At 34.5% G+C, this 72,089-nt stretch overlaps 2 protein-coding genes across 3 annotated transcripts in view; both read left to right on the forward strand.

The window, feature by feature from the left end:
- The first annotated feature begins 17,562 nt into the window (after positions 1 to 17,562).
- On the forward strand, positions 17,563 to 47,759 carry LOC141556734 (thyroxine-binding globulin-like). 2 transcript variants are annotated; one of them, XM_074291391.1, is made up of 5 exons: positions 17,563 to 17,588; positions 39,533 to 40,183; positions 42,917 to 43,190; positions 45,308 to 45,455; positions 47,434 to 47,759. In XM_074291391.1, the coding sequence occupies exons 2-5, from the start codon at positions 39,550 to 39,552 to the stop codon at positions 47,635 to 47,637; spliced, it is 1,260 nt and encodes a 419-aa protein (XP_074147492.1). In that variant the 5' UTR covers positions 17,563 to 17,588; positions 39,533 to 39,549; the 3' UTR covers positions 47,638 to 47,759. The 2 variants fall into 2 exon arrangements, with proteins under 2 accessions (XP_074147492.1, XP_074147493.1); XM_074291392.1 differs by lacking the exon at positions 17,563 to 17,588 and adding an exon at positions 36,830 to 36,990.
- A 15,221-nt stretch (positions 47,760 to 62,980) lies between these two features.
- LOC141556735 (alpha-1-antiproteinase 2-like) overlaps positions 62,981 to 72,089 on the forward strand; it is a 15,750-nt gene continuing 6,641 nt past the window's right edge. The window contains exon 1 of the mRNA XM_074291394.1: positions 62,981 to 63,075. The gene's annotated coding sequence lies outside the window, so the exon portion shown is untranslated. The remainder of the gene's footprint in view (positions 63,076 to 72,089) is intronic.

The following is a 72,089-nucleotide window of genomic DNA, read 5'->3' on the forward strand; positions in this document are numbered from 1 at the left end:
GTCAACCTGCCATCTGGGTGGGGGGAAGGAAGGGAAAAATTAGAACAAAAGGTTTGGCAATTGTTAATGTTGTACCCATGCATATATCTGGTAAATAAAAACTATTAAAATATTTTTTAAAAAAAGTAGATTTGACATCAACATAAAGAAGATCCAACTCACTTCCAGTTGATCAATGATGGACAGAGGTAGCTGCACCCAGAGAAGAAACACTGGGAGGGGAATGAAAATTGTTAGCACTAATATCTGTCTGCCCAGGTTGCATGTACCTTCGGATTCTAATGTTTATTGTGCAACAAGAAAGTGATATTCGCACACATGTATTGTACCTAGACTATATTGTAACACATGTAAAATATATGGTATTGCCTGTCGTCGGGGGGAGGGAATAGAGGGAGGGGGGGTAAATTGGAAAAATGAATACAAGGGATAATATTATAAAATATATATATATATATAATAAAAAAAAAAAAAAAAAAAAAAAAAAGTAGATTTGAGCAAATGGAAGCTAATGACTTTATGAGAAATCAAGAAAAAATAAAGCAAGATCAAAAGAATGGGGGAAAAATTAGAAAACAATATGAAATATCTTATTGGAAAAATAACTGACCTGGAAATAGATCCAGGAGAGACAATTTTAAAATTATTGTACTACCTGAAAGCCATGATCAAAAAAGAGCCTAGACATCATCTTTCAAGAAATTATCAAGGAAAACTGTCCTGATATTCTAGAACATGAAGGTAAAATAGAAATTGAAAGAATCCACTGATCACTTCCTGAAAGAGATACCAAGATAAAAACTTCCAGGAATATTATAGCCAAATTCCAGAACCTCAAGGTCAAGGAGAAAATATTGCAAGCATCCAGAAAGAAACAATTCAAGTATAGTGGAACCACTGTCAGGATTGTGCATGTTTTAGTGGCTTCTACATTAAATTATTTTAGGGCTTGGATTATGATATTACAGAAGGCAAAGGAGCTAGGTTTATAAACAAGAACTGAGTATAATTCTTTGGGGGAAAGGTGAATATTCAATGAGGTAGAGGACTTGCAAGCATTCATGATGAAAAAAAGAGCTGAAAAGAAAATTTGACTTTCAAATTCAGGTATATATTTAGACAAAGGGCATGTCTCTGACGGGATAATACCTAAAAAATAAAAAAATAAAGGGGTGAGAGAGGAATGTTCTGGGAAAAAAGGGAAGGGTGGAAATAGAATTGTATAAATTATTTGCCATAAAAGGGGCAAGAAAAATTTTTACAAGAAAGGGGAAGGGCAGCTAGGTGGCACAGTAGATAGAGCACTAACCCTAAAGTCAGGAGGACCTGAATTCAAATATAGTCTCAAAACTTAATACTTCCTTATTGTGTGACCCTAATTGCCTCAGAAAAAAAAAGGAAAGAAAGAAAGAAAGAAGAGGAAAGAAAAGAAAAGAAAAGAAAGGGGAATGGGGAGAGGGCAGAAGAGAAAGTAAACATTATTCTCATCATAATCAGCTCAAAGAGGAAATAACACTCAATATGGGTATATAAATCTATCTTATCCAGCAGTAAAGTAGATGCAGAAGATATATGAGAATGGCAGAGGTGTTAAAAGGAAGGGCACATTTAGGGAGGTATGGTTAGAAGTGAAATACTTTTTAGGACGAATATGGTGAAAGGAAAGAGAATAGAATGAATAGGGCCAGGGTAAATACAGATAGCAATAGTAATTTTATAAGAATTTTGAAACAAGTTTCTATGATGAAGGCCTCATCTCTCAAATTTCTAGGGAACTGAATCAAATTTGTAAATAATAATAAGAAGAAGATCTATTCCCCAAATGGATAAATGATCAAAAGATATGAACAGTTTTCAGATGAACAAATCAAGCTATTTATACCTATATGAAAAAAATTCTCTAATTTATTATTGATTAAAGAGATGCAAGTTAGGGGAGAAACAAAGATAGTAGAGAGTAGACACAACTTTCTCTTAGTTCTTTCTCACTTTCCTAAGATCAACACCAGATCAAGCCTCTCAACTTTTTTTTTTTTTGAGTAATAGAACTCACAAATATTTGGAGTATAACAAATTTCCAGCAGAAGATATTTTGGAAGAACTTCAGGAAAGGTCTGTTTCAATCAAGCACTGGTAGGGAGCCCAGCACAAACACAGTACAGGGACCTAGGGTAGAGTAGTCTCTGGTACCTGGTAATCTACCAAGAGGTTAATACAGTATCATTGCCATTCTGTCCTGGTTCAGAAGCCAGTGAATCAGCAGACTAGCAGTGAGACATCTAACAAAACTACAAAAGGCAAATAGTGAGCCCTTGAAAGAATAATGGGGACTTGACCACCCCCACCCAGCTTGGGAAGGAAGCCTCTGTGGCCTGTAGAGGAAAATTGGAACAATCTCCCCTTTGGCCTAAAAACAGACCTCAATCTTTTAAAATGAGCAAAATAAAAGCAAAAAGAACTCTGACAATAGATAGCTCTTATGGAGACAAGGAAGAACTGATCTCAAACCCTGAGGACACTAATAGAAAAATGACTCCAGAGGAAGACCCAACAGGTGATATGAGTTGGTCTCCATCTCACAAGGCTCTCTTGGAAGAATTGCAAAAGGATTTTAAAAGAGAATTAAAAGAAAATGGGGGGAAAGAAATGAGAACTGTGCAAAAGGAAACACAAAGTTTATCTGAAGAAAACTTAAAAAGTAAATTTAGCTAAATGGAAAAAGCACATAACTCTTTACAAAATAAATGTGACAAAATAGAAAAAGAAAACAACTCCTTGAAAAACAGAATTTGTGAAATGAGAAAAACAATCCAATGAACAAAATAACTCATTTAAAAGTTCAATTGTCCAAATGTGAAAGGAGATTTTTTTTAAAAAGCTAACAAAATAAAATAATTCATTAAAGATGAGACTGAACAAATGGAAATGAATGACTTAATTATACATGAAGAATAAGTCAAACAAAAAAAAAAGAAAAGAAAAGAAAAGAAAAAAATGGAAGAAAATGCAAAGTACCACATTGGAAAAAAATTGACCTGGAAAAAATAGATCCAGGAGAGACAATCTAAGAATTATTGGACTTCCTGAAACTATGATGAGAAAAATGAGCCTAGACAATATTTTTCAAGAAATCATTAAGAAAAACTTCCCTGACATACTAGAACCAGAAGGTAAAATAGTTATTGGAAAAAGTCACCAATCACCTCCTGAAAGAGACCCCAAAATGAAAACTCCAAGAAATAAGATAGCTAAATTTCAGAATTATCAGATCAAGGAGAAAATACTGCAGCAGCCAGAAATAATCAATTCAAATATCAAGGAGCCACAATCAGGATTATCCAAACCCTAGCAGCTTCCAATTTAAAGGATTGAAGGGCCTAGAATATGATATTCTGAAGAGGAAAGGAGCTTGGATTGCAGCCAAGAATCCATACCCAGCAAAATTAGGCATTATCTTTTAGGGAAAAGATGGACATTCAATCAAATAGGCAAATTTCATTTATTTTTGATGAAAAGACCAGAGATGAACAAAAGATTTGATCTTCAGTTACAGAACTCAAGAGAAGCACAAAAAGTTAAAAAGGAAAGAAAAAAAAAAACTATTCTTCTTTTAAAAGTTAAAAACTTTGTCTCTCTATATGGGAAGATGATATGTTTAACTCTTGATAACTATTGTTAGGAATATACTTAGAGGATATAGGTATAATTTGGCTTTATTGCTATGATACTAAAAAAATAAAAAACTGGAGTTGGAAAAGAGATTAACCTGGAAGAAGAGGTAAAGAGACAAAAAATAACCTATGACAATTGAGGTAAAGAAGGGAAGGTTATGATCATTGTGTGAAACTTCCTCTCATTGGATTTGGCTCAAAAAGAATACCAGACATATTTTGTTTCATAGAGAAACTTGTCTTACCCTATAGAGAAGGGAGAACAGAAGTAGAAGGGGGAAAGAATAAGAAAAGGGGAAGGATTGTAAAAGCAGAAGTGGTAGTCAGAAGCAAAAACACTGGGGAGGAGGAAAAATGGAAAGGAAAGAGAAAAGTATATAACTTGGGGAAAATAAGATGTTGGTAAATACAGAGTTAGTCATTTTAACTGTGAATGTGAATGGGATAAATTCTCTCATAAATAAGAAGTAGAAAGCATACTGGATTAAATGCCAGAATCCTTTGTTTAGAAGAAATCAAGGGTAATAATCCTGATCTCAGAATAAGCAAAAGCAAAAATAGATCTAATTAGAAGAGATAAGGAAGGAAACTACATTTTGCTAAAGGGTATGATAGGTAGTGAAGTATTATCAATACTAAACATATATGAGTTCTGAAGATGAAGCCACAATGGCGGAGTAAAACTAGGAAGCTGCTTGAGCTCTGTCACTTTCTCTTCAAAACCACATGAAACCAAGACTCTGAATAGTCTGGGACTAGCTCAAGATAGATAGGAAAAACTTCAAAAGAGATGAGTCTCAATGGGGTGAAAAATGATGTTCAACCCCATTCAGAAAGATTGGGAAAGCAAATAACAAGGTCTTAATCACAACAAATCAGCAATTAAAACACTCAGTCCTGACTCAGTAAAGGAGCAAATCAGTGAGGCAACTACCAGTCACAGTTCAGAAGGCAAACTCTGGAAAGCCAGGCTGTTTCCTGAAAGGAGCAAGCAAAGCTACCCCTAAAAAAAAAAAAAAAAAGGGGGACCCCAGTGCTCAAAGCCAAGTCTCAGAGATGCACAGGAAGCTTGGGACAGTGTCTTCTTTGCCCCAGGAGCAGAGAACAACCATAAAAATAAAAAACAAAAAGAAAAAATACAAAAAGAAAAGAAAATGATCAAGAAATATAAAAAACTTTGAAAACAAAAAGTTACTATGGTGACAGAGAAAACCAAAACACTAACTCAGATGTGGACAGAATGTCCACAGAGTAAATCTCAAAGAGTAATATGAATGTGTCTCAAGCCCAAAGAGGCTTCTTGGAATTGCTCATAAAAGATTTTAGACGGCAAATAAGAGCGTAGAAGAAAAAATTATAAAAGAAATGAGAGGTATGCAAGAAAGAGTCAACAGATTAGAAAAGGAAGGAAAAAAATTACTGGGAAAAAAAACAAAAACAAAAAAACAACTCCTGAAAAACTACAATTGGCCAAATGCAAAAAAAAAAAAAAAAAAATCCACTGAAGAAAACATTTTTAAAAGTAGAATTAACCAAATGGAAACAGATAATGGAAGAAAATCACATATGAAAAACTAAAACAGGACAAATGGAAGCTAATGACTCCATGAGGCAGCAAGAATCAGTCAACAAAATAAAAATAATTTTAAAATGGAAGAAAATGAGAAATACCTCATGAGAAAATGAGAAAAACAGCTGACCTGGAAAATCGATCTAGAAGAGATAATTTTAAAATTATTGGCCTATTTGAAGGCCAACCAAAAAAAGAGTCTGAATAGCATTCTTTTTCAAACACAAAGTTTTACAAAGATAAAGGTTGAAAACTATCTTTACATGTGTTTGAAAAAATAAAATACCATTAATTTTTTTAAAAGAAAAGAAAAAGTAGTGAGAAAATGCATCTCTTTCCTTTCTATGCAGAGGCAGGAAGCTGTAGGTTCAGGACAGTATCAAACTTAATGCATTTTGTTTATTTAAGAAATTTTTTTTGAACAGCACTTCTTTTCATTTCAGGGACCAACTTTTTTGGTAAGGAAGAAAGGGAAAAGCTATTTGGAAATGAACCTGTTAGGAAAACAAAAGTATCAATTAAATATGAAAGAAAATAATAACAGTCAAAACAAAAAAAATTCAGAACATAAACAATTTGTAATAGGACAATAAAATTTAAATCTGCAAGAGGCCTTATGATCTTGTCCTTCTAATCCCTGCTCTTACAAGTAAGGAAACTGAGATCTTGTAAAGATATAAGGGTTCTTCCTTTTTGGATATTTAATTCCTGGTATAAAGGAAGTTATTGAAGGGATTGTGAAAGTATACATACAATAATTGCTTGTTGATGGCTCAATAACTCTGGGGGGAAAAAGTTGGAACTATACCACTAAAATCACAAAAATAAACATTCCCTTTGATTCAATGATATTGTTATTGATAGGCTTATGTTCCACAGAGAATTTAAAAAAAAAAATGGAAAGGACCCACATATATAAAACATTTATAGCAGCTCATCATAACATAAAATAAGAAACTAAGATAGATAAAAAATAAGAAACATAAAATAGAAACTAAGAAACTAAGCTACAAGAAACCAGGGTCCTCTGAGACATTATAAGCACATATTGACAGATTAATTTTTAATGCTTCAAGGAATCATGGTTTTCTTAGTTTCATAGTAACAAACAGATTACAAAGCCACAATTAAGTAAGAATCAGCATAGCATAGTGTAGTGATCCTCAAAGAGTGACCCCATGGGAAAATTGAGAAATGAGTAAACAAATTATGATATATGAATGTAATGGTATATTATCATACAATAAAAAGTGATGAAAGGGATGAATTCATAAAAACCTGAGATTTGTGTGAATTAATGCAGAGTGCACAATGTTGTTTTAAAAGAACAGCAACTTTGAAAGACTTAAGAATTCTGATAAAACATCATGACCAATCATAGTTCCAAAAGACTGATGATGCATTGTGCTTTCCCCTCTTGGTACAGAAGTGGTGAACTAGAAGTAAAAATAAGAATGTACAGCTTCTGGCATAGCAAATGTGCATTTTTGGTGTAACTTTTTTTTTTTTTTTGATACAAAGTAAGACTTTTATTTATTTGGCGGGAGATGAGTTGGAGAGCTGATGGAGCAATGATAGTGATGCTACAAAAAAAAGGGAAAAAAGATGGTCACTGAAGTATTTAAAATAAACAAGAGTTCAAAAGAAAGAAGGGGACATAGACTAGCAAGACAATGCTAAAACTGCCATGTTAAATTTGAAATACACCCCAAAAGCATGTATATAATTAATGGTCATGGTTCGTGTGTAACACTGTTTCTTTATTGTATAGAAAAATGCTCATATTTTTACTGTTTATCAAGCTTACAATAATAAAAAGTGTTAAAGCAAGAGACGGACTCATACTGAGGATATGTTGTCACCACCACACAAGGCCCTCATAGAAGAACTTTAAAAGGCTCTTACAAGAGAGCTAGAAGAAAAATGGGGAAAGGAAAGGGAAGCTTGACAAAAGGGTCTGGATAAGTCATCCTACTCATTTAAAGATAGAGTGGATAAAGAAATCAACTCCCTGAAAAACAGAATTAGTGAATGGGAAAAAGAAAATAGCTCTCTAAAAAATAAAATTAGCAAAATGGAAAAAAAATTCCACAGAACAAAACAACTAATTTAAAAATTAAATTGAACAATTACAAAAAGAAATAAAAAACTAAATGAAGAAAATAATTCATTAAAAATCAGAATTGAACAAATGGAAATGAATGACTCCAGGAGACACCTAGAATCAGTCAAGCAAAACCAAAAAAAAAATGAAAAAATAGAAAAAAAAGTTTAATATTTACTTGGGAAAACAACAGACCTGGAAAATAGATCTAGGAGAGATAATCTGAGGATTATTGTACTTCCTGAAAATTATGATGAAAAAAAAGAGCCTAGACACTATTTTTCTGGAAATTATGAAAAAGAACTGCCCAGATGTTATAGAAACAGAGGGTAAAATAGACATTGAAAGAATTTATCAATCACCTATTGAAAGAGATCCCCAAATCAAAACTCAAGAAATATTGTGGATAAATTCCAGAACTATCAGACCAAGGAAAAAATACTACAAGCAGCTAGAAAAAAAAAAAATTCAAATCCAGAGGAGCCACAATAAGCATTTCTCAGGATCTAGCAGGGACCACATTAAAGGATCAAAAGACCTGGAATCTAATCTTCTGAAAGGCTAAGGAACTTGGTATAAAGCCAAGAATAACAAGCATTTTTTTTCCAGGGAAGAAGATGGATATTCAATGAAATAGGTGAATTCCATCTATTTCTAATGAAAAAATCAGAACTAAACAAAAAGTTTGATCTCCAAATATAGGACTCAAGAAAAACATAAGAAGGTAAAAAGAAATCTTGGGAGCTATATTTCTGTTATGAGTATACATAAAGAATACATGTATTATTTTGTTTTACTGTTATAATATAAAAAAGAAGCTAAAGGTGTAAAGGAAATTGTACCAGAAAAAAGGGAAAAGTAGAAATACTACATTTCATGAAGAGCCAAAGGAAACATTATATCTAAGGGAAAGAAAGGAGGCGGATGAACATAGTGTGTATCTTACTCTCATCAGAACTGGCTCAAAGAGAAAAATATTGGACATATTTGATTTACAGAGAAACTTCTCCCACCTCATTGAAAAGTAGGAGGTGAAAAGTGAAAAGGGAAGGAATAAGCTAAATAGAAGGAAATACAGAAATTGTAAGGAAAAGGTTTAAGAAAAAGGGAGGGATCCTAAGGTGGAGGGAAGGATTCTAAAGAGGAAGGGATCCATGAAGCAAATGGTGCTCACTAGTTTAATACTGGAGAGTGGGGTTTTTGTTTCAACAGGTAATGGAGAAGAAAAATGGATTCTACCCAGACACATCCACATCATTGGGAGAAAGCAAGCATCCTACAAAATTCAACAGCTGTTACAGCATCTCATCCTGCAAACTTTTGAGCTTCCTAACCAACAGTTGCCATCCAGAGAAGAAGAGGCTTAAGCTCTGCTGGGACGCTAACAATGCTGTTTACATTTTTTTAATATACAGACTACTCAGATAACAGCCACTACACAGTATTGGACTTACTTTCCTTTCCCACCATGGGTGCAAACTGTGATTTGAAGGATAAACTTACTGATTTAACTTCAAGTAATGTCATGCTATTAGGGGGAAAATAAATCTTATGGGAAATTTAGATCTAACAATTTTAACTTTATAGGCAAGACTAACCATTTTCCTATATGTTTTGCTAAAAATATAATTGACAGCTGGGGTTTTTAAGTTAGTATCACATGGAAAATAGGCAAAATAACATGTTATAGAATCAAGAAAATATTGGGGAAAATGGAAAATGTATACTGCTTCAATAGCCATTAATAAAAACCATGGTTTTCTTAGGCACTCAAAATACCACCATACATAGAAATTTCCACAACATAGGTTCATAGCACATTATGGGAGAAATGCTATAATTTATATCCCATTGTCACTGTGGACAGTTCTTTAGCAAATACACTATTTCATTGGGGAGGAGAATATACAAAGCCTGATTTATAACCCACAGGAAAACCAGAGTAAGATCTCATATAAACTAGATATGGAAAAGAGTTCCCCACCTTGTGGAGGGCTTTTTCTAGTCTTGATTGAGTGAATAATACAAGGCATGAAAATGACTTTTTTATAGGAGGAAAAAATCCTGCATAAGTTGCCCTCAAGCATTTATTGCTCCTAGAGATAAGCAAGGAGAATTGTCTATAAAACACTAAACAGGAATATTTAACATTATTTGCATAAACTGCTTTTTAACATCCTGTATAGATCATAGTATGTAACAAGTTATAATTATAGAACAGCCCTCTTTTGCTATTTTCCCTACTTCTTTGAATAATTGCTGAACCAGAGATTACTGATTACAAATGATATATGATGCCTTAGTGAAAAGGACAAAATTATGTTGGACTTCTACTTATAAGTATAAGCCTTCATGCTACGTTAATTACTTCTCCTACTGTTTCAGTTGTAGCTTTGCAAAGAGTGTACAATCTGTAAAAGATTTTGCAGAAGATTTAGCAAAAATGTTTCCATTGCATTTTATGAACAACAGAAAATAAATACAGACTTAGAAAACAAAATAGATTTATTAGAAAATTGGAATAATATCTGGGGTATGAAAGAGAAGTGATTAAACAATAGTTATCCCTTAGATGTGATTACAGATATACATATATTTGCGTCATACACAGTGGATATGACATTACTTCTAACATCACTTGGAATAAAATTAGAACATGCCTTGAAGGTGTCTGCCATTCTTCTAATATCACATTGGATATGAGAGATTTAAATGCAATTATTAATAACATTGATTATAGACAAAAATCAATCCTGGGAATTTTGCAAAAATTATATTATCTGTCATACAACAATTGAATCTTTTAGGAAGTATAGCTTCTGTTATATTACACTTGGACCAATCCCTATTGTGTTTGAGTTATTATAATTCTGCTTGTGTAGGATATTGTAAATGTTCCTTCAGCTTGTCAGACAAATTAGTACCCAACTTCATTTACTTTCTCTAAAACAAAAAAGGGGATTTGTTGAGGACCATGGTTAAGTGTGGAATCCTGAAAGCTTGTAAAAAAGTTAAAGGGGACTGCACCTTAAGGGCAAATCAGTTCTCTGAAGCCCCCATAGTAGTGAATCCCAGCCTCCACAGCTGTGAATCACAGTACACTAGAGAAATTAAAGGAATGTTTTCTTATTAATATTTATCTTATTTTTTGAGTAGAGCTGACACGCTCAGGGAAAGCTCAACATAACGTGGAGAAATTAGAAATATCTGTATGGAGGTTATACAACAAATTTACTGATGCAGACAGTTGCTTGTGAAAGAATGTGTGTGTGTGTGTGTGTGTGTGTGTGTGTGTGTGTGTGTGTGTGTGTGTATTTGGTAAGGCAATTGGCGTTAAGTGATTTGCCCAGGGTCACACAGCTAGGAAGTGTTAAGGGTCTGAAGCCATTTTGAACTCAGGTCCTCCTGACTTCAGGGCTGGTGCTCTATCCATTGTGCCACCTAGCTGCCCTATATTTTTCTTTAAACAATAATACCCTTGTTGTGCTTAGAAAATGTATATTCTATATAGGAAATGAAATAAATAAGAGGTGAGGCTAGAAGTCAGAAAATGCAACTACCTCTCTGTCTCTTTTATCATTATCATCTTCTCATATGACACAATTTATTCTGCTGGTCAGAATTAGATTCCCAGCAGTCTTAGCAGGTGGAGCCCATAACATCAAAATATTCTCCATGCAAAATCCCAAAGAAACCTGAGAAATAGTCTCAGTACCAAAAAGAACTAATAGAAGAGTTGAAAAAGGAGTTCAAAAATCAAATAAGAGAGGTAGTATAAAAATTAGGAAAAGAAAATAAAGTTATAGAAGAGAATTATATTTTTTATTTGAAATTCATTTTTAATAAAACTTTTTGTTTTCAAAACATATGCATGGATAATTTCTCAACATTATTCTTTGCAAAACCTTGTGTTCCCATTTTCCCTCCCCTCCCCATACCTCCTCCCCTAGATTACAAGTAATCCAATATATGTTAAACATGGTAAAATATATGTTAAATCCAATATAGGCATACATATTTACACAATTATCTTGCTACACAAGAAAAATCAAATCACAAAGGAAAAAATGAGAAAAAATAAAAGGCAAGCAAACAAAAATTTAAAAAGTGAAAATGCTACACAAAACCCTTGAAATTTGGATGACTGCACCCATCACCCTGGAAACAAAGACCTACTTTAACAAAGAATTAAAAACTGATAATATGCTGGGAAAATGAACAAAAAAAAAAAAAAAAAAAAAAAAAAAACAGAAAAAAGACTCTGACCACAAAAAGTTACTATGGTGACAAAGAACACATACTAAGAAGATAATAAAATTAAATGTCTTACATCCAAAGCTTCCAAGAAAAATAACAATTAGTCCCACCTAAACTAATTTTTATTCAGTTTCTTATGAATCAAACTACTAAAAAATGATAGAGCTAGAAAAAATAATAATGAAATTCATCTAGAAGAACAAAAGGTCAAGAATATCAAGGAAATTAATATATAAATAATATAGAGGAAGGTGGCCTATCAATGCCAGATCTCAAGTTATATTACAAAACAGTAATCATCAAAACTATCTGGTACTGGATAAGAAATAGAGTGGTGGATTGGTGAATAGATTAGACAAGACAGAGTAATAAATGACAATGGTAATCTAGTGTTTGATAAACTCAAAGATCCCAGCCTCTGGGATAAGAACTCACTCTTTAGCAAAAACTGCTGGGAATACAGCAAAACAATATGACACGAGCTAGGCATAGGCCAAAATCCTACAGCATATACCAAGATAAGGTCAAAATGAGTAAGTGAGTTAGACATAAAGGAGGTACCTTAAGAAAATTAAGAGCAAGGAATAATCTATAGAGAAGGGGAAAATTTATGATCAAACAAAAGATAAGAGAACATATGCAAAATGCAAAATGGATGATTTTAAATACATTAAATTCAAAACCTTTCACAGAAACAAAATTAATGCAACCAACATTAGAAAGAAAGCAGAAATCTGGTAAATAATCTTTATAATTAGTGTCTCTGCTAAAGGTCTCATTTCTCAAATACGTAGAGAACTGAGGCAAATATATAAGTTTACAAGACACTCCCCAAATGATAAGTTATCAAGGATATGAACAGTCAGTTTTCAGATGAAGAAATCAAAGTTATCTATAGGCATAGAAAGAATTACTTTAAATAACTTTTGATTAGAGAAATACAAACTAAAACAACACTGAGCTATCACCTCATACCTATCATATTGACTAATATGACAAAAAAGTAAAATGATAAATGTTTGAGAGGATATAGAAAAATGCATTGTTGGAGTTATGAACTGATGCAATCATTCTGGAGAACAATTTGGAATTATATCCAAAACGGTAATCAAACTGTGCATACTCTTTGATCTAATAAAATACCAGCACAAGATCTCAAAGAAATCACAATAAAGGAAAAATTATCTACATGTACAAAAATATTTATTACAAAGAATTGGAAACTGAGAGGTAAGGTTTTCACTTTTTATGTTTTATTCCTTTTGGTCTATTTCTTCTTTTATAACTATGACTAACATGAAAATATGGTTTACATGATTGCACAAAAATAATCTATATCAAACTGTTTACCCTTTTAAGAAGAGATGAGGGAGGGAGGGAGATGGAAAAATTTGAAACTCCCAAATCTTATAAAAATGAATGCTAAAAATTGTTTGTACATATACTTTGAAAAATCAAAATAAACCAATGAAAGTATTTTTAGAAATTTATATTAGTGGGATTCCTTGCAACCTGATTTTTTTTTCAGAATTACTAATCAAATTTTATGGTTTAGCATGGCCCTATCTTCATCATTAGCAAGAATCTCCACTTTCCTATGTTGAAAAGACTCCCACTTAGGAATAATCTATGTCAAAACCACTGCCAACTGTGTTTCTGACATGATTTCTGAGTCAATAGGTACAAGCTGACTAATTAGGTTTTCATATTGCTGAGTAAGACCTAGTGGGTATTCTTCATGACTTGCTCTAATATCCTACCTTACCTAAGTCATTGGCAGATAGGCATACTATTTTGGTGCTGAATCTCTCCAGATTTGGTAAGACTGGTCTTCACGTAAGAGGAATCTCATCAATTCTTTTATGAGTATTCAATATTTTCCAGCTTGATAGGCCCTGCCAGAAATTATGCTATGCTGCCATTGTTGTCATTATCTTTTAGAGTCAAGAGTTAACTCTGCATTATAATGAAACATCAGCAAAAATTTTAGGGGAGGAGTTAATAATTAACAGAGCTTAAACTTAATGATAGTGCCAAAATCCACTCCAAACCAAATATGTAATGAAATTCCTAATATTGAAAGATCACTGGATCTGAAGTCAAAAGAATTGAATTCTAGTCCTGAGGCTGCAATTTACTTAGAATGGCCTTGGACAAATCCATTTGCCTCACTGAAGTTCTATGTATTCAAGTGACAAAAAATGCTCAGGCAGGTAGAGCAAATGATCTTTAAAGTCATTCCCAACTCTAACATTCTATGAGACTGTGTAAGAATAAGTCATCACTGTTTACTAAGCATGTTTCATTTGCCTTGTTTTGTTGTCTGACACTATGAGAGTTTTTTTTTTATTTTTGTAACTGATGGTGTCTTTTGATTTGCCTTTTTCTTGATTCATTATCATCCATGTCCCCCATGATGCAAAGCTCTCTAAGACTCTGAGTTCATATAGACTATGTCTGAACCTGGGGTTTTGCTCCTAAATGTCAGTTTCCTTCTTTGGTTTTTGCCCATTTCAGACTTTTATCATTGGAAAAATGTTCTGATTAAAGTTAAATGTGCCTGATGCCTCAGTCTCCCTTAAAGTGGGTAAAGGATTCCAAAATTTTATTTATATGCTCAATGTAACATGTGCATTAGTAATAGAACAGCCCTAAATGTATCTGCCATTAAATACATAGAAGGCAAAGGACTCACAGGAAACCACAGACAAATGCAGAAAGATAGAGTTCTCAAGTAGGCCATTAAAACTCATACTCCTAGATTGTAAACACATTTTGTGAGACTGATGAATAAACATCAGCCAGGGAAAGTGTGCCTGTCTGAATAACTCAAAGTAATTGCAGAGTTGCCAAGGTCCAAATCTCTTGACCCCACACTCCCTTGGCATCATTTCAGTATCTCAACTCCAGGAAACTCTTCTTTCTTCAAATAACATAATGTTGAAAAAATATCTCTTTTGGTGTCAAAGGATCATACAATTGAATACAACAACTTTGGAACTATCAAGAAATTCAAACTTGTGAAGTAAATTCCAAAATTAAAAAAAAAAAAGTATACTCTGGACATCCCTGGTCTCTATATTATTTTCAAAAAGAGGAAACAAAAAGGCAGAAGAAAAATGCCAGATTCAGAAAATTCTTTCATTATCCTCTCAAGCTTAAAATATGCTTCTTCTGAAAATATCTATTACTATTCATTGTATAAAGTAGAGGAGAAAAAGAAGGAACAAGTACCCTAATGTCTCTTCCCACCCTTAGAATCACAGATCTTGAATGGTAAAAGACCTCAAGGACATCAAGACCAACTTTCTTTTTGCACAAATGAGGAAAGCAAAGCTCAGGGAAATTAAGTAACAAGTGAAGAGTTATAGAAATAATACACATGAGAGGGCATATTTGAACTTAGATGTTTTGAGTATAAAATCAGTGCTTTTTTTTTCCCTTGTAGCACATACTAATCTGAAATTCCAAGGAACTAAAAGTGTGGAGGAAGAAAAAAATCAACAATGATGACTCAGAAAGGTTCCCTTTTCCAACTTCACTCTATTATTTTTAGGACTTAACATTTTTGTAAGTAGCCCTGGTCAGTGAGATCAAATCAGTGAGTAACCTGTGTAATCTTGTCAAGGGAGCCCTTCTAATTAACTTTGGTCAGAAAACTTGACTTGATTTGATCAGCATCACCCCATCATCCTTATCTCCTGCTTGCTTTAGTTGTTAATAGATTTGATTTCTGAGAAAGGCTATTTTTCTGTATAAAGTATGTTTTGATTTTATGCTTAGTTTGCCTTAGTACTTAACTCAGTAAATTGTGCCTTGTGAGTACTTAATAAAAGTTTGTTGAATAACTTACAATTCCATTTTATTGGGGACAAATAGTCCCCATCCTCTTTCTCTGTACCCTTTCATTGAGGATTCGAAATAGCCATGTTGTCAATTTATCATTACAAGGAAAATATTCTTCTAGGTACAGATGTTGCATGTGGGAATATTGTCCTCATAAAGTAGGGGGATCGGAAACAGATGGGAGCAAGCCACAGCTGAATCTACAGAGTAACAGATGTGGAATACAATGCAAAGATTTAAAATCAAAAGATTTAAAATGTAATGCTTCTCTGTTACTACTTATTAACATAAGCAAGTCAAGAAGAAAGGAGAGAGGGAAGGAAGGAAGGAAAGTAAGAAGGAAGGAGCAGAGGAGGGAAGCAAGGAAGGAGGGAAGCAGAGAGAGAAGAAAGTAAGTAGTGAGGGAAGGAAGAAAAGAGGGAGGAGAGAAGAAAGGATGGAGGGAGGGAAAGAAGGATGGAAAGGAGGGAGGGAGGGAAGAAGGAAGGAAGGGAGAGAGGAAGGGAGAGAATGATGGGAAGGGAGAGAAGGAAGGAAGGAAGGGAGGGAGGGAGGGAAAGAAGGAAGGCAAAAAGGAAGGTAGGGAGGAGAAGGAAGGGAGGGAGAAGGAAGGGAGGGAAGGAGGGAGGAGGGTAGGGAGGGAGGGAGGGAGAAAAGGAAGGGAGGGAGAAAGGGAAAGAAGGAAGGGAGAAAGAAAGGGAGGGAGGGAGGGAGAAAGGCAAGGAAGGAAGGGAGAGAAGGAAGGGAGGGAGAAAGGGAGGGAGGGAGGGAGAAAGGGAAGGAAGGAAGGGAGAGAAGAAGGGAGAGAAGGAAGGAAAGGAAGGAGGGGAGAAGAGGGAGAAAGAAGAGAGGATTGGATTTTTTTCTAATGTGGTGATCATATATTCTTTATCTTTGTTATTCAAGGACATGAACACATCAATTTGCAAACAAATTCTTCCTGATTTAGACTGGAAAGAAGGCTCAAGAGGGATCAAATGGCTGACTTCAAGTCTGTGAATTTGGTGTACTCTGTTTGGATCCAGAGATCAGACCAAGGAACAAAGTGTGAAAGTTACAAAAAGACAAATTTAGGCTTGAGGTAAGGCTAAGATCAATGTGAGATATATAGTAATTGCTTATAGATTTTTCCAGTTCAATTATAATTTTTCAGATAAGAAAACTGAGACCCGGAGAAAGAAAAGTGATATCCCCAAGGACTAAGTTAGTGGCAGAACTAGAAATGGGTTATCTTCTATCACAGCTGAATTCTTTGAAGGTCTTCAAGAGAAGTCTGCATGATCATTTGATATTATTTTAGAAGGGATTAATTTGGGGGGGTGGAAGAAAAATAATGTGATTCTGTAATAAAAATAAGGAAAGGATCCTTTGGTGCTATCATAGGTTCAACCTAAATTGTTAGCTCTCTCTTTCATTTGGTACATGTTTCATTTTAAGTGGTGAAAATATAAATGCTGAGGAATGGAAATAGCACTGTGTTGGGAATTCAGAGAGTTCAGTATCAATAACTAACTACGTGAGCTTGGGTCTTAACTTCTTCATTAATCAAATAACAAAAAGTACATACTACCCCTAAATTGCATTTGATGTTTATCATTAAATGATTTTAAGGTTTCTTCTAGTTCCAAAATTCTATTTATAGTGGATATAGTGGTGGATTGGGGCTAGAAACACTAGAGTTCAAATCAATCACTGGATATGTATTTGATGTATAGCCATGAGCATGTCACTTAATCTCTTATTTTCAATTTTCTTATCTGTAATATAGGAATGATAATTCCTGTAGAGAGTACAGGTTTTTACAACTCAGGCTCAGGAGAGGACAGTTGGCTGCCTCCCAGGATTGTTGTGAGGGCCAAATGATAAAACAATTTAAAATGCCATAAAAAGACCAGGTATTATCATTATTGTTATTAATGATGAATAGAAACTGCAGCCAAGGAAACTATCCAAAGTTCCACTACTTATCACTTCAGTGCTCTTTACTTTGGCATTTTTAAAATATTTCTTAAAATAGGAGTCTATGTTGCTCATGTTAATATTTAACCAGAACTTTTGTTTCACAATATATCTCCTGGCATAAATGAGAAAAGAACATCATTCTCTTCAGGACTTGAGGAGGCTTCTTGGGGAGGGTGCTGTAAGTATTCATTTCTTTTAGAAATGTTGTAATAAGGGTTGTAGAAATGTGTAGTCAGGATTCTCTGGAATTTGGCTCCAGTCTTTTCTATTTGTTATTTAATAGCATTTCAGTCTTGCCCGCCCACCAAAGTCTTATCCCTGGTAGGGATCTGATTTTATTTGGTGACTAAATGGCCACTCTAAGTCTTGGAGATATGTCTTACTCTGGAATGGCACTTTCTGAACATTGCTCTTGAGGCACTGAGGAGTACCTTTGTAAAGGAAGAAATGCAAATTTCAGAAAGAAGGGAAAGAGGGAGAAGAATGCTACAAGAGGGACCTTTGCCTCCTGAGTCATATTGTCTTTCTTTTATATCATTGTTGGTGATGGATATTGCCAAAGAAAACAGTTACTTGGCTGATGGATGATTCTTCCATTTGTTGGATATAAATGTATCCTGTAATTGTACAAAGAAATCAACTCTGGGAAAAAAGTGCAAATATATTAGTGTTGTGAGTGCCTCTGTTTTCACTTCACATAGAACCAGAGAATCTAAGAAAGAATAGTAGAGCCATAGAGAATCTTAGAGGATAGGATGTAAGTACTGGAAGGTATCTCAAAACATAAAATGATAGAATACAGAGCATAAACTGATAAAACAAGAAAGGGATTTAGAATACACAATATTAGCTCTAGGAGACCCCAAAACATCAAATGTTAGAGCTGAAGGGCCTTAAAACAAACTTATTGGTTGAGTTATTGGTTGAGATAGGACTAGAGTCTGGACATAGAATTTTTTGTCAATGAAAAAGCTATTTACTCAGGATAAGGATATTCAAGTTAAGCATTGTTGTTGATGTTTTTGTTTAGTCATCTTTAAGTAATGTCTGATTCTTTATGACCCCATTTGGGTTGTTTTTGGTTTTTTTGGCAAAGATACTGCAGTAGTTTGCATTTTCCTTCTCCAGATCATTTTCATGAGGAAACTGAAGCAAACAGGGTTAAGTGACTTGCCCAGGATCACACAGCTCTTAAGTGTCTGAGGCCAGATTTGAGCTCAGGAAGATTCTTCTTCACTCCAGGACTGACATTCTATCAACTGTGCACCAAAAAAGGCATTTTGTTATGCAAGGGACAGTGAAATTTTGGAAAATATTCACAATACAGATTGTTTAATTTCTTTCCAAGAAATAAGAGTTGATAATGAATTTCTAATAATTCCTTCATTCAATATTGAATAAATAATTGGATGATTACTCAATCAGGGGCATAGTCTCTGGTTCTATGTGTGGAGGCAAAGTAGGAATTATGAGATAAAATTCTTCAAGTACTGTCTTTGGTTAGAGACCAGATACAAAAATTGTTAACTAGTTTAATACTATATATATACCTCTCTCTCTCTCTCTCTCTCTCTATATATATATATATATATATATATATATATAGAGAGAGAGAGAGAGAGAGAGAGAGTTATTGTAGTTATTTGTGCAATACACAAAGAGACTGAACTGTAATTCCCCAGTTGAGCCAACAGATAAAGAACATGCAAATCCACAACATATTAAGAGTAGGCAATTACAGTCAGATGATTTGTCAGGGTACTGAGGAAAGTCAAGGGAGTTATATTCCTTAACAAAAAAAAAAATCATAGGATAACAGAAATTATATTTGAAAGCATCTTTATCAATAATGCAAAGTTAATAATAATAATAATAATTCACACTTATGTCTTAAGGTTTCTACAGTTTTTTTTCACAAATCATGTAAAATAGATTGTATAAGTACTGTGTTACTATGCCTTACTACAGATGAGGAAATTGAACCTCAAATAAAATTATTTTCTTTTCTAATGATCACACAGCCTCTGTCAGAGCTGAGATTGAAACTCAGGTCTCTTGACCTGTATGTTCAAGGATATGTCAAGAACTAAAAAGGATTCAAGAGCTACCAGTAGTAGATGAGAAAGGACTTGGTGTGTTCTTGACAGCTCTCTCAATGAGATCAGTGAGATCCAATTTCATAGCCTGTAATTTAAAGAACATCAAGAACAAGATATAAGCTGTTGCCCTGAGACCAATGAGACATGTAGTAGAACTAGAAAGAAACTTAAAGATCTTATAGAGCAACTCTCTCATTTTCCAGATAAAAAAGTCTGAGACCCAAGGATACAATCTACGTAGTGGCAAAACTAGAAATGGAATTTTTCTTGTCATACTCATCATAGACATCATCATCATCATAGTATTACTATTATGTAATATAATATAGAGTCACTGTATATCAGAGCTGGAAGATAATTTTGAGATACTCTGATCTGGAGGTTTTAAAATCTTTTTTAGCCTTTAACAGATTGGGTAAGCTTCTTGACCCCTTCTCAGAATAATCTTTTTAAGTCCATAAAAACAGGATTATAGAAGAAACTAATATTGAAATATAGCTATAAAATCATTAACCCCCAGACACATAAAAGTTCAAGATGCCTAGATTAAGAACTTCTATTTTAGTCTATCTCATTTTGTATGTGGGGTAACTTGAGGAATGCAGAGAGTAATTTACAAATCACATAATAAGTCAGTGTAACATTGAGTTCTTAATGTAGCATGCTTTAAAAATAATACTTTATTGGTACATTTAGTTTTGACACAAGACATACAAATTAACAAAAACCATAACAAACATCCTTAACAAAATTTGACAACTTTTCACCTCTTCCTTTTTATTATATTCATATTATAGTAGTCACTGTGCCTTTTGTTCCTTTGACTCTTCTTTCTCCTCTCTGTATTAGTTTATTCAAGTTTATCCACATTTTTCTGAATTACTCATTTTTATCATTTCATATGTACCAAAGTATGCCACAATTTGTTGAGTCATCCCACATTGATGGACTCATATTTTTATTCCAAATCTTTGTTGTGAATAATTCATCTATGAATATTTTGTATTTCTGATTTCATTGTAATTAAACCTCTTTAGACTATAGTCCTAGAAGTGGAATTTTTGGCTCAACCAAGTTAGCAAATTTTTTTGCATAATTCCAAATGTTTTCAAACTGCTGAATCAATTCACAGTGCCACCAACAGTGAATTAGCATCTCTTTCTTCCCGTAATCATTCAATAGTTGGTTTTTTTGGCTTTTATATCTTTGCCAACATTATGGTTGTGAGGTGATAATTCTGAATTGTCATAATGTATTTCTCAGATTACAGATGATTTTGAACTATTTTCAAGTAGTTATGATAATTTATTTCTTCTTTTGAAAATTATTTGTTCATAGCCTTTGATCATTTGTTTACTATACATATAAATATTAGGTATTATTATTATCATTATTGGACAATGTTCTTAATCTTATGGGTGTGTCATTTCCCTACAAACTTAAGATGCCTGTCTTTATTAGAATTATTTCACAAAACTATTTTCCCCCTAGTTTTCATTTTTTCTTCTTTTTCTTCTTATGAGAAAACAAGGTGGCACAGCAGATAGGACAATGAGCCCCAAATCAAGAAGAACTGACTTCAAATATGGCCTTATATATTCAACAGCTGTATGACCCTAGCTAAATCTCTTAAACTCTATTTGCCTCAGTTTCCTTAATTGTAAAAGAAGAATAATAGCACCCACTTTACAGAGTTGTTGTGAGAATCAAATTAAATATTTTAAAGCATTTAGAACAGTAACTGGTATGCAGTAAAGGTGTAAATGCTTAGTCCCTTCCTTATTCTTCTGATTCTAGCTGCATTCATTTTATTTGTACAGAAGTTTTTTTTGAGTTTGATATAATGTGATGGAAATTGTCTTTGCTGTGTTTTTTGTTTTGAGTTTGTTTGTTTTTAGAAATGTTATCTACATCTTAATTTTACACTACTTATAATCTGAAAGAAATAGCATGTTATTCTCCTTTTCTACATTAAGATTTGTTATTTATTTGAAGCTTTTAAAGGTATAAGATATAAGATGCTAAAAATGAATCTGTTTTTTTTGTTAGAATATTTTTCAATTTTCTCAGTTCCTGTCAACAACCCATTTTCTAGTCATTTGAATTAATGGAATTACCAACTACTACACTGTTATTTGTGTTTTTTCTTATCTTATTCTTCTTTTGACCTTTTTTCATCCAATTCTAGATTTTTTAACAATTATTGCTTTGTAAAATAGTTTGAAATTTTGTGCCATCATACCCTACTCCATCCTATTTTTATTTCTTTGTAACCTTTGGCTTTTTATTTCTTCATATGAATTTTGTTATTTTGTTATTTTTTATCTACTTTCTTAATTTTTTAAGATATTTGATTGATATAGCATTAAATGTATAGAGAGATTAGGTTTATACAATCTTTTTTTAAACTCTTTTAGTACAGGCCATCCATGAACATAGAGCATCTCTCCAATTATTTATTTCTACAAAAATTATTATTAGTTGTAGTTAAATTAGTCCTTCAAATATCTTGGTGATTTAATTCCTAGATATGTGTGATGTATTTTGTTGTTACTTAATTGGGGTTTCTATTTCTATTTCTTCCTTCTGAGTTTTGTTAGAAACATATTGAAATTTATGCTTTCTATAATCAACTGAGCCTTCACTAATGCATGGAATACTTTATATTCTTCTCTGATTAAATTATTTGAAACTTTCCAAATCCCTTCTCCTTACTCCCTCAATTCTTACTTCACTGAGAAAAAAGAAGGCATTGGCTTTGTGCTCTCTCCCTTTTCTCCTTTACTCCCCAACTAAATTCCATCTTCTCACACACATCCCCTCCCAACTCTGTCCTCCAATCCAATCTGACTTCAATTTCTGAGGCAGTGATTTTATTTTGCTAAGACCAAATCTACTTTTTATATCATGCCTTTTGTTTTCTCTAGAATCCCCCCCTCAATTATTCTCCCTCTACCTCCATTTTTCTTATCCTCAACCTTTCGTTACCCACTGGTTCTTTGCTGTGACCTACAAATGTGACCACTTGTGCCTATCATTAACAAAACAAAAACAAAAATTTCATTTCACCGTATCATTCCCTCAAATTATCATCCTATAATTTTTCTGCTTATCATAGCCAAACTATCAGAAATGGTTATCTATATTTGTTGTCTCCATTTTCTCGGTCCTAAGGCTACCAGATCCTTGTTGTTGGTATTCAATAACGTCTTCCTCATCCCTCAAAATTTCATCTCTTCTTTCTCGATTAATTTCATACTTTATCTATAGTATCCCCTTCCACCTCAACTGCTATTATCAGATTAAGGTACTTCAAAAGATCTATGTTTCCTCAAATGCACTAACCTTCTAGTTCCTTAATATGCTTAGTTCCTATGACCTTATTTCTCCACTCCACCTCAGCCATACACAGAGATGGTCACACCCTTGATTATGAATGGTATCTCTCACAATTGCTCAAGTAATAAAGAACTCTGAAGTTTCTTCATCCAATACCACTTTCTTATTCTATTTCTTCCTATATGTCACTCTTCAAAAACTCATCCGTGGTTCTCACAATGACTTATAATCACTCCAATCTTCAATATTTGCTAGGCCATCTCCCTCTTTTGATTGCACTATCCTTTCTTCCCAGTCGCATAGAATGCATTCTCTTCTACTCTTAATTCCCTTTATTTTTTACCTTGTTTTACCACTGTACACACCTAGTCAAACTTCAGCCAATGCCAAATTACCTCCACCATCTGCCTTCTGCTTTCCTAGTCCCAAATGAAAAGAGTTGGAAGAAGTCTTTCAACCAAACTATATTCATTACGGGATACAATATAATGTAAAAAAATTAAAGAAATCGTTTTACTCTACTACTCTAAACCACTATCCAGAATGGCATTCAAATCTATTTCTCTATGCAGGCTCCTAATAGTAATCCTTATATTTCGCCAAAAACCTTAGCCTCATAAGTTTTAAAGGAACAGAATTAGTTCAATTCCTGCCAGGGCACGGGTATACAATCCAGACTTCATACCATAAAAACATGAGGTCAGCATAAAAGGTCTATGGACTTTCAATTTTGTGGGCAGCCTAATATCTCTTCTTATGCCTTTTCCTTTGGAGCTTCCCAAACCTTGAACAAGCATTGGTAATGCATATAGCAATTTCATCATCTATGTGTTTATCCCAGAACATATACTGCCAAAATAAGTGAACTTAGTTGCAGCATTCATAATTTCTCCATTGACCATAACTGAAGTATGGATAGTTCAATGCTAGCTCATAGAGAACCTCTGTTTTTTTGGTATTGTCAGGACAAAATTAGCATAAGCAGGAGAGAATTCATCCATGCTCTGTTGAATCTTAGCCTCAAAGGGTTGCACAATCATCTATGGAAAAAAAAATTGTGCATCAACTTTCTCTCCACTTTAGTCTTGGCTTGCAATCTTATCAAGTTAAATAATTTACCATCAGAGTAGCTGATGTCATTTTCATCGTTTTTGAAGGGCATCCAACAAGATCAAAGCATAGGAGTAAGCATTCAGCTCTACTTTACTTCATTGGTGACTGAGAAAGTGTAAGTCTATTTTGTCAGTTATCAAGAATCCAGAAAGCATGCTGTCATGGAATTGGTATATGGTACTGATGAAGTTCTCTGTGCAGTCTTTTTGCCATGCTCTCCCACAAATTATCATGACTGACAATATCAAAAACCTTGGTCCAATTAACAAATGTTATATATAGTCCTTTTTCTATTCCTTACACTTATCCTGGAGTTGTCAGGCAATAAACACCCATTTCAACCATTCCCCAGCCTTTTCTGAAGTTACACTGGCTCTCAAACTTGCCATCAATAACTAAAATCTTTCTCTGTGTGTTTCTGTTTCTGTCTGTGTCTCTGTCTCCATGTCTTTGTTTATCTCTGTCTCTATCTCTCTTTCTGTCTCTCTTTCTCTCTCTTTCACACACACACACATATACACACACACACACACGCACACACACACATACACACATGTACATACACACACACTCACAATGTGATTGTCACAGGACAACCAATTTCTCTTTCCTTTATAGAAATGGACAGTGGGGGGTTATCTTTGAACTCCTGGGGCATAAACTCCTTTTGCCAAATAACCTGAAATATTTGTCAATTTTTTTTTTCTTTTTTAAATGAGCAGTGGATCCCCTGCCTTGCAGATCTAAGCTGGAATAGAATCAGTACCAGCTGCTTTGTCATGTGAGAGGAATCTAATAGCTTTCAAATCTCTTCTTCGGTTTGAAATTCATCTAGAGAGGGATTGGCTTCAAACCTTAGATATTTGGTCAATGGATTAAATGTTGGTTGAAGACGGACTGTTGAGAACATTATGGAAGTGTTGAGTATAGGATCATGTTGTTATTATTAACTAATGTGGCTTCATCAATGCTGAGTAGTTGAGATATACCATAAATCTTTGAACCATAAATAGCCTTCAGGGTATCATAAAAGGTCCCAGCAATCCATAAAAGCTAATTGTTACTATCAGCCTAAAACTTAATTTCTTTTTCCTCCTTACTGAGCCAAGACTCCTTCATCTCTCTAAACTTCACTTACATTTTATTTTTACTGAAATTAAATGCTGCCTTCTCAGCAATAAACAATGTATTCTGTTGGTAAACCCTGTGGAGTTTTTGGTATTTGGTTTAATAACCTGTGATTTCCCTACCATTTCATCAAAACAACTTTGATGTCTGCAGCAATCTGGCACAGATGAGTAGATGTGGTGCTGCATACCAAATCTTTTAAAAATGCCCACTTCTCTGCTTCACTATCCCAAACCATGAGTTGGCTCAGTTTTCCCTACAAATTAGCAACAAAATGATTGTTCTAGGAGAAGTGCTCTAATTTGCTTAAGTTAAGCCTTATGGTAATTGTCTTCCCTTAGAGACACCCTCTTTTGTTGAATGAGAAGGTTTAGTTTGGAGAGGATAAATCTATGATTGGTCCATCAGTCTGTGCCACCCATCACCTTCTTCATTTGTTATGAGCCAAAACTTGAAACAAGGTGCTAATATACTTAGTTCACACCTTTTAAGGAGTTCACACCTTTAGAGAGCATATATAATGAGGAAATTCACAAGTCAGGCAGAAATATAAGCAAGAAGCTCTCAGGACCAAGACCACAGAAACCCACAAGCCCACTCTGGGAGGAGGAGTCAAGATTCATTCCAACTTCCACATTTGTGCTGGCTGGAGATATTCAGAGGGAGCTCTCGGAACCAAGGAGAGAGATAGGCTTCTAAGAAAGCTAACTGGGACCCAGAAAAAGATTCAAGACTTTGAAGGACAAAATAAAGGATCTGGACTTTAACTTCTGGCTGCATTTGGGATTATTGAACTGAATTGAAACTAAGGCTGCCTCCAAAAGCTCCCCAAGAAATATGCTCCCAGAGAACATTACATTTCAGAGAAGAGAATATTACATTTTGGCGCCCGAATGTCGTACAGATACAACCCTGATTCAGTGGAAAAGTCTCCTCGACCCAGAAATTAGGGTAAGCACAAAAATAAACAAGGGATCTTTGTTAAAGAGCTAAAGTAGAATTTCAGCTAAAATGGGACAAATGTTTAGAAAACAGGCTTCTGTTGTTCTTCAAGGAAAATGTGTAGAGAGTATTGTCAGGTTTATGAAAAGCCAAGGTTTGATTATAATTTGGGAGCAGATCACTGAACTTTTAGAAACTGTACATACATATCTCCTTGGTTCTCTATTGAAAAAGAATTGGATCTAGAGGAGTGGAAATTAGTAGGAGAGCAACTTTGTCAATACTACAATAAAAATGGACCTCACTCAATTTCCAAAGACATACTTAATACATATAATTTAACACAACTGGCTTTAGGAAATTATATAAGTTATAGAATAAGAAAAAAGAAGAAAGAGCAGGAGGGGGAGGTGCCAACTAAACTAGGTGAAAAGGATGAAGATAAGAATGGAGTTAAGTATAATTCTGAGTGTTGCACTTTACAACGGGAGCATTTCCAATCCTCTAACCTACTTCCCTCAATTAACCCTTCATGGGTGGAGGGAGGAGGAGGAGGGGGAGAGGCAGAAACACAATCAGCATCTCATATGAAGCAGCCTATGACAAAATTACAAAGGGCACTAGTTAAGGTAAAAATGAAGGACGGGATGTATCTGATTTAATGCATGCATACCCTGTGATTGAAAAGCTTGGCTCTTATGGTCAAAAAATAAGAAAACACACTCCTTTTGATCTGGAAAAAAATTAAGGATTTTAAAAAAGGTTGCACTCTTTATGGGGCTACATCATCTTATGTTAAGATCTTATTAGATAGTTTGGTTTAGCAAGGACATGTTTAGAACCTGGACAGAACTTGTTGTGGGTTTTGGAGTATCATGAATTATGTAGGATTCAAGCCAGACACAATAGGCAAACAGGACTTAATGTACAAATCACTTTTGATCAATAGCTGGTGAAGGTCAGTATTGAGAGAATTCAGAACAGATTAATTACCCCACAATAGCTTATGAACAGATCACCACTGCTGCAACAAAAGCTTGGGGTTCCCTCCCCGGACAAAAAGATTGGGGGAAAGCCTTCACAAAAAATAAAGTAAGGTAAATTTGAGAATTTTCTGAGATGTTTGCAGACAGCTTTCATAAGAACTATTGGAGAGGATGCAGCTACAGAAATAATGACCAGACATCTGGCTAAGGAAAATGCCAATGAAGTTTGCAAAAAAATTATATGGGGATTACACAAAGATGCTCCTTTAGAGGCGATCATAAGATGCTGTGCTACAGTGGGCACAAATGCTTATTACACCCAGACTATGATAAACATGGGAAGACAGGGTCCCTCTTGGCAAGGAACTTCTAGAGAGAGTCGAATCTTTCCAATGTGGAAAACTAGGACATCTTAGAGCTCAGTGTAGATATAGAGATAGACTGAGAGGGCAGGCTGAGAGAAGATCTAAAACTCTTATGTCCAAAATGCCACAAGGGCTTCCACTGGGCCTCAGAATGTAGATTGACCCAGGGAAATGAGAGGCGGATCCCAGCTCCAAGATATCAATCAAAAGATAAGTGGGGCATGATGGCAGCTGAGTTTACACCCAGAGTTTTTAAAAGGTCAGGACTCTGATGTGATCTATCAGGCAAAAAGCAATCAGATAGCAGAAAGGGATTACAGTTGGGGAGAATACAGGCTTTTTAAACCAACAGAGCAGTGTCCAGTGCAAACAGCTCCAATGTAATTGCCAGGTGATGAGAAGAGATTTAGAAAGTGGTAAATAGAAGGGACGAGAGAGGTTAACTGCTTGGGAGAGAGGGTTTTCTTGTATTTTTACAGACAGAGAAGGAAACAGATGGAGAAGGATGCACATGGGTGGCAATGAGCACCTGGAGAGAAACAGAAAGGGAGAAAAACCTCAAAACAAAGGAGAACTAAGAAACATCTGACACTGGAAGAGCATGGCTGATAATGAGATTGTTGCATGACTTGAAAATCATCAGGAATCATTGGATTCCCTAACACAAGATGAGACTATTGCAGGACTTCAAAAATTGCAGCAATTATTGGATTCCTGGCACATGAACTAATGGACAATAGATTCCTTTTGGACTATTTCTGGGATTTATGGACATGTATAATTCCTCATGTTGATTCATGTTATTTCAATACTAACCTGTGTTATGTTACTATGTGCTTATGTAATTTATGCAATTATGTGTAATAACTATCATATTGATGGATTTATGTATACCTGTTTTAAGAATGAGCCCCTTCAGAAACCTGCTAATCTGATTTGATTTCCCATTTCCTTTGGTGTTTTCATCTCCCTTCCTGAGAAGTCAGGGAAGGCATGATCACCTTCTTTTGGGGGGGTTCTCACCTCCTTGAGAAGTCACGGAGGTCATGACCACCTTATGTTCTAAATCAGAAGAAAGCAGGAGATGTTATGGACCAGAACTTGAAATAAGGTGCTAATGTATTTAATTCTCATACCTTTAAAAAGAGTTCATACCTTTAAAGGCATTCACACCTTTAGAGAGCATATATAATGAGGAAATTCACAAATCAGGCAGAAATATAAACAAGAAGCTCTCAGGGCCAAGCCCACAGAAATCCACAAGCCCACTCTCTGGGAGGAGGAGTCAAGATTCATTCCAACTTCCACCTTTGTGCTGGCTGGAGACATTCAGAGGGAGCTCTTGGAACCAAGGAGAGAGATAGGCCTCTAAGAAAGCTAACTGGGACACAGGAAAAGATTCAAGACTTTGAAGGACAAAATAAAGAATCTGGACTTTAACTCCTGCATTTAGGATTATTGAACTGAACTGAAATTAAGGCTGCCTCCAGAAGCTCCCCAAGAAATCTGCTCCCAGAAAACATTACATTTTAGAGAAGAGAACATTATATTAATTCTCACATCCTATCTATCTCATCTCCTTACAATAACAGCCTATTAAATAGGAAGGTTGTGTCTATGATGTTTTATTTCATTTATATAAACAAAAGGCACTGTTGGTGATGAGAAGGTCATGAGACACACAAGGCTTCTGGCATCAGTGGCTACTTCTGTTGCTGTTTCTACTTCATTCCTTCCAAGGACTTTCTGCTATGTCTGATAATCTATGCCTACTCTGAGAGTATTAAAGTCACCCAGAATTATAATGGTATCCTCTTAGCACACTGATGATGACAGTCTTTAGGTATTAACATAATTTTTCTTTGACATTATCAAGGTTCAACAAGATGTATATGAACTGATGATGGTAGTAGGGTACTTTCCTACAAGTGGCATTTTCATTTTATTCACTCCTTTTGAAAGGCATAGTTGTCTGGAATAGATTTGATTGTGAAACAACTCCAGAGAAATGTGTATTCAGGTCCAGTTTCAGTAAACTGGCCTTCACTTGCCAGTGTTGTTTCACTCAGGACTGCTATTTAGATAAGATACCTACTGAGTTCTGTGGCAAGAAAAATTGTTCATCTTTCATTCCTACTGGATTTCTTGCTGCCCATAAACAGGGGCACATTCCAGGTACCAATTGTGAGTGAAATTGCCTTTGCAAAAGTTTTTATACATTTTGTTGTGTTCCAGCTACATAGTAGTATTCCTGTCTGCCATGGTAAGCAGATAAGGGTTAGGTTAGGTGGAGCAGATGATTTCTAGCTTTTTCCTCACAACAGAAGGTAAACAATGTGGTTTAAAAAAAAAGACTACTCAGACATCCAGAAAGCTGCCAAATCCCACTGCTGCTTCATTCCAGGGAGAAAACTGTCCTATGACCTGTACTGTCTGTGTACAGGGTTGTAACTACAGCTACTTGTGCATCTGACCTGCTTCATCAGTTTCTTATCACCACAGGACTTTGAGATAGGTAAAAATGGCAATATAATATGAGTAATGTCTTTTGATTTGTGAATAAATTGGATTTAAGTGAGACAGAGTTGTGTTGGCTTTCTTCTTTCTTCCAGAGTCATCAGACTGCAATGGCAAGATAAAAGTCAAGATGACTTACAATAGCTTTGTTTGCAGTAGATGACCTTAATGTCTTCAACATCTAACCAAGCTCTAAAAACTCCTCAGTGCCTGCTTTAGCCACTTTCATAGCCTTTGGGACAACTTTTTCATATCTGCCTATTGCACAGGGGAAGTCTTCACATGCTTCAGATATTCAGAGATTCAGATTTTCCTAATTCACCAGTAATTTTGAGACCTATTGGTTGTAATCAACTTGGTTTAGATTGTCTGCTGATATAGTTTTACTGAGGTGTGGTGGCTGTACATGCTACAGCTTCTTGGAACCACAGGTGAGAGTTGGGTGGAAAATGAACACCAATAATAGATAAGCATCCCTGAAAAAGGCTTATTAAGTAGCTCTCACAACAAAGATACTAGCTTCTTCCCCCCCCCCAGTCCATTTTTACAAAACAAGCAAAATGATCTTCCTAAAACACAGGTTTTATAAATCATATCTTTATCATCACCACTATCATTCTTATTTCATAAACTCCAGTGGCTCCATAATGCATCTAGGTTTTAAAAAATGAATAAATAAACTAGACATTTAAATCTCTTCACAACCTGGTCTCTTTCTACCCTTCAAATCTTTGGGCATTTTACCCTCCTTCTATCTTTGAAATCTAGTGTACTTATTGCTCTACACACAAAATACTACATTTCTATCTTTTTTCCTTTATACTAGTTACACCTAAAATAAGCTACCACCTTAACTCTATTCCTTAGCAATTTTTTATTTCCTTCATATCTCATGAAACATTTCCTGATCTCTCCCACCCCATTATCATTAATCAAAACTCCTTCCCAAAACTCCCTTGCATTTATTTTGTATATACTTTTTTATGGGCATGTTCTCCCAGGCCTTGTCATTAGAATGGAAGCACTCTGAGGGCAGAAACTCTTTTAATTTTGGCTTTGTATCCTATGAACATAGCATATAGTCTGGCATATAATCCAATTCAATTCAATAAAGATTTACTAAGTACTTTAGTACCAGACACTATGCTAGTGCTGAGGATATGATTTAAAAAAAAATAGTTGCTGCCCTTAAGAAGCTTACAATCTAATTGAAGGAGACTATATACAAAAGGACACGAAAGGGACAGAAGAAACTAGGGGATGCCCAACTTGGGAACATATGGCTCCATCAAGTTGAAACTAGATAGAGCAGTAGATACAGACTATAGTGAGCCAAAAAGTTGGGTTTCTGTGCTCTATAAAAGAAGGTATTGGGAAAAGTTTAGTTCCACTCTCCAGTTTTCCAATCAGAGAGGAAAGATTGGAAAGCTCTAACTACAATCCATTGAAAAATATGTTTTATTTGAGAAGAAGAGTGATAAGAAGGAAATATACAGCTATTTTTTTAAAGTTTAAGTTATTCTTACAAGTATCCTTGTGACAATGAAGCCTCATAAATATAATCATTTTTCTACTCTTTTAGGACTTCTGAAAAATTGGCTCTGACAGACAGCAAAACAATTACTGCATATAATATTTAAAAACAAAATCATGTTTGAGTTAGCATGTGCCAGATTTTGACATGGGAATGATCAGCCACAATCAGTCCATATAGTCATAAGATAGATGTGTTCTGTTAATATAATCTATTAAGCATAAAGTATTCTTTACAATAGATATTTAAGTAACCAGTTTGAAGAGAAAAACCACTAGAACATTAAAAACTGATAAAAATAAAGATAACAGTTTAAATAAAAGATGTACATATACCCAAAGTTTTAAAAAATCCTAAATATATGATTCAATATGTCATTAAGATTCACATTACTGATGGGAAGAAAATACCACTTTTTTTTTTGCTTTGTATGAATGTTTAAGGAAGCTATGTTTCTTAGTAAAATCATGAATGGCAATGCCACATCAAGAGAAATTAACAATGTAATTCTTGTATTTTTTAAAAATAAAAATGACATTATGTGATAGAATTATATTGGATGGCCACTCATGCAATTTAGACATCTTGCATATTTCATAAATAACTATCTGTATACAAAAACATGCGTGAGGAGCTATATAGAATTTTTAAAGTTTTTATAAGAGTAAACAACTTTTTTTCAGTATTTTAAAGCTGTCCATTAAAGAGAACTTCTTTAGAAAATTGTATGATAATATAGGAGCAGAGAATAGAGCAAGTCTGTATTTTTACAAAATCTGGTGTCTTTCTCATTCCAAGGTACTTTAAAAATATTTGAGATAAAAGAAAAACTGATCATTTTTCTTAGTTATCATAATAAAAAAAATTTCCCTTGAAATTTTGATAGATTTTTTTTTGTGAAGAGTATAAATGGCATTTCAAGGAAATCAAAAGAATTTAAAATATGGCATAATTTTAAAATAGTTTATTTACCTGCAGAGTGAGACATCAGCCAAAGTTAACTCTAGTTAAGAATACAAATTTATTTTTAATATCTTTACTGCAAAGAATGATAGAATATGATGAGTACTATTGCCTCATAAAGCAAAAAGCAGTGCCAGTCTAAAGTTTAGCAAGAGAACCACTTAAGCAACATCATCTTGAGACTATTTCAGGATGAAAATGGATGGAAGAAAACAATTATTAAAAAATACAAAATATATGCAAAGATTTTTATAAAACTTTATGCCATAAAGACCAATAGAAACACCTCACTTAGACCTCTTAGAAGAGTCCTATATGTGCTAATAGATGATGCAGAAATTGCATGAAAGAGAACAAAAGTAGAAAAATACCTTAGATCAAGTATTTATAGAAAATATTTGTGATGAAGATTACAAAATTGTGAAGACAATAAGAGATTGATTTAGAAGATAGCTAATAAAGGGAAGAGTTTGGAAAATATCAATATTAATACTAAAACAGGCAACAGAGCTTAATAAGCATCTGTTATCTGGGTGATCCTGGACAAGTCACTTAACTCTGCTTCAGGTCCTCATCTGTAAGTTGAACTGGAGAAAAAAAAAGGAAATCAAAAAAAATGGGGTCACAGAGAGCTGGACTTGACACAAAGTGAATGAATAAAAACAATAGTGTCCATTTTCCCAGCTATATGCATTTTTTTTTGAAAAAGGAATTTTAAGGTTGACTTTATTTTTAATTGGGAGGAAATACAAAATATTAAACTATTAAAAAACTCCACGAAGTTACAAGCAATTGATGGGACTCAAATGCAGAAGTGAACAAGGCCCTTGATTTAGACTCAGGAATTGCTTGATTCAAATTTCACCTCAGAAATCAGCTGTGGGACCTTGAGCAAATCATTCAATCTCATAGATTACAAATAGATAGATAGATAGATAGATAGATAGATAGATAGATAGATAGATAGATAGATCTTGCTATCAATTCCTCAGGCCCTCTAAACATCCATATAATCTTTAAATTCAGGTTGGGAAGGCAAGAACCAGGGACTGAAGTAAGAATGGAGAGGAGAAAAAGAGTTAAAGGATGATTCCATCAATGAGGTGTCAATTTTAGCAGCTATATGCATTTTTTTAAAAAGTTATCTGAACTGAGAACTTTTTTTTTTCTTTGAGGCTGGGGTTAAGTGACTTGCCCAGGGTCACACAGCTAGGAAGTATTAAGTGTCTGAGACCAGATTTGAACTCGGGTCCTCCTGAATTCAAGGCTGGTGCTCTATCCACTGCACCACCTAGCTGCCCCCAAGAACAACTTTCATGAAGTAGTAGGGCTACACAGGCTTTCACAAGTGATATCCTATAGAAAACATATCTTCAACATTACACAACTGACTTAAACATGAAAAGAATACAAGATTCCACTGTGTTTATTATTTAGTGATTACTAAGAAGCTTTTGGTTTAGGAGAACAGCATGCATCTTCTAAATGTTTTCTTCCAACAAAGAAGCTCCCCTCTTTACAGACAAATCAACTTAGATTCCATGAAAGATACAGCAATAAAGATAAACTTATTCAACAATCCTTTAATCATAAGCACCTAATCATGGAGCTGTAAAACATGTATCTTCATAAAAAAGGGGTCTGCACCTCTAATGGAAACAGAGCAAACTCTAAATTGAAGAATTCCTTGTATATGGAGAGGTTGTCCAGTTATTCCTATTTGCATATGACATCATCAAATGCCAATACACTGAATAATCTCTTGAAAGGAAGCAGTTACCACTCAAAAGAGTTTACACACAGGAGAAACCAAATAGATACATCTCTTGCCCAAATTAAGTCATGCAATTGGATAGAAATAGTATAGAGCTTATTTATTAGTGAATCTATTTGTCATGGACAGAAAATACAAATGGTCAATTAAACAGAAAGAGGAGGGTTGACTTCAGGAAATTTCAAAGTTCCTTTTAAGCACTCCAAACTTCTTCCTGAAACAAAGGCCCAACTTTTTGATGCTAATATGCTGCCAGTTATAGGGCTGCAGGGCATGGTACCTTCTAGTCTTCAAAGAGGCTAAAATTGATGGTTTTCAAACAGAAGAAAATAGAGAGTCAAATGATGAGTATCAGCAGGTGGTAGCATATGTAAATAAAGAAAGAACTTTGAAGGATAGAGATAAAAAATTTCCTGGAAATTGTGTGATTAAAAAAAAAATTAGTTGGTCACATCCAGAAGGTGAGAAGTAACAGGTAGGAGGCCCCAGTGTCCCCTAGAATCCTTTTGGTGTAAAGAGAAAATGAGGAATGTTGGATATTTTCCCTATTAGAAATTTAGAGGAAGACTTGGACAAGTTGTATATTTGAACATTATTTTGACGTTTCTCATTTTTAAAAAATTCTTACTATTTCTAAATATAAATAGATAGAAAATTCATTTGCCACAGACAAATATAATGTATTTGGTCTTAGTCTATCTGAACAAAAATGGTTCATATATTGGTAATAGTATATTGAAAAAAAGTTTAAAACTCAGATTTCTACCTATCTTTCACAGCCTATCTTTCTCCTCTCTTTCTAGTGTTCTTATACTTTTCTCCCTGCCATATACTCTTTGATCCTCTTGGCTGTTCCACAAGCAAGAAGCTTCATCTCTTAGCTCCACACATTTTCTCTTGTTGAAATATTCCCTGCTGTCTACTTATCTCTCCTTCTGGCTTCTCTTCGTTAAGTTCCAACTAAAATTTCCTCCCTCTTAATTACAATGTTGTTGTCCAATCATTTTTAATTAGTCATGTCTAATTCTCTGTGACCCTATTTAGGGTTTTCTTGGCAAAGACACTGGAATGGTTTGCCATTTCCTTCTTCAGCTCATTTTACAGAGAAAAAAACTGAGGCAAAGAGGGATAAGTGACTAGGAAGTATCTGAGGCCAGATTTAACTCAGGAACATGAGTCTTCCAGATTCTAAACACTCTATCTACTCATCACCTAACTCCCCTTGTAATTCTAATGCCTTCTCTTTTTTTAATTATTTCCTATTTATCTTGTAATATAGCTTGTTTGTACATATTTGTTTACTTGTTTCTCCCTCCCTGCACTACATTGTGAACTCCTTAAGGACAAGTATTATCTTTTCCCTTTCTTTGTATCATCAGTGTTTAGCATAATACCTAGCACAGTGCCTGGCACATAATAGTTACTTAATGTTTTTTAATTACTATTGTAAAAAGAATTCTCTATTTATTATTAAACAAAGTAATTTGAGTGTTGCTAAAATTTGAAACATTTTATTTGTGTGAATCCAGGTTTTCTATTGGTAGAGTAGTTACAGAGGTAATATATCAATCTTAATGGTTAAAAAAAAATCAAGTAGAAATATTATCACTTAGACCATATTTTATCAAAATCTGTGCAAACAGAAGTCTACTCATCACATTGATAATATCATAATGGTTATTATAAGTTTTATAATTTATAAGTTACAATTGAAAAGATTGTTAAGTATTTTGTCAATACTTAAATATGCTTGTTTATTATATATTTGAATAATTTGTTAAAATTATAATAAATTTTATTTTAATAAAACACAAGCTAAGAAAACTATTCATGCAGATGATTTTAAGTTGTAAAAGAGCACAATAATTTTTGTGTGAAAAAAGTAGGGACAAAGTGTTACTATATCATGTTTGAGATCTTGAATGAAGTTGAAAGGCTAGTAGTTCTAAGGAGTCTGAGGTTTGAGGGGAGAGCTATTCTGTGATGGCTTCTTTTAGCTTAGGATATGACTAGGAAGGTAGGTCAAAGCAAGGTTTATTCAATCTGGCACTACATATAGTTTGTTGAATCCATGAGAATTTGAGCCCCTGGGTTTCCTTCTTTAATCTTCTGGTGAATGTGGCCTGCACTATAGGCTGCATTTCTCAGATACTATATGATATGACATCATATGGCTGTTGTTGGGCTTTCCACCCCCAGAACTAAGAACATCTTTCCTTGCATAGTCTCAGGAACATGCCAAACCTGCATAATCCTGGATAGTACTACATCAAGAGTCTGTTCTTTCTTATCTCCTAGACTGAAGTGAAGTCCTTTGAATTCAGGCAAATGTTTTAGTCATAGTATTCAGTCCAGGCAATTATCATTATACATTCCATAGATCCTTATTAAATGAAGAAAATATTGAATTGAAAATAAATCAAATCACCTATTACTTAGATCTGTGGATTTGGTCAAATCTCTACACCTTGGTTTTCTCATTTGTAAAAGGTATTTAGTATGATAAGATAACCTCTTGAAGTCTTTCACCACTATTGCCTTCTGTATTCTAAGATTCCTTTCAGCTCTGACATTCTATATGGCTCTATGACTCAAAAACCTTTAATGGTTCCAATATTCTAATAATCTATATTTAAGTGTTCCTGCACTAATGTCTTCCTCAGATACTCCATTGTATTCTGAGGGTAAATCTGGGCTCTCTGGTGCCAAAGGAAGTATGAGCTCTGGCAGGTACAATGAAGTTGGCAAAGTTTTTAGGAAAGGCCCAGCAACTGAATGTGTGTCTATGGAGGCACTAATCACTAGAGAGCTGTCTATCAGGTAAAAATATTTGGGGTAATAGCAACTAAATGAAGACCATCTAGGAAAGCACAGAAGGATAATTTTTAGGAGAAACAATTTTTAATGTTTTATTTTAATTCAGAAAGTAAATCCAGTAAAAATTCTTTGAGCATAAAAATTTTTAATTTATTTTTACTTTATGGAATAAAACAAGCATTTCTATGAATAGTATAATAAAAAGATGATTGCATGTGGAACTGCAAGTCTTCTATGCACAACAACCCTTCAAATATGCAGCATAATTATCATATAAATTTATTTTTTTCCTTTATTTTTTCTTTTGTATCTTTCCCCACTCTAGAGATTATTACCATTAAAGACACAAAAATACATGTATATAGTGTATATGTGTGTGTGTATACATAAAATTATCCTATATATCTATTTCTCAGTTCTTTCTCTGGATGCAGATAAAATCTTTTTTCCTATGTCCTTTATCGTTAATATTTATAACAGTTTAAATAACCTATTCCTCAAAGTAATTCTTAAAACAATTTGTTATTGGACACAATGTTCTCTTCATTCTACTCATTTTGTTCTTCATTATTTCATGCAAGTCTTTCCGTATTTATGTAGGCTCACTGAATTCACCATTATACCACAACTTATTCAGCCATTCCCCAATTGATAGCCATCCCTGCAATTTCCAGCTCTTTACTGGAAATTTGCACAAAGAGAGCTGCTATAAATATTTTAAAACATATAAATTCTTTTACTTTTTCCCTAATCATCTTGGAAATAGACCACATAGCAGCAAGATAAAATATACAAATACATATATATATATATATATATATATATATATATATATATATATATATATATATGTGTGTGTGTGTGTGTGTGTGTTAACATATGTTTTAACATGTGTAACATATATTAGATTACTTGCCCTCTAGGGGAGGGTGTTGAGGGAAGGAGAGGAAAATTTGGAATACAAGGCTATACAAGGATCAATGTTGAAAAATTATCTGTGCATATGTTTTGAAAATCAAAAACTTTAATAATTTAAAAAAGGAAGTAGTCCACATATTAGTATTTGCTGGGCCAAAATGCATAGGCAGTTTAATAACTTTTGGGGCATAATTCCAGATTTCCAGATTGTTCTCTAAAATGGTTGGATCAGTTCACAATTCCACCAACAATGAATTAGTGTCCCAATTTTCCCACATTCCCTCCAATATTTTTCTCCTTCCCTTTCTATCATTTTAGCCAATCTGGTAGGCATAAAATGATAACTTAAGTTTGTTTTAATTTTTGATCTGTGTCTATGGAAGGAAGATTCAACAAACCTAAATTATTGGCAAATGAGTTAGGGCTTACTTCACTGTATGTTTGAATAGTTTTTGTTAAAAATTATAATAAATTATTTTATTTTAATGAAACACAAGTTAAGAGAATTATGTATATGGTCTTAAATTATAAAGGAATGTAATAATTTTTTCTGGAAAAATATGAGTAAAGCATCACTGTATCATCTTTGGAAACCACTAAATTAGGGTGAGGGGTCAGTCCTGGGGAATTAGAGAAGTTAAGGGAAGAGCATTTCTTTGGTAGCTCCTCTTGGCTTAGTAGTTAACAAGGAAACATATCATAGCAAAACTTTTTCTTTCTGGTACTAGATACAACTTGCTGAATCCATGAGCAATTGAAATAGGCAGTGTTTACTTTCAAAGCCTCTATCCTCATTTCTTTCATCTATAGACTTTCTTTTCCTTTCAAAATCTTCTGTTCTTGTATCCTTTAGAGGTCAGCATTTCTTCCTTGCTTCCTGGAAGCATCCTTCTTGGAAGGAAGAAAATTATAGTCATATTGAGAGTCTCTAGCCTAGAAGTCTAGGATAGGTTCTATTACAAACGGGTTGTGTGACTTTTAGGAAGTCACTTTCTGTGAGCCCCAGTTTCCTCCTCAGAAACATAAGGGGGTCTAATTAAGTAATCTGTAAGTTTCCTTATAACTCTAAAATGCTATTAAATATTCTGAATCAGTGATCCCTGAAATTCACACTAGTGAGAGGGACTTAGTCAATGCTTAACCCAAATGAATGGATTAGCAATAATGAAATTTCAGTAACTAATCACTGGGCAGCTTTCCTTTATTTCATTAATTTTTATTTTTCTTTTATTTTTTATTGAAATAAACCTAAAATACTATAAATTGTACCAAATACTACAAAATAGTACAAATCTTACAAATTACAAAAAGAAAAGGCCACGTAACAAATCAGACTATGTAATGGAAAACACAGAGGTACCACATCTCCTACGTCATCTGAATCCTTATGCTTCACTGTAGACTATGAATCTAGTCAGAGGAAACCACAATACCCTGATAATAAAGTCTTGTCCTTCCATTATCTTTTCAACTCTTTCTTTTTCTCATCTTTGTTTCTCTAGCATAGGGCACGTAACTTTGGACATACTAGTCACTTAAAAAGGATTTATTGAATTGCATTGAATTGAATGCTGAATTTACTTCTGAAAACTAGATAATCTCTCTCCTATTCTTTCATCCTCTGCAGATATATTTTCTACCAAAATGTCATCTTCCTTCTACATTGTTTTCATAGTTCTTGGGCTTCATGCTACTGTTCATTGTTTTCCTGGTACTCAGCATGAAGGTAAAGGTAATGAAGTCAATCATTCTGTCCCAAGGAACTCAACCTTATACAAAATGTCCACAAATAATGCTGACTTTGCATTCAACTTATATAGGAAGCTGACCTCAGAGAACGCTGGGAGGAATGTTTTCTTCTCCCCAGTGAGTGTGTCCTCAGCCTTGGCTATGATATCTCTTGGTGCCCAGTCAGACACACAGATTCAGATCCTGCAATGTCTGGGCTTCAACCTGACAGAGATGCAAGAGGATGAAATTCACCATGGTTTCCATCACCTTATCCATACTCTGAATCTCCCTAACAAGGAACTTGAATTGAAGGCAGGAAATGCCCTCTTCATCCGAAAGCAGGTGAAAATTCTCACCCAGTTTACAACTGACATCCAGAAACTGTATGAGTCAGAGGCCTTTTCTACTGATTTCTCAAATGTTTCAGCAGCTGAACAGAAGATCAATAATTATGTGAAGAAGAAGACCAAAGGGAAAATTGTAGAGGTGATCAAAGATCTTGTTCCAAATACTTACATGATCCTAGTAAACTTTATTTTCTTTAAAGGTAAGGACCTTTACATAGATAATTGTGCATTTCAAGTTTACTTTCCTGATACTTTTTTTCATAAGACACCATAGTATAGTGGAAAGAGCTTGATGGTCTTGGCACAGATGAGAAGATGAACTAAAGTATTTAATTTCAACACACATTTAGTGTTTCAGTGGATAGAGTGCCAGCCCTGGAGTCAGAAAGATTATTCTTCCTGAGTTCAGTTACCTCAGAACACTTAATAGCTATATGATTTTTAACCTCAGTTTCCTCATTTGTCAAATGAGCTGGAGAAGGAAGTGTAAACCATTCCATTATATTTGCCAAGAAAATTCCAATAGGAGTCATTAGGAGTCAGAGCCAATTGAAGTGACTAAACAAAAATATACTGTGTAAAATCTGAAGTCACAATTTGTCTGGATTTTGTTTCATTATCTGTAATATGAGGAGATTTAATTAGATTGCCTTTCATGATCCTTTCTCACTTTAATCTATAGTCCAGTGATCTATAAAATATAGATGATAACACTTGGACTTCATCAGAATTCTAAGGAAAGCACTTTGCAAAATGTGAGGTGCTATGATAATATCAACTGCTTCAGTGTTGTGAAAATGATTGGTTGCTGGAAGAACAGTGTGGTAGAGTAAAGAGCTACTGGACAACTGATCTAAGAAGTGGCAAAAAACTCTGTCCAAGCATCACCTCTGACACAAACGTATTGGGTAATTCTGAATATTTTTTTCTTTTTTACATACATAATGTTTACTTTTGAATTAAAATAAACCTAAAATACCATAAATTGTACCAAATACTACAAAATAGTACAAATCTTACAACTTACTATAACCTTTATATACATATATATAACTACATATTTTTAAACCAAAAAAAGTATATGAATTATTTTCCCCAGAAGTATTGATTTATTTTTCCACTTAATAATATTTTTTCCAATTACATATGAAGATAGTTTTCAACATTCACTTTTCTAAGATTTTGAATTCTAATTCCTTTTCTCCCTCCCACCCCTCACCTGTCTCCAAGGTGGCAAGAAAGCTAATATAAGTACAATAATGTACAATAATATTAAATATGTTTCCACATTAGTCATGTTGTGAAATAATCAGAACAAGCAGTAAAAGCCACAAAAAATAAAAGAAGTATAAACAGTATGCTACAATCTGCATTCAGACTCCATAGTTCTTTTCCTGGATGTGGATAGCATTTTTCATCATGAGTCTTTTGGAATTCTTTTAGATATGAACAATCATTTTCCTGCTCCTACCCTGACATAGGCTTGAGATAAGAGCTTCCTTTCTGGCTTCCTTCTATTAATATGTGTATGTTTGTGTATGTGATATAATATATGTATTCTCTACATAATTATTTCTATATTATCTTCTCTCAATACAAGCTTTTTTGAGAGGATAATTTTCTTTTTAGTATCTTTAGTCCTATCACTTAGAACAATGCATGGCACAAATGCTTGCTGACTGATTGGATACATAGATGTGGAAGTTATCACCATAGAGGAAATAAGTCAATCCATGGTAGACAATAAAGTCATCGAGTGGGAGCATATAAAGAGTGAAGACAACCCAGGACATAGTCTTGGATACACCCTCAATTATAGACCATATTATAGATGAAGACCTTATAAAAGAGTTGAAGAAGGAGGAAGACAGGGAAGAGGAGAATCAAGATGTCATGAAAATCCAGATAATAAATAGTATAAAGCATGTCAACACTGTTAAATGATACAAAGAAATCAAGAAGGATCAATATTGAGGGGAAAAAACTCTTCTATTTGGCAATTAAGAGAGTATTGGTGAGTTTGTAGAGAAGGGTTTAATTTGAATGATAAGATTGGAAATCAGATTGCAAAAAGTAGGACAGGAAATTGTAGAAACAAATGCAGACAGATTTTTTCAGGAGATTGGCTCCTGGGAGTAGAAACATAGAATGATAGAAAGGTGGGATGGAGAGAAAGACATTGAACTCCATGAGAAAAGATGGGGAATTACTTTTTGTTCTTGTTCAGTCATTTTTCCAGTCAAATTCAACTCTTTGTGATCTCAGTTGGTGTTTTCTTGGCAAAGATACTGGTGTACTTTGCTAATTTCTTCTCCAGCTCATTTTACAGATGAAGAAACTGAGGCAAACAGAGTTAAGTGACTTATATGGGGGTCACAGAGCTATTAGGTATCTAAAGCCAGATTTGAATTCAGAAAGATGATTCTCCCTGATTCCACATCCTGTACTATCTACTGTGTCACCTAACTCTTCAAACTAGTATTTTGACTAGGTGATAAATATGAATGGAGTGAATTTCAAATAAGGAGGGATAGTTGAACATTGGTGGCAAAGAGAAACAGTGATATAGAAGAAGGAATGTTCTGTCTGCCCCTCCATGACCAATACTTCAAGAATTATAAAAATACTATTAAATTCCTTTCCAAATGTAACATCTATGATTCAAAGAAAGCTGACTTCTGTCATTTACTAGCATGGACCTCTCTTCACTTTTTTGAGCTTCAAATTTCTCATCTATAAAACAGGGATAATAAAATATGGCCCACCTCTCTCTTATAAAGTACTTTAAAATCTTAAAAGGCCCTTATAGAAATGAATAGTAATGATGTGATTAAGGTCCCTGGTTAGCTCTAATCTTCCCTGATTGCTCTGTTATTGAACTATAAATCTTCTTCCCCAGGAAATGTAATGATCTCTTTTCTTTGTCCCTTTAGCTAAATGGGAGAAACCTTTTGATCCTCTAGAAACCAAGCAAAATGGCAACTTTTACATGAAAGAGTCAGTTGTGATAAAGGTTTCTTTCATGCACCAAGTTGAAGAACACTTTTACTTCATGGATAGGATACTGAACTGCACTGTACTTCAGATGGACTACAGTAAAAATGCACTGGCCATTTTTGTTCTTCCTGATGAAGGCCAGATGAAGTTGCTGGAGGATACTCTAATGTCAACAACTCTGAGAAGATGGAACCATTTGCTCCAGAAAGGGTAGATGGAGAAATTTTTTTTTAGGACATAAGTGCCAGTACTGGAAAGAACAATCTAGGTTGTGAACCTAAGCACCTGAGGACTCATGCCTCTCTGGTCAGCCCAATCTAGGATCTCATTGCCTGATTTAGCCACATGAATCAGCCCCAGGTTTTATGCCTAAGTCAGTGTGACAGAGTGGATTCAGAGTCCTGGGTTTCAATTTTGCCTTCAGCACTTATTAGCTGTGTGACCCTGGGAAAGTCACAGAGTCTATCTGAGTTTCAGTTATCTCATTTATAAAATGAGGGAAAATTGGACTTGATATTTTCTAGCATTCCTCTGAACTCTAAATCTATAATCCTTTTGTTTGGGGTGGGAGAGGGAGCTACTTTAATAAAAGAAATCTTATTCTCTACTCTGGCTAGATTTAGAATCCAAGGACTTGAGCTCAAACTTAGCTATACTACTTCTATTTGTCTTGTGGTATGTGTGGTTTGGTTTTTTTCAGTCTAACTTCTATTATAATTATGCAAGTATCATTTCTTTGAAGTTAAAGACTTGTATAATTGTATAAATTTATTTTATCTTTATATCTCCAGCACCGAGCATAGGGTCTGGACCCAGATAGTCACTCTTATTCAATGTTTACAGTTTTTCATGACTTCCATACTAAAAGACTATGATACTATAGTAAGTCTATATTAAGGATCTACCTTGTGCTAAGCATTGAGAGAGAGTAAAACAGTGAATAAAATGCAATGTATCTTCAAACGTCTCTTCCTAGTGATCACTCCTTAAATGTGTTATCTCCTATTAGAATATAAACTCATTGGGAACAAGAATCGCATCAGTTTTGTATAGCAATAGCACTTACTATAGTACTACTGTTAATAAAAAATGTTAAACAAAAAAGGTTTTTTAATAATTTTTCTCAAGGAACTTATAGTCAAATAGGATTATATAATATATGAAAGAATTACAAAATAAAATAAATATAAGATATCAATAAAGGACTTTGAGATGTCTGAGTCAGAAGAAAGCATTTCTTACTGAGGGGAACATGGAAGACTTTTCATAAAGTACTTAAATCAGATTTTCAAGGTTAGATAGGGCTTCAATTCACAAAGTAAGGATCTGAGTCTCTCTATCAAATGGAATTTCTTCCCTTTCTGACTCTTAAGAATATTATGAGAATCAAATGAAATAATGAATGTGAAAATGTTTTGTAAATTGGAAAGCATTCTGTAAAATGCTATATCAATATAAAATATTAAAAAAAAAAAGATTGGGGGGCAACTAGATGACAGTGGATAGAGCACCAGCCCTGAAGTCAGGAGGACCTGAGTTCAAATCTGGCCTGACACTTAACATTTTTAGTTGTGTGACCCTGGGCAAGTCACTTAACCCAATTGTCTCAGAGGAAAAAAAAAAAAAAAAAACAAGGTTGGAAAGAAGTGGGACAAGCCTTGTGTAATAACCCACATTGGAGTCTTCAAGACCTTACCAGGCCAATTTGAACTTTGATAAAAAGAAGTCTACATACTTCATCAAGATCAAGAATTTTCTAACATTAAATTTATGGGGAGGTGTTTTTAATTTAATTTATAATTTTAATTTATTTTATATTTATAAATATATAACAAATTATAATAGTGGTTATGTTATAAATAAGATTTAATTTCTTTTTAAATTAACAATTTTATTTATTTAAAAACAAATACACATGGTCAAGCAAAACAAATTCATACATTGTCCATGTCCAAAACTGTGCATTTTGCATATTGAGTCTATCTTAACAAACTGTTCCTCATTTGGCATGTTGTCTTCTAGACCTGCCATATCCAGTCCTCCTTTGCTATGGAGTATAGAGATGAGAGAGATCACTGATCATTTAAGGCACACTTCCTCTCCTATATTCCCTGATCTATCATTTCACATGTTTCATTCATATTTTTGGAATCTCTAAATCAAAAGCTGTGCTATTTCTCTGAGTGACATTCTTTACTCAGTTTACTATGTCCCATACTTGTCATTTCCAATTTCTACTAATGAGATTCCTAGTGTCAGGAGTTTGGATGAGGATAACAGATCCTGTGAGGGTGGAAGGCTAATCTCTTATTCTCTTTCTTTAATAGGTTAGTGAATTTGTACATTCCCAAGTTTTTCATTTCTGCTTCATACAACTTGGACACCATCCTCCCAGGAATGGGAATTCAAGATGCTTTCACTAACCAGGCAGATTTTTCTGGTATCTCAGAACATTTCAAATTGAAGATTTCAAATGTGAGTTGACTAATTTATAATAGATTCTTTTTAACAGAAATATCACAAAGTCTTCCATTTGATTTTAAATCAATTATATTCGCATAATATAGAAGATATGTGCATAGACAACAGTTCCTGTGATAGAGGAGTGGTGGACTGTAGATTGAGATATGCTAGAACCAACTTGAACCAGCCCAAATGAGTCAATGGGAGCATTGACGCTTGAAAATTGATCAATACTACAAATCACAATTCATTTTATTCTTGTGCTGATTTCTAGACTTGAGAAAGTTTTAGAGAAAATGTTAATATTATTAATGTTGCTGATTACATAGAAAATGTTAATGCAGATTAAATTTTAACATGTACATTTTGGGTTTTTTTGTTTTGTTTTGTTTTTAGAGCTAGTTGTTAAACATTTACAAGCATACAACTGGCTGCAAATTGACTGAAATCTTACTAAATATTAGGAATTTGACAAAGTGATAAAAAAAAATGCTAACAGTCTCAATTTGCATTAATAGAAGGATAATGTCCAGAATGGGGGAGATTACAGTACTATCATTCTTATACCTCACACCAAACCATTTGGCCACAACTGGATCACTTTGTTCTGTTTTAGAAACCACATTTTGGAGTAAGATTGTCAAACTAGAAAGCTTCCAGAATAAGCTGATCAGGACAGTGAAATTGCTTCAGTTTTTATAAATGATGTTTTTCTTCATGTCCTGGGGGGGGAGGGGGGGAAATTGCATTTACAAACTAAAACCTTGAATTTGAGTCCTGACTCTGGCTGCTCATTAACTGTTCTCTGACTTTAGATAAATCATTTAGATGAGTGTAGGTTTCCCAGAATCAGAGAATTTGAGAATTGGAAGGGACCTCTGTGATCATCTAAACCAAACAATACAGACAAAAGGAATTCTTGATATGACATAACTACCAAATGATATATACCTTTGTGTGTTCAGTATCTGTCTTGGGTATCTCCCTTCTCTCCATAGCTTCCTTCCCCTGAATTATTTTTGGCCATAGGATACTACCCTCTAGTCTCTGAAACTTTTGAAATTTATTTTCCTCCATCTAAGAATGCATGTCAAACAATAGTTAGTCTCTCCTCTATCACAAACTCTAAGACAGAGTGGTCACTTTTCCACAGATTTCCCATCATTTCCATCTCAGCAACCAGTTTCTCCTTGTCAGTGAGAATCAAATACAAAATGGCATTTTTGCCTGTTGGTTTCTCTACCTTTACAAGAAGAAAAAAGTTCCTAAGTAAGATATTATTAGCAGCTCTACTTTTGACTGAGAGTTTCACCAAATATCCAGACTAAATCTCCCTCCACTGTTGTATCAGCCTCTGCATTAGGCTTTTCATACTCCTCAAACATTTCCTCTTTCTGTCCAAGTGATCTATAGCATACTACGATGAAAAAATATAATTTCTTTTTCCATTTAATCTAATATTCTTATTTGTTTATTCATCTATAAAATGAAAGGGGCTTGAATAGATATCCTCTAAATTGCCATCTTATTCAAAATTCTATGCTTTATTAAAAAAAAAATCTACCTGATTGTTCTATATTCATGATTTTTCTTTGGATCCAGACCTGGAAGGAACACCTCCTTTTACAAATGAGATAACTAAGGCCCAGAGAGGGAAATTGCTCACTACAGGTCATACAGGCAAGTAAAACTGAGACATGAACTGAAGCAGAATTGTGTAGATAGGGGATGATAGTCAACTAGTCACTTTTCTGTGTTTCAGTTTATTCATCTGTAAAATTGAAGAGTTGAACTCAATGCCTCTATGGTCATATTTTGATTCAAATTGCAGTGCTTTTTTATATCCTTACTTTATTCTGTTATTTAGTTTATGTATAAGATTGAGGAACTTTCCCATTGGATGTTGCTCTTTGGGGGGAGGGGAGTAAAGGAGAAGTCAGGTGAAGACAGGTGATATCTTACATCATAATATTTGTTTTTTTCTTGACAGGTAGTTCATAAAGCTGTGTTAGATGTTGGAGAAAAGGGCACGGAAGCTGTGGCTATCACAGATTTAAGGATGGAATTTCGATCTGCTTTAGCTCATCCTGGTGCTTTGATTGTCTTCAATAGGCCCTTCCTGGTGATGATTTTGGACAAAGTCACACGAAGCATTCTCTTTCTAGGAAAAGTGATGGAACCAAAGGAAAAATAGTTGCATAACAGCTACTAATAAACAACCTATCATCACTGAAGTGAAAAATAAATATGTATTATGGCCTAAAGCAATTGATGTATGTAGTGCAAGGGAGTCTAGATTAAAATCATCATCTCACAGAGAACAGCATTAACTTTATTACTACTCTTAAGGGAATAGTTACCCACAAAAGGAGTCCTACCAAATTCTTTTTATGACATTGATAGGGTCCTGATACTTAAACCAGGTAGGTTGAAAACAGAGAAAGAAAATTATAGATCAATTTCCCTAATTAATATTGATGCAAAAATCTTAAATAAACTATTGGCAAAGAGATTACATAAAGTCATCCCCAGGATAATACATCTTAAGCAAGTAGGATTTATACCAGGAATGCAAGACTGGTTCAATATTTGGAAAACTATTAGCATAACTGACTATATCAATAACCAAACTAACAAAAACCATATGTCTCAACAGATGCAAAAAAAGCATTTGATAAAATCCAACACCCTTTCCTATTAAAAACACTAGAGAGTATAGGAATAAATGGACTTTTCCTTAAATTGATCAGTAGCATCTATGTAAAACCATAATCAAGCATCATATATAATTGGGATAGACTAGAATCATTCCCAATAAAATCAGGGGTGAAACAAGATTGCCCACTATCACCATTACTATTCAATATTGTATTAGAAATATTAGCTTTGGCAATAAGAAAAGAAAAAGAGATCAAAGGAATTAGAGTAGGTAATGAGGAAACCAAATTATCACTCTTTGCAGATGATATGATGGTATACTTAGAGAACCCTAGAGAATGAACTAAAACTAGAAATAATTTACAATTTTAGCAAAGTTGCAAAAAACAAAATAAATCCACATAAATCATCAGCATTTTTATATATTACCAACAAAGTCCAGCAGCAAGAGATACAAAGAGAAATTCCAAAAAATAGCTATCCACAGGGATGGTCTCAGTGTGTGGGGTCCATGCTTAGAATAGGTGTCACATGGTGGGGAATATCCATAAATAAGCTGAAATCATCTGAGACAAACAATTAGCATGGAACAAGTAAAATAAAATTACCTAATAAAAAAGAAATACAGATCAAGAAAATAGGAATTAAGAGAGGTAAGTAAGAAAGTTAATTTTAACAGTATCATTTTGGCAAGAGACTAAAATAAGGGTTTGATGGCATTCCAGTAAGAAACATTTTTCAAAAGCAACCCCATTATGCAGATTAAAGCTAACTCCTCTGAAGTTGTATAAGGCAGACAATGAAGGAAATAATAAATAGTTACTGAATGCATGATAACACACAGCTCATCATGATCATGATTATTTCTGTACCTATCTTTCAGAAGGGCAGGATTTAGAAATGCTGAATGCTGAAATACCCAGCAGGTGTTTTTTGGAGCAGGGTGGCATCTATCTGTTATTGAAGTAAAACATTGTTGAATCAGATGCAGAAAGAAGTTGAGTATTGTTAATACCTCAAAGCTATCTTTAGGAAGAAAACACAAAACCAAGAGAGTTCCTGCAAAAAAAAAGGACTATTCCAAGTTGCTCTTGGATCTGATTGTCTTCATTTTATGGATGATGGCCAGGAAGTAGATATTTGGGTATATACAAGTATGGAGGATAACAAGTCAACTAAGGAATATATGAGGAGTAAGTGTCCCACATAGTTCCCATTTAGAATCCAGCACTTCCCACAGAAATAAAGCAAAGAAGGCTGCTGGACAAAGCTTAAGGTTCTCCTCAGCTTTAGCTCACATCCTCCTAATTCTAGTCACTTTTTCCTCCCAGTCTATCCAAGAAGCAGAATTCACAATGTCTCCTCGTTCTCTGACCCATATCTCAGCTGGAATGTAAATAGCAATGGATTCTATTTTGATCAGAAAGCCTGATAGTCTGCCCTCCCAGATTAGATTTTTTTTCCTAAGTAAAAGAAGCCATTCTTTGTCTCATTTCTTATCTAGCCTTACTAACTGAATGAGTATTGCCTCAGTCAAACTGAGACCTAGGAAACAGCTTAAAAAGGATAAGGCTTGCCATTGCAACCATCTTCAGTCATCTTGATCTATATCTTACCACTGGACCCAGAGGACTTTGGAATAGAGAATGAGACTGGTGATTATGTGCAGTCCTCCCTCACTTAAATTTTCAAGTGTTGGAATCACCTGCCTACTGTCATAGCCCTCTTTCAGACTGAAGGATAAGCAGCAACAATAGTTAGCATTGGAACATAAGGTTTGTTTCAAAAAGTGCTCATTCTGTATTTTCACTTCTGGTTGAGACTTATAGGAGATGTAGAAGATCCATTTTATGCCCTGATTTCAAGCCTATTTTTTAATCTGACCTGCAAAAGAAATGAAGTTTCATTGCCACAAAACTATAATAAGGTTAGCCAGGGCAAAGAAGGATATTTTTTCCAAGGACTGAGATGGAAGCCTTTGCATCAGGGTTTTTCACAAGTTTGGCCACCCCACAATATGTAAAAATATCTATTGCTATCAACATATAATGTGGAAGAGGGCCTACATAATTCATTTGCCAAGATCTGAAAAGCTTTACCCTGAGTAGATTTTCTCTAAGGAATCCCTTCCTACAAGGTGATAAAGTTGACAGAAAGTACAAATACCTTACTTCTTTGGAATCTTCTTGGATGCCAAAAGGATGATAGTACTCTCTGGTAAATCCAGTCCTACATAGTGTGTTAAATTCCCATGGAAGCTGCTATGCTACTGAGGTCATTTGTGTAGGCTTGATCAGCTTTGACCTTTCATTTATATTTCTTAGAAAATGGTACTCAGTAGGCAGATACATAAGTGACATATGAACTATCAATTTTCAGTTTGGGAGCTATACAGATCCATAGGAATAACCACAATACTGGGTTGGACTTGATTTTTAAAAATTATTTTCTGCCAGTGACCAGACCAAATGACAAGGCAATTGTCCACTGTCCAAAAGTCAACATAATTAAATATCTTCTTTTAAGTGCACAGTTTGAGTAAAAGGAGCAGTACTTAAACCTATCAAAAATTATTTTATATACCTAGAAAAAATTTTTAAATTGTCCACAAGAACAAAATATCAAGAATATCAAGGTAATTAATGGAAAAAATACAAAGGAAGGTGGCCTTGCTGTACCAGATCTATAACTATATTATACAGCAGCAATCATCGAAATCATTTGCTACTGGCTAAGAAATAGAGTAGTGATTCAGTAGAATAGGTTAGGTACACAAGATACAGTAGTAAATGACTATAGTAATCTACTCTTTGATAAACCCAAAGATCCCAGTATCTGGGATAAGAACTCATCATTTGACAAAAACAACTGGGAAAACTAGAAAATAGTATGGTAGAAATTAGGCATAAACCAACATTTCAAATCTTATATGAGCTAGAAATGGGTATATGATTTAGACAAAAAGATGACACTATAAGCAAATTAGAAGAGCAGGAATATTTTACCTCTCAGATCTTTAGAAAAGGAAGAAACTTATACCCAAACAAGAGAGAACATTACAAAATGCAAAGTGGATAATTTTGACTACATTAAATTAAAAAGGGGTTGCACAAGCATAGCCAATGTAACCATGATTAGAAGGAAAACAGAAAGTTAGGGCAGAGGGAAATTTATACTCACTGTTTCTGATAGTCTTATTTCTGAAATACATAGAGAATTGAGTTAAATTTATAAGGATATAAGTCATTCACCAATTGATAAATGGTTAAAGGATATGAATAAGCAGTTTTCAGATGAAGAAATTAAAGCTGTCTATAGTCATATAAAAATACTCTAAATCATTTTGGATTAGAGAAATAAAAATGAAAACAACTCTACATTACCACCTCACATCTATCAGATTAGCTAATATGGCAGAAAAAGAAAATGATAAATGTTGGAGGAAGTATGAGAAAACTGGGACACCAAAGCATTGTTGATAGAGTTGTAAAATGAGCCAACCATTTTAGAGGGCAATTTGGAACTATAAAATGCACATATTCTTTGATTCAGCAACACCACTACTAGGTAGTGGTCCCAAAGACATAATTTTAAAAAGGGAAAAGCTCCCACATGTACAAAAATATTTATAGCAGCTCTTTTTATGGTAACAAAGAATTGGAAATTGAAGGGATATTCTTTAATTTGGGGTGGAATATGAATGTAATGAAGAACCATTGTTCTTTAAGAAATAATGAGCAGGTAAATTTCAGAAAAAAACTGAAAAGACGTATAAGAACTGATGCTGAATAAAGTGAGCAAAACCAGGAGAACACTACACACAGCAACAGCAAGATTAGGTGATGATCAAGTATGATAGACTTTGCTCTTCTCAGCACTATCGTGATCCAAGATAGTTCCAAAAAAAAACTGATGAAAAGTGCCATCCCCATAAAAGAAGGAACCATGGAGTTTGAACACAGATTGAATCATACCATTTTCACTTTTTTAGAATTTTTTTTCTTATGGTTTTTCCCTTTTGTTCTGATTCTTCTTTCATAATATTATTAATATGGAAATATGTTTAATATTGTATACACAGCCTGTTGATTTCTGTCTTGGAAAGGAGAAGGATATGGAGAAAGAGAGAAAAATTTGTAACTCAAAATCTAATAAAAGTGAATGTTGAGAACTATATATGTAATTGGAAAAAATAAAATATTAAGTGAAAAAAGAAGCATTGCTCAAAGCTCTGCCTGTAATACCAGGGAAACTGAGGTGAATAGAAACTGACTTAATTTTAAAGTGGAGAGTTAACAAACTAGCTGACCAATGGGACCAAAGAATTTGGTGCAGAGTAACTAGGGCATAGAATTTATATAGGATTATAATTAGCAAAGCAAACAAGTGATAACAGAAGCAAAAAGAATGCAGTTAGATAATTTATTTATTTATCATCAAGCAGCTGTTGTACAAGAAAAATAGGTTTTTCACAGCCTAAAGCAATCACAGGATGCATACAATGCATATTGGGATATATACAATGGTGGAAATGGAAGCAATAACAGGATGTATACAAGATGGGAATGGGCTTGGGATATATACCTAGGATTGGGTATGAATGAATGAATGGGATATATACCTAGAATGGGAATGAAACCAATATCAGGATGTATACAATGATGGAAATGAGCTTAGGGTGTATACAATGATGGAAATGGGCTTAAGAGGACTTTCTAGGGTCAGTAATTTCAGAGAACAGTGAGTGCTCTTATTTTGGAAAACATTTTGCAAGTGTGATGAATCAAATCAGCAGAGAAACAGAAATGGGAAAAGGCCTTCTTATACTTGGCATTTTTATCTATAGTGTGAGAAGGCCAAGGTCAGGTTCTCATGAGAAACCAACAGGAGTCTTTTTAGGTTCAACATAGCGATTGGGATGACTGAACATTACCATGAATACTACTAATTTCATCCTGAGGCGCCTTAATAATTATTGAGTTCTCCAAGACTTTTGTAATACAAAATATCCCATTAGTAAACCTTCAATTTATTCTAGAGGTGACTTGCCTCCCCTCCCTTGGATCATTGTCATCCCAGTGTTCTCATTCAATCCATTTTCTTTCCCTAATCAACTGGTCCTACTTCTTTAGGGTTTCTCTATGCCAAGACTTCCTTGGAGGTTATCCTGCATCTTTCAACATTTATGGTTTTTGAGGCCTGATACTATATCCCTCCAGGATCCCTCATAACCTAGCAGCCACAATCATATGAACTTTCTGGAGATGTAATGCTGGAGAAACTGAGGCAAGATAGAGATTAGAGAGGTTTTAATATTTTATTAGAGGGAGAATTTGGACTGGGGGCAAAATATGATCCATGTTGACTCCAGCCAGCTGGAATAGACTCTTGTCTCAAAGTATCCAGCAAGAAGCAAGGGATTACAGAGACTTTTATAGAGCTCCAGCAATCAGGGAAACAAAGGTAGAAGGGTGAGTAGAGCACTGGTGAGTGGAAAGTTCCAGGAAAGGACCATAAATTCACTTCATACAGGTTGGGGGTCAGGAAGGATCATAAATTCTGATAAGTTGAGAAGATTCTAGGAGCCACTAAAACTGGTTCAGAAAATCCCATGTAGGTTTCTGAGATAAGCCATCTGTAGTTTATGACTCTTTGGAATGCTAGTGATCAAGGATCCCAGCCCTAATTGTCTCAGTCCTAATGGCCAGGAAGGGGGGTGGGGATTGCCACCAGGGAGACTGAGGCAGAATAATTCAGGGAAAATAAAGCAGAACAATTCAAGGAAACTGAGGCAGAACACTTCAGGGAAACTACAAATGAAAACTGAGACTAACAGAGAGAACTTTTGAGGACAGTGTCTTTTTTCTATCTGTTTCCTGACTTCCCTCTCAAAAGATTATCTCTTAAAGGCACCCCACACCTTATTCCAATAAACAAATATTACTGTCTTTTTTTTTTACCTTTTCTGGTCACTGAAGGAGGAAGCTCCCTGCCAGACAGGGAATCTGAGATGTAAAAGAAGAATAAGGAAAGTTTCCCATTTAGGTGACTCTGTAGTTATTGATTTATCAGCCATGTCCCAGATTATATCACCAAGGATTATGTTAAAACCATAGATAGATTGCCTCCTTTATCAGGAAAGGAATTATTTCTGTGAGAATGGATCACCATTTGTCTGTATCAACTACGAAATTCCCCCTAGTGTTATATGTTTGTTTGATGGCTGCATAAAGCCATTCCAATAGAGCATTCTATCCTGGTACACAGGAGGTAGTTAAATTGTGTTAGTCTGGAGGAGGTCAATGATAAACCCCCTAAGACAATTCATTCATCTTCCACTAGAGGGCGAATCAAGCACCTCTTTAAATATAATCCCAACAGTCCAGGTTTGTAATGATTCCCCAGGATTCTGTTGGTGCCTGTCTCTAATACTATCCAGCTCTTTTTCACTATTTTTTTTCATGTACATTTTTGTCAGTTGCTTTCCCTTTTGCAGCTGAGAGAACAAAGTTATACTGAGTCCATTTAGGCTATTTGTGCTGTTCATGAATCTGCCCCTGCTGTTCTCTTCCCCTCCCAGGTAAAAGCTTCTATCACTAGAAGAAACAGCCACAGGATAGAGTCCTTGGATCCTTTGGGGTTAATTGCTTGATCTTGAGTAATCTATTTTTTGGGGGGACAGGTGTTTTGGAGGAAGGGGGTATAAAGGTCAAGCTGTCAACAACTGAATACCTAATATTCTAGTTTCTGGCTACTGGGCTCCATGGAAAAGATTTGCATCCTCCTAGTGCTTTCAATTTTCTTTCTCCAAAAAAGTTAATTTCTAGCATATGCATTTCATCTCCCACTTTTGATATTAATTAGCTGTATAAAAGGGTCCAAATGAAAAGTGTCATCCTATTGAGGTTCATAAGGAGACCCCAAAAGCTTAGGGTCACAGACCAGTGTCGTAAAATATCTCAAAATAATTTGCAGGCTTGAACTCATCTCCAAGTCAAAGAGCAAAGTTTATTATAATTGTAATACCAACTGAAGCAGACTAAGTTCCAAAAGGATTTAACAAAGAACCAGGAAAAAGAAGATAAAAATATAGGACAAAGTTAGAGAGACCAGTGCTTCATGTTTATTACTTGCTAATTTTATGTCTTACAGGTAGGTTTGAGGAGTGGTCTATTCACTATTATCTCAGGAATTTGGTTATCACTCACCAACAGATTATCTATTTGACAGTCAGCAATGTTTGTAGGACTATTCTAAAGCTGGAAGATTTTAGAATCATTGACAGACAGATTGTTAGGACAATAGTGATATGGTATAACTTCTAGGGAGATATAGCAATAATTTTAAGGTCAGGGGACCTTAGGGGGATTTCTAACAATCGGTCAGTGATTCTAAAGTCCTCTGGCTTTAGAATCTATGACCCTGAGGCTTTCCCCCCATACCCAACCTGAGAATACTATTGTTCTAACAATCTATCTGATTCTAAAGTCTTCTGGCCTCAGAATAGTCCCATAAATCAAACTCCTAAGACAAAAGTAAATACACCACTCCTCAGTTCATTGCAGACTGTCAGATAGATAATTTTTTGGTCAGTGATAACCAAATTCTTGAGACCATTCCTTTGGTTCTATCCATAGGCCATAAAATTAGCATATTTATAGCATGAAGAACTAGATAAATGTGTCTCTTTGCTTCTGTTTCTTTGCTAAATTCTCTTGGAATTTAAACAGCTTCAATTGGCATTATAATTACAATAAACTTTGCCTCCTTGACTTAAAGATGGGTTCAAGCCTGCAATTTTTTTTTGATATCTCAGGACACCAGTCTGTGACCCTCAACTTTTTGGGGTCTCTTCCCAACCTCAACAATAGTGATAGAATATCTAGGGGACAGCAGTAGGAAGGTCCCCCTGACCTTAAGGTGCTTTTATTCTAACAATATGTCAATGACTCTAAAGTCTTCTAGCCCTAAGGCCTAGAATGACACTACAGCCTGGATATGGGGTCATTTAAGAGGGAGGGGACAGGGAGTTGCCTATAGTTCTATAGTTGCCTAAAGAACCAGTAAAATAAAAGCACTTTCTGAATTTCTAATAAGGAGGGGAAAATGGAAAGATGTTGGAATATAAAATAATGTAGTAAGAAAACTAACCCTAACACTACCATTCCAGCAAGAGGCCATAATGAGATGGAAGAACAGAGCAATACCAATAAAACAAATTTCTAACCCTTAGTTATCAAAACAGTTTAATATTGGATAAGTATAAGTGCTTGATGAATGGAACAGAGTAGGTATACAATATTTAGAAGCAAAAAAGCCCAATAACCTTTGAGAAACTCAAAGATTGCCACTGCTGGGGCTTGTTTTATTTTGTTTTTAATTATTCAATTTAATTTTATTTCCAGTTTAAATTTTTTCCTTTCTCCCTTGGCCTGAGAGAGTAAGAAATACAAAACTCACTACAAATGAATATTCACACAAAAGGAATTTCCACATTAACCAGGTCTAGAAAAAAAAAAAAAAAGGAAAAACAAACATTTCATAAAGTGAGATTCAAATGTATCTTGATTTCCCTCTGCTCCTCCTACAGAATGACCCTACAGACTACATATGGCACCATTTGGGGGGGGAGGGGGGAGTAGGACAGAATTATTGCATTGCCAAAGCCTCTTATTGAAGCTGGAACTTTCCTTCATGTTTATCAAAATCTCACAGAAGATTAGTATTCACTGAATAAATATTGATTAATCAATCAAAAATATTAAGTATTTATTATCTGGGATATACGAAATTTGAGATCAAGCATTGTTCTTGCTTTCATGGAGTTTAAATTTTAGTACAGGAATAAGAAAGAAAGATAAAAATTAAATATATGATAACTATGAAATATTATGTAAGGTGGGGGAGGGAGAGAAGAATTCATTATGATAATGGAAGAGGAAAAGGAATCTCTTCTTGAAGGAAATAACATCCACATTGAATGGGGATTCCACAAACAGCTGGAACAGATTAAGTATGCAATATACTGAAACAGTAACTTAGTGTTTCTCCTAAATCCAAACACTCCAGCTGATGAAGTTTAGATTTGGGGAACCCAAATGAAATTAGGGTTTCTGGTGGTCAGGGAGTTAAATGAGGTCTAGAGGCAGGTTCGGGATTCAGGGAATCAAATGGAGCTTCCCTGAAACCCCTTGGGATTCGGCACAAGGATAGGGAGTTTTGGGGATTCCCTTCTGGTGGCACAGAGAGCCTCTGTAAAGGAATTTACAGACCCGAAAACCTAGATTGATAAAAGAGCTTTATTATAGAGATTGGAAGTAATATTAAAGTCTGGTTAGGGAAATAGGTGAGGGTAAAGAGAGGATGGCACTAGAAAGAGTATTCCAGTGGGTAGATCTATGGAAAATGGAGTTTTGCACATAGAATGCAGTTCTCAGTGGGCAGAAGATCCTGGTGGCTGAGTAAGGCACCAAGGTCCATCTGCAAAGATCTTAGCTGACGGAAACTCATTATACTGCTTGTCTTGGTAGGGGTTGAGAAACCCGAGCAGATCATTAGAATGGATGCTGGAAGAACCCAAGTTGGCTCAAATGCGATGGGGGCTGGTCAAGCCTGATCTCCTATTGGAATTCAAAGGGATGCTTTTAACCAGGATTTGTGAATCAAAGCTCTTGGCTTCCTGGAGTGAAATGCCTCAGCCAGGAGGGGCTGGAAATAAAGGAATCACAAATCAATAGGAAATGTAGTATCTTTTTTTTTCTTTTTATTTACAAGATATATGCATGGGTAATTTTTCAGCATTGACAATTGCAAAACCTTTTGTTCCAATTTTTCCCCCCCTTCCCCCCTCCCCCAGATGGCAGGTTGACAAATACATGTTAAATATGTTAAAGTATAAGTTAAATACAATATATGTATACATGTCCAAACAGTTATTTTGCTGTACAAAAAAGAATCGGACTTTGAAACAATGTACAATTAGCCTGTGAAGGAAATCCAAAATGCAGGCGGACAAAATTAGAGGGATTGGGAATTCTATGTATTGGTTTGTAATCAACTCCCAGAGTTCTTTTGCTGGGTGTAGCTGGTTCAGTTCATTACTGTTCTATTGGAACTGATTTGGTTCATCTCATTGTTGAAGATTTGGTTCATCTCATTGTCCATCAGAATTGATCATCATATTGTATTGTTGTTGAAATATATAATGATCTCCTGGTCCTGCTCAGGAAATATAGTTTCTTAAAGGGACCACAACCCACTTCACAGCTATTAGTGTTGTTTCTTTAACTGAGAGAAAGAGATGGACATTTGTTTTCCACAGTTATGAAAATCAAATTGGAGAAATGAAATTTAAATTAGAAAACTGAAACCTTCAAGGACATCAAGGAATAATCAAGGGTGGAATTTATCTTCCCCCCAAAAAAGAAAACTCTTTGGGGACAGGGATTGACTTTTATAATCAGTGGTGGTGGCCCGATATTTGAAAAGAATCTTTTGTCTCTGTCCTTAGACCTCCTCTGTTACCTTTCCACCTTCTAGAATGTAAGATCCTTGGAAGCAGGGACTGGCTATGTAATGAAGGGTGGGGATTCATGTTGTCTGACTTCTACAACATCCAATTAATAAGGAATCAGGGCAGGGACCTGTGCTTCAGAATAGGAAATAAAATGCTGCTTCTGGAGTTTCCAAAGTATGTCTACTCACCTATTCATTCTCACAAAAATGTAAAATAAATCTTTCCTGCATTCATCAATGAATCAGTGAAGTTTTGGGTAAGATATTTTGTTTCTTACATTAAATATCTTTTTTTTTCCTTATTCAATTTAATTTTCAGTTGCAAATTTACTTTTTTCTCTATCCCCCATGTACAGAAAGACTGAGTGAACCTTGGCTGATTGGGAAACGCAGGCCTAGCTGTGCTGCTGAGATATGGCCCTGAGGGAGAAGGAACCAGCAACCTGTGAGTGCAAAAGCAGAGGGGCAGAGACTCTACTGACTGTGGGCACTTGCAGGAACACTTGTGGAGCTCTTAGTTTAGGATTCCTGGTCAGAGTGGAGAGCTGAAGGGAAGTTTGAAGGACCATCTTCCTACCCCACAATTAGAGGTGCTTACACTAATACCTCTTATCTAAAACAAAAAACATGAATCTGAAAACAAAAAAAAAAAAAAAAAAAAAAAAAAAACCACCACTGAAACATATTATGGGAACAGAAAAGATCAGGGTCATCAGAGGAGGACATTTTAATAAAAAATAAAAATCTTCTACCCAAAGAGTAATATGAAATGTCTTCCTGCCCAGAGAAAATTTGAGAAGAAATCAAAAAAGAATTTAAAAATCAAATGAGAGACATTGAGGAAAAACTAAAAACTGAAAAATGAAAACCATCCAAGAAAAACAAGAAACTTAGGGTGGGAAGTTAACCAACTAGACAAGAAGATATAGAGTTTCAAAGATGAAAATAGTAATTTGAAAATTAGAATTGGTCTGATGAAAGTGGTTCTCTTCAATAATGAGATGAACCAAATCAGTTCCATTTGTTCAATAATGAAAAGAACCAGCTACACCCATCAAAAGAACTCTGGGAAATGAGTGTGAGCCACAACATAGCATTTCCATTCCCTGTTTTTGTCTGCTTGCATTTTTTATTTCCTTCTCAGGTTAATTTTACCTTATTCCTTTTTCTTGTGCAGCAAAATAACTATGTGGATATGTATAGATATATTGTATTTAATATATACTTTAACATATTTAACATGTATTGGTCTACCTGACATTTAGGGAAGGGGGTGTGGGGAAGAAGGGGAAAAGTTGGAATAGAAGCTTTTGTAAGAGTCAATGCTGAAAAATTACCCATGCATATATCTTGTAAATAAAAAGCTATAAGAAAAAAAGAAAAATAGAATTGGGGAGTAGGTAAGTGGTACAGTAGATAGAGCACCAGCCCTGAAGTCAGGCGGACTTGAATTAAAATCTGGCCTCAGACACTTAACACTTCTTAGTTGTATGACCCTAGGCAAGTCACTTAACCCCAATTGCCTTAGCCAAAAAAAAAAAAAAAAAAAAAGTAGAATTGAGCAAAGGGAAGCCAGTGAAGCTATGAGGCAATAACAAAACAGATTATAAAAAAGAAAATAGAACAGAATGTGAAACATCTTATAAGAAAAACAATAGATCTGGAGAAGAGTTCAAGAAAATAAAATGTAAAAATAATTGGACTGCCAAAAAGATCTTGACACAATAATGAAGGAAATAATTTGAGAAAATTGTCCTGGAGTGATGTAACATGAGAGGAAAGTAGAAATAGAAAAAAATCCACCAATCACCATCTCAAAAAGATCCTTTGAGTAAAACATATAGGAATAGTATTGCCAAATTTTGAAACCCCCAGGTCAAAAAGAAATTTTTCAAGAAACAAGAATAAAACAATTCAAAGGTGCTGGAGGTACATGTGCGAGACTTAGAAGCAACTACAATAAAAAGCAACAGTTCTTGGAATCATATCTACCAACAATCAAAAGAACTAGGCTTGTAGCCAAAAATATTATATGCAGCAAAATTATCTATAATTTTGAATAAGAAAAAAATCAACATTCATTGAACTTGAAGATTTTCAAGACTTTTTATCAATCAAACCTGAACTTAAAAGAAAATTTAACATATAAGAGTTAATATGAAAGTTCAATTTTAAAGAACTTAACATTGGACACATGGACAAATTGTTTATGTTTTTAACATGGAAAAATATATACTATATGTTTAAGATTCACTTTAACAATAAGGTAGTTTTCAGGTTACTTTTACCTTCTGAATCCAATTCTTACCATGCAGTAAGAAATTCGGTTTTACACACATATATTGTATCTAGGATATACTGTAACACATGTAACATGTATGGGGTTGCCTGTCATCTAGGGGAGGGGGTAGAGGGAGGGAGGGAGGGAGGGGAAAATTCGAAAAAGAAGTGAGTACACAGGATAATGCTGTAAAAAAAATTACCCATGCATATGTAATGTCAAAAAATTATAATTATAAAATTAATTTAAAAGAAGAAAATAATAAATGGGATCACAAAGAGTCAGACATGTCTGAAAAACAACTGAACAATAAAAACTGGCATAGTGGCAAAAAAAAAAAAAAGAAAAAAGAAAAAGAAATGACCAGCAGGATGATTTCAGAAAGGCCTGGAGAGACTTACATGAACTGATGCTGAGTGAAATGAGCAGGACCAAGAGATCATTATATACTTCAACAACAATACTATATGATGATCAATTCTGATGGATGTGGCCCTCTCCAACAATGAGATGAGCCAAATAAATTCCAATAGAGCAGTAATGAACTGAACCAGCTACACCCAGCGAAAGAACTCTGGGAGATGACTATGAACCACTACATAGAATTCCCAATCCCCCTATTTTTGTCCTCCTGCATTTTTTATTTCCTTCACAAGTTAATTGTACACTATTTCAAAGTTCAATTCTTTTTGTACAGCAATTGTATGGACATGTATACATATATTGTATTTAACATATACTTTAACATATCTAACATGTATTGGTCAACCTGACATCTGAGGGAGGGGGGTGGGGGAAAAGAGGGGAAAAATTGGAACAAAAGGTTTTACAATAGTCAATGATGAAAAATTACCCATGCATATATCTTGTAAATAAAAAGCTATAGTAATAAAAAAAAAAGAAAAAAAAAAAACAAAACAATAAGGTAGTTCAAAAGAAAGATTGGCAGTCAAGGTAAACATTGCAATCAGATTATACCAATGAGGTGCAGAGAAAAAACAGATACAGAGACATTAGAGTGGGAAGGAGGGCTCCAATTTCTGAAAAACCTGTTCATATTGACAATGGGTTCAAGAGGCAACACTTCATATACGCCATGAAGGGTATAGCCCCCTCTAAAATCTAGATAGAAATAAGGGAAAAGGGATAGGATGGGGAAGCAAAGGGTCAAGGAAGAAGACAAGAGAGGGATCCTTGGATGAAGGGAGTTTAAGTAATACTAAGCCCAAGTTATGGAGCAGAATTTAATTAAAGAGTCAGCAGGGATAGCAAAGATGTGTGTGTATGGGATGTGAGCTTTTACATATATATATATATATATATATATATATATATATATATATATATTCATATATATACATATATTCATATATATATATATACATATACATAAATATATCTTTTCTTAACTGTAGCTTATTTGAAGATGGGGGAATGAAAGAGAGGGGAAAGAATAAAATAAATAGGTACACAGCAGAGAACCAAAGGACAATTTGCAAGGAAGTTTAAAAAAAATGGACATTCATGGATATAATTTCTTCTACTAATGCATATGCTTCTTGATCTGGTAATTTGTTGTTATATATTTTGAATCTTCTCTGATGTTCTACTGGTTATGTGACAATGTTCTCCTTTGTTTTGCTTTATTGTGTTTTGTATTTTCCTGTTTTTCTTTTTTTTCTTACTTTTTTTCAAATAAAATAAATTAATAAAAAATAACTTTAAAAAAATTTCACAGATTCCAAGCTTAAGAACCACTGCTCCAAAGTCTTATTTAACTTTATAGAAACTGTATGATATTGTTTATAGTCTGCTATTTATTACTTCTGTGACCTTGGGAATATAATTTATTATAACTCATTATTGTCCTTTATACCTCTAAATCCTCTTACCTGTGATCCCACTGCATGATTATGCTTCACAACACAATCACAAATATAATGCATGATTTGACTAATTCCTCTCTCCAACTCTACATTTTAGTTGGTATTTATCTTTATTGGTGATACACACGTAAGCAAGGCCCACAATTTGCTTTTACTTGCTAGAGCATCATCCTGTACTGCTCGAGTTAATATTAACTAGGATTTGTCTATTTCATAACACCACTTAACAGTATAAGTAAGGGACTGGCAGATATAGCACTAGTAATAACAAGAAGTTCCTTTGGAATTTACTGTAAGTCATTCTTTTATTTTTAATTTTGTTTTGAACTTGAGAATATTCAACTTTGTGTCTTTTCTATTGCTGAGGACATGGAGGGTTTTGGTGACCTCTAGGTATTAATCTGAAACATTGGTAACTGCATGTTGAGAAAGGGGGTAGTGGTAATAGAGACCTTTGAAACTCTCTTATATTTATTTGAACTTTTATTTATTTGAACACCAATGAAAACAATTTCAACAAAATGAATATAAAACAATTATCTTTGGAATGGGTCTGAACCTCATTTCATTAGCAAAAATAATACATTATAGAAGTATAATTTGGGAGAGGAGTCATATTTTATTTGACAAATAATCTCATTATCTATTAGAGGAAACCTAAGAATTAAAATTATACTTTACTTTTCAATTATAGCAAAAACTTGGAAGAGAAAGTGAAAGGTGTAGTTTGGGGCAAAAGGGGGAAAATATTAGGGGAAACTAGACAAGGAGGTGACCCAAAACACAGATAAAAATGACAATAGATTTGATATTTATATACTACTTTTTAGTTTACAAAGTGACTTAAACATTTTATCTCTTTTGATCTTCTGACTTGTAAGATAGGTTGAACAATTTAAGGCAAGAAATGAAAAAGAGGCCAAAAGAAAAAAAAAGTGTATACTATTCCAATGGATAATATGCTCACACTAGAATCAAGAAGGCTTGATTTCAAATCTAGCCTTCAAAACTTTCTATCTGTATGACCCTGAACATGTCACCTACTCCCTGTCTGCCTCAGTTTCCTCACCTGCAAAATAAAGTGAATAATACTCACATCCCACAATTGTCATGAAGGTAAGATGAAAGAATATATGTAAACTACTTTGCAAGCAATGAAGCATGCCAAACCATGCCTAAGTACATTTAGAACTTATTTTTAGTCTCAAGACAGGAAGAATTTCCACTTCTCTTATTATTACCCTGTATACAAAAAGTGCTCAGAACCATAAGAGGTACTGTGGAGTCAAGTTCACTAACAATTTTGAGCTAACAAGTTCTTTGAACTTAATCCAGATTCTTCCTCTTCATTAATGAAGTACTAGGACAATACAGGGGTATTAAGTTGATAGGTCCCAACTAAACCACCATGCCTGATATATGGATAAGACATCGAGGTGAAACTTGGTAGAAGGAGGACTCCAATCCTTGCTGATCTATATTATCAAGGAAAACAATGACATTTTATGGTATTCCAGAAAGTGGATTTCAACCTATGGAAAACTTTAGATAGCATGGAGTAATTTTGAGACATTAGGCCTGAACTAAGGTAATTTTGATTTAGCACAAACCTAATAGGGATATTTAAGGTTGGAACTTACTTTCTGGGTCTATGAGAATAAGAATGGCATTTCTATTATGGATTTAAAGTGGGTGTGAGCATTCTAAGACCTCAAGGCAAAAGGAATAAAAAAGAGAAATGTATTTTGGGTTTTGAAAGTAGACCACAGACTGTCATATATCAGAGAGCAGTGATTGCTCTTGATGACTAAGTAAAGTCTGTAGATAGTGCAAACAAGCAAAAGCATTAAGGGAGGTATATAAAGAGAGGGAAAGAAGAAAAGGAAGAAAGAGAATAGGAGGAAAAAGCAGAGACAAGAAATGTGAAGAGAAAGTGGAGGTAGAGAAAAAATCAGAGATAGATGGTAGAAAAGAGGATGATTGACAGGAAGCTATTGTTTCTGTCATAATGTGTTCATAGTTAAAACTGTTACACATGAAAGTGTCATTTTTTAAAATTTTTTTATTCCATTAAATAAGAAAAAACAAGATAGAAAAAAGAAAGAAAAGGAAAATTAAAAACAAAACAAAACAAAACAAAACAAAACATTGTCAGGTATCCTCAGAACATCTGGGAGGATTCAAAATACATAATAATAAATTTCCATTCCAAGAAAGGATATATAATAGTAAAAGAAATTATATTCATAAGTATCCATCTTTGCTTCCTTGTAGATTGTGCTTTTTTTTCTCTGCTGCATACTTTTTATAATTTATTCCTTTTTTCCCTGCTCATCTCCTACCAACCTCCATCCATCCCAAGCAGGCTATAGTTAAGTACAAATTTATATGTGTATGTGTGTGTGTGTATACATATATATGGATATATACATACATACATGTGTATATGTATATATATATATATACATATACTTTCACACTCATCCACAAACCCACATACATAAACATAGATAGAGAAATAGATATACATATATAAAGCTGCATGCATACATAGCTACATATATACTCATATATTTATACACACATGCATTTACCCATATGTAAACATGCATCTAAAACAATATTAGTTTGGCTGATATATAATGTAGATTTTTCTCTTGATTGAATCTTTAAGTATGACTTTGTCTCTATTCTTAAACCTTGATCTAGTGTTATGTATATCTCTTTTTTCCTATCCCTACTAGCTCTTTCACTGTAATTCTGCTCCTTAACTTGCCTTGGTATTACTTTACTTCCCTTCATGCATGGATCCTTCCTTGTCTTCTTCCCCTATTCTTTGCTTCTCCTGGCCCCATCCCTTCCCCCCTTACTTCTCTGTAGATTTTGGAGAGTGCTATATCCTTCATGTAGTATTGCCATTTAATCCATTCCTGATGTTAGTAAATTTTCAGAACTATGAGCCTCCCTCCATCTCTGATTTTTCTATTCATCTGCACCTCATTTGTATAACGTGATTACTATTTTTACCTTTCCCTTGATGGTTTTGCTTTCTAGAGTCAGATCATACTCAATTCTGCCCCAATCTTTCTTTTGAGCTACCAAATTACTGATTCTCAATCGTAAATATATGGTATACATTTCCATGTAAAAAACATAAAAAATTTGTCCATGTTAAGTTCCTTGAAATTAATTTTCTTATATGTTAAATTTTCCATTGAGTTCAGATTTCACTGAAAGTCCTGAAAATCTGCAAATTTTGTGAATGTCCATTTTTTTATTCAATATTGTGAATAATTTTGCTGGATATGATGTTTTTGGCCACAGCCTTGTTCTTTTGACTGCTGATAGATATTATTCCAGGATCTTCAGTCTTTTATTGTGACTGCTGATAAATCCTATACAATTATAATTGTAGCTCCAGCATATTTGAATTTTTTTCTCATTTCTTGAAAGATACCCTTTTTTATCTGGGGGTTTCAAATTTTGGCAATAATATTCCTTTGTGTTTTACACAAATGATCTGTTTGAAGTGGTGATTAGTGGATTTTTTTCCCTATTTCTACTTTTTTCTTCTTTTCTTCAATTATTTATTGCATAATTGTGTAAAGGCTTTTTTTGCCACAGTCTTCAGGTAGTCTAAGTATTCTTGTTTTCTTTTGTTTTTCATATATTTCACATTCTGTTCCATTTTTTCATTCTTTATATTCTGTATTGTTATTTCTTGGTCTTTTATAGTTTTGGCATCTTCCCCTTGCCAAATTTAATTTTCAAAGAGTTATTTTTTGTCTTTAAGAGTCTGTATCTCCTTCACTAGTTGATTAACTTTTTTTCATATTGTTTTTCTTGGATTTTTTTTTTAGTTTTTCCTCAATGTCTCTCATTTGACTTTTTTTTAATTGCTGAGGCAACTGGAGTTAAGTGATTTGCCCAGGGTCACATAGCTGGGAAGTGTTAAGTGTCTGAGACCAGATTTGAACTCAGGTCCTCGTGACTTCAGGGCTGGCACTCTTTCCATTTAGCTACTTCGCTGCCCCTCTTATTTGATCTTTAAATTCCTTTTTGAGTTCCATAAATCCTATCTGGGCAGGAAATTATTTAACATTACTCTTTGGAATAGAAGAAGTGTTTTAACTTCAGTGTCTTCCTCTGAAGATGAACCCCCATCTTCCCTATTCTCATAGTAAGTTTCTTTGGTTGGGGTCTTTCCTTTGCTGGTGAATTTTTTTAATGACAAGTATTAATGTAAGTACTTTTAGTCATGGGATGACAAGATTGTGCCTTTACTTCAGCTCTCCCCTCTGACCTGGAAACCACCAAAACCAAAACCTCTAAACCAAACCAAAAGCTCTACCCTCCTGCAAGTGCCCGCAGCCAACAGCATCCCTACCCCACTGCCTCTGTAGTCACTGAGTGTGTTGGTTCCTTCTCACCCAGGGCCATGTCTCTGCAGCACAGCTGGGCCTGGCATTCCTAATTAGCAGATGTTCATTCAGTCTTCCAAGATTCAGTCCCTTATTGTACACACAATCAGGAAGGTGAAAGTTTCTGTGGTTCCTACTAAGGCTTCACCCAAATCCAGCCATTCTCAAGGCTCCCTACTTGGTATTTTTGAGGAGCTAGCCTGGCAGTATTTTCCCTTCACAATAGTTAAGCTCCATCCTGAAGTCATTCTTTTGATCTTCTCAGAAGACACTTGTTCTTCCCCAGGTCTTCTTGATCTTTCACCAGTCTATGTTCACTCTGAGGCACAAATTTGTTCTGTTTATGGGAGAAATCTGGAGAGCTTGAAATTTACAGGTCTACTCCACCATCTTAAAATCCTCCATTCAATAAATATTATCTTCAACTACAGTTAAGTTCTTTCTTGGTAGACAAGACTTCCAAAGTTGGGCCTAGTCCCAAAAGACCTACAAATGAAGGGAACATTATGACTCCCTAAACTTTTATTTGAGTGCAAATTTCAACTCAATATTAAATAAGTTTATATGTAGGAAGATCCAAAATGAAATAGCATGCTTTGGGAAACAATGAATTCTTCTTTAATGAATGTATTTGATAATCACTTATCAAGGATATTGTAAACAGTTTTATGATTTGAATAGGGGGTAGCCTAAATTAGCACTTTTTTGAGCTTTTGACAGTCTGGTGACAACTAACAGTCACTTCTCAGAATAATATATTTATATGCATAAAGTAAAATACATAGGATTATAAAGAAAACTAATTCTTTTGAAACACAATTATTAAAATTTGTTTTGGTTTTGTTTTTTGGCTTATTTCTTTTCAAAAATCCAGGTGTAGAAGACCTGGACCAAATGAAATCTTAGATCTAACTTCTAACTTTAATTATATTATTTTTATTCTGAGCCATAACAAAAGATTAAAATATCTGTTGATATAATTTTAGACAATTTAACCTCATGAGCTTTAATTTCCTAGTCTAAATTTATTTAGTTAATTGTTTTCCTTAAAGGATCCTTTCCAAAAAAACAATTCTGAAGAAAAAAATCATTGGACTGGTCATTTCTAGTTCCAGCTCTTTTGATAACTCTTTTATTATTTTTTTTGATGAGGCAATAGGGGTTAAGTAACTTGCCCAGAATAACATAACTACTAAGTTGTAAGTATCTGAGACCAGATTTGAACTGAGGCTCCATGGTCAGTGTTCTTTCCACTACACTATGTAAGTGCTCCATGTTTTAATTCTTTTTCTTTTCTTTTGATAATTCTTTTTACAAACTTGGGCAAGTGACTTTATCTCTCTAAAACATTTTACAGGCCTAGATTAAAGCTTTTCTAAGGACCCTTCCACCTCAAGCTTTCACTATACTCCACAGAACAGTCTCCTCCTTCTTTCCCAAAGAAACGTTTAGCACTAAACTATTTCTGACTTTCTTGATTAACTAGAATGATACCAGAATGATATTGAACTATTTTCAAGTTTATTTCGACCAGCGTTACACAAGGGGGTATGATACCTTTGGCTTTAGGTCACATGTAAATATGTGGCAGCTATACTCTCAGTAGTAGTATTTTTGTTTTGTTTTGATTTGGTTTGTTTATTCTCCCACACCAAATTTGACATGGAAAGTTCTAAAAGGGAAAATCCTGTTTTATTTCTGTGGGTCATGACACCAACTTCTTTCCTGTGCTAGTTGAATATCAACCATATTTTACCTGAGAATAGATAGAATCATAGATTTATAGAGCTGGAAGAGACCTTAAAGATCACTGAATGAAAAACTTGCAATTCCATTTTTAGAGGTTCATCTCTTTAGCTTAGATTTTTATCCCTTGCTCATTAAAAATCCATTGTGAGATAGGGGGATGGTTGGGGGAACCATATAAGTTATTTCCAATTATTTGAACTCCAATGAATGTGAATCCTCTGAGAGTACAAATAAACATAGGAGAGAAAACAAGGAAGAGGTCAGTGTACTCTGAAGTATAAAGAACAGAATAAAAGATAAGCTTTCCTGAGTAGCAATGTCACAGTTTCATTTCATTGTTAACCCTTACCCTGATTTCTATCCTCTAACCAGTGTTTTAACTAGGAATTTTGGCACTTGGGGCAACTGTGACACAAAGGGAAGTGTGAGAAAAATCTCCTGTGCTATGATTTATACTCTTTTTTCATTCTGAGTCCTAGTGATTCAGAGTCTCAAGCTGCCCAAGCAGCTTTTCCCATTGCTACCAGGCCCTAATTTCTGATCCTCAACCATTTCCTTTTCCTAGAATCTTCTGGAAGTCCTGCTATATTGTGAGTGAAATTTTCTTTATCTTAAGCCATGATCTCACACTATACATCTTCTGGCACTTATAGACATTTGAATCCAGAAGAATGCTAGTAAATGTTTAACAATCAGCTCTTGGGGGCAGAAGGATATATACTTAGGACACACTGTTAAGTATCTTATGAGTATTTCTCAATCTCTTTCACAAAGCTAGATAATCAACAAAACAGTAAACCAGTCCCTGATTTGTAGCATTTGCTGATTTCTAAGGTATAAATGCTCACATTGCAAATTTAACAATTGGCTCTTGCTAACAGATGAGCCAGATCTAGCATGCCACTTCCTGACTCTACCTGAAAGATATTACATCCCTGACCACTCTATCTGGAAATATGTGTTCTTTCTCTCAAGTATCTTGATCCACTGGGTCAGGAATAGGAGCATAATAAATATAACTTGATCTTCACTGGCAATTCCAGATTCTCCCTCTACTTTTCTCCCTTAGCAAGCTTTCTTCCTCTAATGGCATACTATATATTTATATACATACAATAGTCCTAGGGGGTGGTATCAACCAACCCCCTTTGCACGATCAGCAGTGCCTCCAATTTTCCATTCTATCTTATCTTTTGTTCTGGGAGTGTTACTTCAATAGACATATTGATATTTTCTAAAACACTCTAGTCTCTGCCCAAAATGTACCCTGTGGAACACTTCAGCTCACTACATAGTTCTCCATTTATTAAAGCAGCTGGCACAGGTTATAGAGCATTAAGGCTGGATTCAAGAACATATGAGTTTAAATATAGCTTCAAATACTTACTAACTATAAATGGGCAAGTCACTTAACCTCATTTTTCTCCAGTTACCTCAACTGTAAAACGGTGATAAATAACAGCAAGATTGTTGTGAGGATCAAATGAGATATTTGTAAAACACATAGCATTGTTCCTGGCTTCTAGAAGGCACTAAATAAATGTTCATTTGTATCACTTTCCTCTCCACCCTCATTTCCAGGCTGGACCTCTCTTTACCACAGGCAACTAGATGATGGAGGGGATAAAGCACTGGTCCTGGAGTCTGAAAGCTCTGAATTTAAATTCAGCCTCAGTGCCTCACTAGCTATGTGAGTCATTTAACCCCTATTTGAGTTGATTCCCTATCTATAAAATGAGGACACAATGGAGAAGGAACGGTCAAACCACTCCAGTATCTTTGCCAAATAAAATCTCATGGATAAATCCATAGAGTCACAAAACAAATAAATAACTTAACAATTTTTCTTTACCACAGGTTCTAGCCTACAGAAAAGTTTGAGAAACTTGGTAGCTCACAACTTTGAGGGAAGGAAAGTCCCTGGCATAAGTGAGGCAGAGGTTTCAAAAGGAAGATATAACCTAAGATACTATCTCTTCTTCCCAAACTTGCCTTCTTGAATTGTTTTCTCCTATGCTTTGAGGTGGCTCCTTCACTGCCTAATTGACATGAGGAGAGGGATCTCCAGCCTAATGCTGGTCCTTTAGCCAGTTATGGATGGCAACAGAGCCTGGACTTGGAATCAAAGGAAGTAGTTCCAAGCCTCAGCTTTATCACTTACTATTTTTTGCCTATATGTCTTTGATTATGAACTATATAATAAAATGATTGAACTCTGTGACAACTAAGGTCCCTTCCCATGATCTCTTTGGGCCATCATATCCCTGCTCACCTGGGCTATCTTGGCCTCTGTTTGGAGGCAGCTAAGTAACATAGTAGATAGAGTACCAGACCTAGATCTGGGAAGATCTGAGTTCAGACTTGAACTCAGACACTTACTAGCTATGTAACCTTGTTTGCCTTAATTTCCTCATCTATAAAATGAACTGGAAAAGGAAATGGAAAACCATGGCAATATTCTTGCCAAGAAAATCCCAAAGAAGGGTCATGAAGAGTCAGACATGATTGAAAATGGCCAAACAACGAATAAAAGGCCTCTGTGCAGCACCTGATTAAGAAGTGTCTTTCTTCATTTCCCAGAAAAGCCCAGCCTCTATTTCCTGGCAACTGGAAGACAAAGAAATGTCACATATTTGTCTCCATTCTTTTTTGCCCCAAAATTCCCTAGAGTTGATTCTGGTTCCCAGGAGTTTGTTGGATCTCTCTCATATGGGCTTTCAATATAAGCATTTAAACCTTGGAAATTTGTAAATGAAACAAGTCACAAGTACATTTATTATTTTATACATTGTCTAGACTTAAAAATTGATGTAGAAATTTGTAAATGAAACAAGGTACAGGTAGATTTATTATTTTATAGATTGTCCAGACTTAAAAATTGATGTAGAAAATATTAATAATGCAGTTTAAATTTTAAAATGCGTTTTGCATTCATTTTTTTCAGTGACAATTATTAAATATTTTATTATTAAACAAAATCCTCAACCTCCTCCAAAACCTTCTACCCCAGTTCCCAAAGGGTATGAGATAGTAAGATATGACTCCAAACCACAACAGGAAAGAAGAACTGCCCCCTCAGATTTTGGTGTCAAAGAGAAAGCCTTAATCGTTCTACCCTAAGTGCATCTGAGCCTCC

Source organism: Sminthopsis crassicaudata, chromosome 2, assembly GCF_048593235.1.
Source record: "Sminthopsis crassicaudata isolate SCR6 chromosome 2, ASM4859323v1, whole genome shotgun sequence".
In the NCBI taxonomy this organism is placed as follows: domain Eukaryota; kingdom Metazoa; phylum Chordata; class Mammalia; order Dasyuromorphia; family Dasyuridae; genus Sminthopsis; species Sminthopsis crassicaudata.

Excerpts from the sequence above, each read along its gene's own strand:
- LOC141556734 (XM_074291391.1), top strand. The coding sequence starts at position 39,550 with ATGTCATCTTCCTTCTACATTGTTTTCATAGTTCTTGGGCTTCATGCT. Across the intron at positions 40,184-42,916 it reads AAACTTTATTTTCTTTAAAG|CTAAATGGGAGAAACCTTTT; the intron begins GTAAGGACCTTT and ends TTGTCCCTTTAG. Across the intron at positions 45,456-47,433 it reads TCAAATTGAAGATTTCAAAT|GTAGTTCATAAAGCTGTGTT; the intron begins GTGAGTTGACTA and ends TTTTCTTGACAG.